The sequence below is a fragment of the Coloeus monedula genome (genome assembly GCF_965178545.1).
Source record: "Coloeus monedula genome assembly, chromosome: 3".
NCBI classification, from domain to species: domain Eukaryota; kingdom Metazoa; phylum Chordata; class Aves; order Passeriformes; family Corvidae; genus Coloeus; species Coloeus monedula.
Genome location: NC_138783.1, coordinates 20,430,854 through 20,502,942, shown reverse-complemented (window position 1 = coordinate 20,502,942; position 72,089 = coordinate 20,430,854).

Below are 72,089 nucleotides of genomic sequence, written 5' to 3'. Positions count from 1 at the left end.
GACAAAGGGGAAAGACAACTTTCACAGCCTGCCTCATTAATTCTTTCTTGCTTGTTTTCAGAGCTGTGCTCCTCTAGTTCAAAGTGAGTATTTGAGCATCCAGGCAGAGCAAGAGCAGCACATTTGGAGGTACAGGGGGCATTGAAACAACTAAGATGATATTCCTGGTTTGGATTAATAGAAACTTTCCCCCTTCAGCTGTTCTGTCCTCAGTGCTGGATTTTTGTCTCTTCTTGCCAGCTGCTGGCACTATCACAGCCAGCTTGTCTGGATGGCCTTTTCTAAGGGTTGCCATGGGATGCTGGTTTGCTCAGGAATGGTTATTCTCTGTTGGCCAGGTACAATACACATCAGCTTTATCCTATCTTAATTTACTCTAAGAAAATCTGATTTCTTGGCAAAAGAGTCCTTTTTAATATGTCCTGTGGCAGGATATCACTTGTAGGAAGGGAGTGGATTAGTGTGCTGAAACTGTGCAGAGTTAGAAAGACTTTTTTTTAAATAATTGGTTATGACAGTATTGTGACAGGAATTTTGTGGAAGGTTGGAAGGTAAAGCATGTGAAGTAAGCCTGATATTCTGCTGTGTTCCTCAGCCCTGGAGTCCAAGCAGAAGTCATGGGACACTTCTGCTTTCTTCCCTGTTCTTTCCAACTTGTTAGCCTACACTGTAAAGTTTTTTTAATGAATCCACATATGAGCTGTAAGAAATGCATGCTTGCTCTTGGCTACCATTTCCAGAGCTGGAATTATTCTTGGAAAGAGTTGCTCAGGTTATTCAGAGGTGGAAGCCTGGTCATCTTGGGAGGCAGGCTAAATGGACACAAATCTGCTGCCTCCATCTCTGACAGTTGATTTCCAGGGTAGGGGTTAAAGCACCACAACATTTCTAACTTATTCTCTATGAGGGTTTTTTTTTTTTTCTTGTTTGTTTGTCTGGGTTTCAGGTGGTTTTTTCCACTTCTTTTCCCTGCTGCATTATCCAGAATTGAGCTGTACTGCATTTCCACCAGTCATTCTTGTGTGCAGACTGAATGCAACAGGAGCAATCAACAGGGAACAGGCTGTAGAAGGACTGAAATATGGAGCTGGGTCAGGCTTAGTGATGGGTTGCCAAGTGCTCTGTCACATGAAGCTTGGTGGTTTGTTTGAGGCACTCTCCTCCCTGCTGGTGGGCTGAGCCTGTTTGCACTGCTGTATATCTGTGATAGTCCCATCTGATCTATCTCTGCCCTAGGTGGCAGAGACAGCCTGACAGGTAGATGCATGAGTGAACAGAGGAAACATTTTGATTATTAACAGCAAGTGAGAACACAGTTCCTTCATTGCAGCGTTCAGAGTATCTGTTTATAATACTTCACCTCTAGCAGGCTGTGTGTCACAGCAAGTCTTTGCCTAGAAGCTTAAACTCACAATTCAGAAATTCCAGCAGAAGTGGAACATTACCCTCACCAGAAGAGCTACTGGAAGAGCAAAAGAAAAATTCCCTATCGGGATCGATGGCTATTGCTTTCACTGAAGGTGAATGTTAGCTGATACTTGGAGGGCAAAATTAAAGTAATTGATAAACTCCATTTTACTACTGTGGGACCAAATTGACCCTCAGGGTTTTATACGTGGTTCTTAACTATTCCTCAAGGAAGAGGCTGATTTTTATCAGTTTTAAAAAGGCTTGTCTTCTCCAAGCCATTGAACTTGTTAAAGACTGCTTAAATAAGCTGTTTGTAATCATTGCTGATTGTTTCCCTTTGTTTATTTTACAGACTAAATCTATTTATAAATTCTCTTTCTGTTCCCCTGTGACTGTCATTAATGTATTTTCTTATTTTGCATCAATTATCACTGTCATGTAACTGAATAGACTAATATGGTCTGCTGCCTTGTTTCTCAGTGCACATTCATTTTTACTCCCATATCTTTGATCAGGCACTTCCAAAACCACACTAACCAAACCTTGTGCCTTGTATTTTCATTTTTTGCTAGTTTGCAAATCTTTGTAGAGATTTTTCAACATGCAAAAGCTTTCTCCCTGCTCAAAATCTTTGTACTATATACTATTTTCTAGATCTTTTTCCATAGTGTTTGTGTGTACCTTTATAGAAAAATGTGGAACGACAAAGAAGACTTTTGCCTATAATATTCCATATATCTCATCAAGAGGATGGAATCTACTGCTCAGCTTCACAGGCTGCAAGTAATGCTATCACTTTTAGGTGCTGGCTATCTTTATGCAAGGATTGTTTATACCAGGGAGAAGAGATGCAGAACTTCAGGGATCTTTTGATTATTTGTGTGATGATACAGCAAACAAATCTGGACAAATAGAAAAACAAGAAGTGGTGGATGTTTATGTACATTTTGCTAACTATACCAGACCAGCTCTGGTAATGCCTGTTTGGGTAATGTGTGTTTCTCTATAAGTCTTAACAATTAAAAAAAGAAAAAAGGAAAATCCAGCAGTGACATGGTTTTCAAATCTCTGGGATCTAATGAATTTTCACAGCAATGAAGGCAGCATGTGGAGGGATGCCCATGCACCTACAGGGCAGACTCAACAGGAATCAGCTGCAAGCTGCTGGTCTCTAGTTCTGAAGAGAGAGAAGGTTTTGCTTTTGAATCAGGGAATGTGGGGAAATAGTGGTTTTTTGCTTCTCTTTTGGACCCATTGTCCTCAGGAACAGCCTTGCCCGGGAAGGTTCCAGTTATCCAATGAAATGCTAATTGCTTGCTGTAAAAATTGGACCAAATCCAAACAAATCTCAAAAATCTTCCTCCCTAGCAGCTACATTTCAGGTTACCAGCTTTGTTCCTGAACTGTAGATTTTTCAGTGGGTGCAAGTATAGTCCTTAAAAAAAATTAAAACTGTTATTTTCTCCCTTAGACATGGGCTCTATATTTTTTCAAGTTAAGGTTTCTACATGCCTGCTGAGATGATCTGAAAATCCCTCCTGTTGAAGAGGGATCCCTCCTGACACCCAGATTTCAGAAGAGCTACAAGTAATATTAGACATAAACCTGTTCTGGGATCATGAAAAAAAAACATAGCATTACTGCAGTAAGACTAAAAGTCTTGGAAAGGATGTCTTCCAAAAATACTGGAAAAGCTTTTGCTGTTGAAGACTCTCTTTATCCATATTTGTGGCAACCTACACAGATTATAGTCATGTTTGAAGCAGAAGATCTTCCATGAAGTCAAGAATCACAAGGGTATATTGGTTTATTAGCCAATAACTATAGCTCTGGTCTTGCCTAGGACTTACGAAGTTCCTCAGCATCATGCTGTTTCTGTTTCTCCTGGTGCTGTAAAGTTGTACTGCAAAAGAAGTGCTTCCTGAGCATTCTCTTAGAAGTTTAATACAAGAATGAGGCATCCTCAGTTACAAAACAAGAGCTGAGTGGTGCAGGGCTCGCCCTTCAGCATGTATGGATTTGTTGATTAAGAAAATACCTTGAAACTGTCTACTGCTCAGCCTTTTTGATCTTTTCTGCCCTCTCACTTCCTCTTGACTGTTTCTTTATTTCCCTGGTGTTTTTAAGAACTCTTTGAGATTTCATATTCAAACAGCTGAGGGATGTACCATCTGTCTAGCAGGCACATAAGTGCCCTGAAGATGGTCTAGTTCAGCAAGTGCATAATATAATACAAGCCTTTCTTTTGTGATGAGAGCCAGGATTCTGGATAGAATTGGGAAATTGACCTCTTTCTTTTACAGTGAAAAGAAAAAGCCAAATTATGAGCAGTGTCTGTAGAAATTCATGCTGGGCTAGGCCTCTGCGCCACCTCACACACCGTTTCAGGTCCATTTTTAGGAGTATTTGTCTGTGTAGTGCTCAAGACCTTCAACATAATCAATTTTTGTTTTCTTTTGGTGGTTCTGTCTCCTCTTAACAAAACTGGTCCCACTGATTGATGTGTTTTTAATGATTACTCTCACCATATACTTCATACTATGGTGATTTACAGTCTTTAAGACCTTTTTTATTTGACAGCTCCTTCCTACTCATTTTTTTTGTCTCTTTGTGGCAGATACTGCAGTGATTTTGTGGTGCTGACAAAATGGGAATTATAAGGAAGCACTTACCAACTCTGGCCAATCTAATGAAGCTGTGGGGGGAGAGGAGAAGAAAGGCAATGTGAATTTTTAAAACCACTTTATGTTTAGCTCATCCACCTGAGCAATCAGTGTTTGTATTGAATAACCTTGTTCATAATTCAGGAAAAAAAATCAACCAACAAACCAAAACCATAAAACCAATTTTCTTGAAAGATATTGGTTCGGTCATTTAATGAGAGAATGGCACTTGTTGCAGGGCAACTCACAAGGAATATCATCAGGCAGAGACCCTTTTTATTTCTATAAATATATATTTTTTTCCTAGTGGGATGATATTCTCTATTGCTAAAATGGTGGCTAATCTATCCAGAGAGCAGAAATGGAGCTCTGGGGATTTTTGTAATTTTGTATTAATTTGGGAAAGCAGAAATATCAAACAGAAAGAAAATTTTCCTGGAATCAAAATATTATTACCCATTACCAAAACATAAATTGTATTAGTTTTTACTCTTACCTATGAAGTAATAATTTCTTATTTTTGTCATTTCACTTCTGTTTTACTTTGTAGAGGGCAACTTTCTGAGAATTCCCTTCCAAGGAGCAGGGATGCTTTCCAGTTGAACAACCCCTGTAAAAATACCCAAGTCATTTAAGTGAGCAGGATTTGTATCTCCCTTCACCTTAGCTGTTTCCTATTTCCCACAAGACACCCTGTCACTGAGCTACTTAAGCCATATGAACAGCACAGCCACAACACAAGCAAATCAAGCCTTGGTTTATAGCATTTTACTGTGTCTTTATAGTCTCACAGTATTGTTGGTGCTATTGTTTCTGAACTGGAGCTGGAGAAAATCTATTTGAAGCAAGCTACTCAATGAATATGGTCCTTTTATTCTGATAATGAAGTATCTGTGTAGAAACTCACATGAACAGAAGCCTTTGTTACTAAAAAATTATCATGAGAATAGTTTAGACAGAACGTGTTTTGGCTGGCTGGGTGCATGCAACTATCTAATAACTATTGTGTTAGTTATTTCCTACACCCAGCTTGCTATTTGCTGTCTGGGATTGATGTCCTGTGTTAGGTGGTAGTTTTATCCTCTCCCAAACCCAGAGGAGTTATCAAATACTTGGGAAACGCATGTTCCTTCCATACATTTGACTGTTCAGACAAACAAGCATGTACCTGTATTATAGTATATGTGTAAAATGGGTCAACAAAACGGGGAGGCAATCAAGAAAAATTTACATTTGGATGATGGTTTACAAGAAACTATTTTGCATTATTTGCCCAGCCTCAAGGGTGAACAGAACTGATTTAAGTACTTTCCTTGTTCACAGATGGCACATAAATAGTAACTACAAAAGTACTGTGCTCTCTACATAGCTGCATGTTTCTTTTAAAGTCTCTCTGCATTTTTTATAGCAGTTTATCTATCTTAGCTACCTCTATGTCCCCTATTACTATAGCTTTTGAACATCTCATAATACTTAATGTATTTATCCTCATAACATCTCTCAAAAAATTGGAGGTACTATTATCTTCTTTTTATGGGTCTCTTATTTATGCTTTTATTCCTTCAAGAGTGAAGATAAGCTGGCTTGAAGAAGTAAAAACTTGCAGTACGCACTGCCTTGATCTCCCCTACCAAGCCACCATTAATAGTTACTGTTGCCACCGCACAGCCAGGCTGGCTGTGAGGAATTCCCTCGTGCGTTCTGGGCAAAACAAATGGAGAAACCAAACACTTCCTATTTAATTCTCTAAAATAATCTGACTCCTCTTGACTTTTGCTGTTGTGTGAGCAGCTGAGATGAAAGATGTGAAGTGACAGAGGCTGGAGAAGAGGAGCTTGGAGAGGATGAAAGTTTCAAGAGGAGGAGATGGATGCCAGCCCTGGAAGGTGCACTGTGGTAGTGCCACTCTGACCATGAAAAGGAGGATTCAGTTCATGTGCCTTAGCTGTGTGTTGTCACCCTCTCCCTTGTGCCAGCACTGCCTGATGACACGCTTGCCTAAGGCCCCTAAACCAGAGGACAATTAACTCTGCAACAAAGCTTTGAGCAGTTTTCAGCAGGGATTTCTCCTTGCCCAGCTTACAGTGGTCAGGTAAGCGTCTGTGCTGGAGCAATAAAGTGAGCAAAAATGTGCCAGGGGTGGTTGTTGCTGAAGAAGGTCAGAATGTTCCCTCTTTCAGCAGAGAATGTGTCAGGAAACTTCACCCTTGAAAGATTGTCTCAGCCACACTGCAAGGCTGTATGTGCAATGACTGGCTGGAGTTATGCAAAGTCTGTAGGAGAACAGAGACTTCTGCCCATGTTTTCCAGGTCCTTGGCTGCGAGCTGTCTTTGTCCATCTGTGAGCTATTTCACTTCTTTTGGTCTTGTGTACTTATATCTGGTTTTCTGTTGTCTGATCCCAGATGTGATGGTTACAGATTTTAAAAACAGGATTTCACATGAGGCCTGGTTAATTAAGGGATTTATAGTGTCAAATAATCTCGTGCTTGTTATTCAGCTTGTTATGGTAAAATCTTTTTATTAACTAGGATTTCCATATTTGGTGGTTTGGTTTGTTTTTTGTTTCTTTTTTTTTTTTTTTTTTTCAATCAGATATTTTGCTACTTTTAATGCTGGCCCTCAGATTTTGTTGAAGCTACGTGTCTTTCTAGTAGGCATAGATGGTCTGTGTCCCTGCTTTCACATTTTCTAAGTTACTTCTTTTTAACAATTACCTATTATAGCAATTCCAATTTCAGAAATTGTTTTTGTAAAAAATGTAAATAGTTTTTATATATTGGTTTATTTTTCTCTGTTCTGGAGGAAGTGTAAGTAACTGAAATGGAGATATGTGAGTTGTTTACATTGAGTGTGTGAAAATGAATACAAAGCAACTCATTGAAGTGAAATATTTTAGTGTATCAAGACCTATCTTTGCAGTTGTTATCCAACACCCACCTGCTGTATTCCTTCATATTCATAAGGAATTTTGAAATTTTACCTAAGTGTTTATAATGAAAAAGTATCAGATGTTGTAAAGTTTGTTAAATGATGGAAAATCTAGCTCTGATCAGTTCTCCATGTTGATGCTCTGAAAACTGTGAAAGAAAAATCTATCTGTTTCTTTACAGATTTGACATTAGTTCAGATATAATTTTTGGAAGAAATTCAAACCAATTCTCTGTCCCTTAAAAAATGGAAAACACTTCTAACAAGGGGTTTAAAATGAGTTGTCCATAAAATAAAAAGGACAAAGCGATAAACGGGAGAGAGAAAATGTAATATTAGCTGTAAGTAACAGGATGAGAAAGAGCTTTAAAAATAGAATCAGAAAGAGTAGAAGAGCATACTGAAAGCCAGATTTGACTACTGTTGTGTTAATACGCCCTTCTGTTTTAAGTAGTAACAGGCAGATTTTACTGCAGACTATATAAACAGACTTATCTGAAGTTCCTAGGCTGCATTCTTCTCTGGCTTAGAAAACTAATTGCAGAGAGAGTTAGACAGGTCAGTGTCCCTAGCAAGCCATCTAGAGTTTCCTCCACCACTTTAGTTTCCTAAACTCCTTGGTAGTTTTTGAGACTGGGCTGTTTTGTTTTTTTTTTTTTTTTTTGACATGTCAGTTATTCCTACATTCAAATATATGCTATAGAAACTCTTCCTTGCATCATTTCTTGTAGACTTTTGCTGATGATTTTAGTTCCAAACAGAATTCAGCATCTCCAAAACCTGTTTTGCACCTTGGGACTCTAAGAAAATGTTTCCCTATGCTGTCAGCAATGTAGCAAATCTCAGAGATGTTTTAGAAGAGGAAGATAATTTTAGTTTAAAACGAAACTGATTTCAGTTGTTTGTACTTATGCATTTAGCTACTTGTAGGTATATGTGTAGGAGAGCGTGAGACTGAGTTGCCTGCTTGGCTGCCTGGTCCCAGGAGCAGGATGCATGTGTCCCAGTTGTCTGTGCAGGATTTTGTGCATTGATAATACAAAGGAAGCCAGTTACTGGACCCTCAGCACCTCCTCCAGGCTGCTGGTCTTGTGGTGGTTTTTTTTTTTTTTAATCATTTAGGAGCTTGTGGTTGATAAGTCTGTGGGAGACAGGAAGTGTCTCCTTCCCATGCCACATTTGCTGTTCGTTTGGGTTTTGTTTCCTGTCCTCTGTCTTGCAATCTGGGTGTCTGGAGAAGCTGCACAGAGATGTGTGCTAGGGTCATGGTGACTAGCTAATCTGAGAGCTACCAGCACTTGTCCTTCATAGAGCCCTGCTCCTGCACCTCCTCATTTTCAGTCATTCTCCATGCCTATAAGTCCTAAAACTTCTCTGGAGAAATTTCTGGGGAAATGGTGGCAGTAGCTGTGGGTAAGTAAGTATAGCTGTGTGTTACTCTCTGGGCTCTCAAGTCTCCCTTCCTTTCTTGGTCTCCCTATTTGTAGTGAGAGGCATGAAATGAAAAAATATCGACTGAACGTTCTTGAACACTGGACAAATAAAGCAAAATCACATTTTGAGCAAACTGGTGGATTGCATCTTGCTCCATCCAAATTTGTTTATAGTTTAGCTGATAAAAATCTGCTGCTGTTTTTAGGAGAATTCTTTTGGGTATTATGTATTACATTGCTGAAAGAGCTGTTCAAATCAAGTTTTATGCTAAAGGAATTTTGTTTGGTGATTGTTTGGTACAATAGTGAAAGAAAAAATGATTATTTTAGTAGTACCCTCTGTGAAGCCACATCTCCTTCCATTGTTATTGGTTCTAAAGATTTCAAACCAGAAGGGATTCTTATTGTCATCAAGGCTGACACCTGCATATAAAAGAAAGTGCAGTCTATCCAATAACTCTTGTATCAGTCCTTTAATTTTTGCAGAGCTAAAGCATAAAAAGGCATTGCAGAGAAGTCAGTCTCCAGCCAGCAACTCTCCTGTATACTTTGTTGTTTAGTTTGCAGCTTAAATTAGAAGTTACTTGAAAGTCCTTCTCTTCAGGGTACTGCTTTGCCGGACGTGAAGTGCATTAATGGTCCAGATCTGGTTTTAAATACATCATTAACAGGGTAAAGACCATCAGAAGCAGCCTCTGATTCATCTGCCTACTGATAGGGTGCTCACCAGTGCATGCAGAGCTGAAGGAAGTGCTTGTGTGAAATTTCTCTGTGGCCTGGCTCATGAGAAATACTGTTATACCTCATGTCAGGTAAGGGGTGTTCAGCCCCTTATTTTCTGTTAATGTATGTCATCGGTATCCAGAAAAGAAATAGAAATTTTCAATTAAACATGACATAAACTTAGGTATAAACATGATATAAATGTAGGTATAGTTCATTGATATGTATTATATGAGGTCTCCTATATACAGCTAGTATTTTTTTATTTTCCAGTGTTTAAACTGTTTTAGCATCTGGAATTTTGTTGGCATTATATGAAGAAGACTGTTGCAAAAATTAGCAAGAATAAAATTTATGTCAAAATCAATGTCAAATTCACCACAGGGTAAAATATATATACATATGTGCATGTATATATACACACAAAAATCTCCAATAGCCATTAGTTTTCTTAGCAATCTACATCTAGTTCCCTCTCTAAATTGCTTCAATATATGTACAAAATTATTGGCCAGTATTCAATTTTATGCCACTAAAACTCATGTGAAATACTGAAAATATAAATCAAAATATCAGTAGTATTTAGGGGGTTGTGTATATATAGTCTTCCTGCTTTTATTCACATGAGTTTTTAGAAGCTACCCATCAAATATTCCAAAGTTTAAATAGTGGTAGGAAAATTGCAATATCTTAACATACTAGAGTTTTTTAACAGGTGGGAAAATGTGTAAATTGTGATTTCTTTCTATCTATTCTTTGCCTTTGGTGTTCTGATGTCTACAGCTTGGCAGTCTTTATTTAAAAAGCAAAAGCCAGATTCTCCAAGTCCTTGTGCAGTCGAACTGGGTCATACACTTTGTACCATTTAAATTGTTCCTGTGTGTGCTGGTTTTGACTGGGGTAGAATTAATTTTCCTCACAGTAACTAATATCGGGCTGTGTTTGGGATTTGTGCTGGAAACAGTGTTGATAACACAGGGCTGTGTTAGCCACTGCTGACCAGTGCTTACACAGAGCTGAGGGCTTTTCTGCTTCTCACACCACCCCACAAACAAGTGGGCTGGGGTGCACAAGGAGCTGGCAGGGGACAGAGCCAGGACAGCTGACCCCAAGTGACCACAGGGATATCCCAAACTATGTGGAGTCATGCTCTGCACATGAAGCTGGGGAAAAAGGGGATGTCCAGAGTGATAGCACTTGTTACCAAGTCATGATTACAGCTGATGGAGCCCTGCTTTCCTGGGAATGGCTGAACTCCTGCCTACCCACAGGAAACAGTGAATGAATTCCTTGTTTTGCTTTGCTTTGCTTTTGTGTCCAGCTTTTGCTTTACCCTATTAAATTGTTTTTATCTCTACCCACAAGTTTTCTTACCTTTACTCTTCCAATTCTCTGCCCATCCCAACTGGAGGAGAGTGAATGAGGGGGTACATGATGCTTGGTTGCTGGCTGAAGCTAAGCCATGGCAATGTGTGAGAAGTTTTGCTGGATTGGCACCTATAATTTTTTTTCCCATTGCCAAAATGGTATTCATGGCAGATAAAAAAGATGCGTTTTTTCTTGTGTACTAAATCTTGCAGAAGATTTCAACAAACATGATTATGCAGGTTATTAACTTTCCCTCCTAATTAATTTTTATGGTGAAGTAAAAAAAACCAAAAACCTGATGAGCTGTCTATTAAAATATTGGTTTGATTTTGTGTAAAATTTATCTTGGAGAGTGCTATGGATCTGCAACCTAACCCAGACAGGTACCATACTGCTTGGTGCTGCCCCAGGGGCATGGTGTGCAATAAATCAGTTCCTATAAAGCAGATCAGATGTCTCTGTCCCAAGCTCTGCCAAGTGAAGCAAAGGAGATGGGTTTGTAACTTTACCAGGAGGTTACTGCTTTGCTTGTTTCAACATTTGCCACTATGATGTTAATCTACCATAGTCATACATGTGCTTTACATTTTATTTCAAGTGAGTGGGGTGGGGGAAGGAGAAGAGGGAGAATTTGGGTATGGAGAGGAGGGGCATACAGATGGCTTTTATATGCAGTGGTTCATGAGGTGTATTGACCAGCAGCACTGAGAGATATTCTGGGCTCTCCTCCTGAAGGATGAAGAGGTTATGGCTGTGTCTTTTTTCTCAATCTTTTTTCCCTTCTCTTGGATAAATTCTTGCCATTTTTATGGACATCTGCTCATGTGGTAAGGTCTTCAGGGAGGACACTCTTCTCTTGGCATTATATGTACTGCCTCAGGGGCTTCTGACTGAAGTTGGACTGTCTCGCTAACATTAACTGACTTTCTGCCTCAAGATGGTTTTACCTTTAATCCTCAGAGTGTAGCTGTCCCTTGATCTTTTAGGACAGAAATATAGTGGCACAGATAAAATGTTTTTTTAATTTGACAAAAAATAGAAATTAATGTGTGTGCACAGTATGACCAAGTTCCGATCCCTAAAGTCAGAGTAACTCTATTTTTAACCATGCAAAGCAGAACTATGTTAACAGATGCAGGGAGTGGGTTTTTTGTCTTTAATATCGCAAGCATTAGGCACAGATCTTCACAGAGTTCACTTTGATTCAGACTTTTCCCATCTGTCAAGGAGCTGCAAAATTAGGACACATCCCATCCATTGCTTAGTCGGGAGCAGAAGGGAAGTAGGGGGCTGTGCTCTGCATGAAGGTTTGCTGCAGGTGGTTTGCAACAATATCTCCAAAGGGAAGAGATCTATACAACAAAACAGCACTGAGGACAAGTTGTCCAGCGTGTACATATTTTCTGGGATGTTTGCCTTAGGCTGCCTTCAGCTTTGGCCTGTGCACAGAATGTACATTCACGGATGCAGAGTGTTAGGAGTGATGCTGGTGCACCTCTGCCACCCAAATTTCATTTGGAAGGGATTTTGCCGTGGGGCTGCTTGATGATGCAAACCAAAGTGGAGATCAGAGGTGCTTTGAAAGCACACTCCCTTCTGAACTTAAAAAAAAGGGGTAAGGCAGGAGGAGAAAAGAAGTCCCTACTTTCTTGGTGAGGAGGTCCTATGTGCTTAGCAACTTCTGGGAAAATGAGACTGCTCTTTGTTTCAGTGCCTGAATGTGGATTTACAGCCTAAATTCTTCTGTGCAGCTTGATTTCAAGGGGAAGACATGGTACCAGATGAGAGAAGCATTAGACCTGTTTATTTTGTGATATTCAAGTATTGTCAGTTTTCCTTTTTTTTTTTTTTTTTCCTCTTCTGAAAAAGGGCATGCTCTCCCCAAAAACTGTGATGGGCGGCTTCGGACTGAGCAGGGAGATGGAGCCAGTTGTCCCCAGGAGTTTGGTTTCTTTTCAGTGCCTCTAGTTCTTGTTTTTCTGTGGATCTTCTGACAAGCTTTTGTTATATGTTTGCTGCTTTTCACCATGGACAAGGCCTTAATTCATGTACATTCTGGATAGTTGTGCATTTTTCGGTTTGCCAAAATGTTTGGGATCCATCTGATTCTTATACAAATTTCCACCTGCACTGGTGGAAAGATAATGCAGATGGTTTCTGAGTTAGAAATTTGCCATACACCCATTTTGCCCTTCAATCTAAAGCCACACTGTTAGAGAAACACAGAAGTACTGTGGTGCATCCTCTGTCTTAATTGTTCTAAAACAACATAAGGTGAGCTGGTGTGGAGTGAATTTGAGGAAGCAGACATTCTTCCTATGTGGAGTCTGAAAATCAAGTATTTAATTGATGGAAGCAAGTTTTCCACCCTTGAAGTATTGACATTCTCAATTACAGTGGAAACATCAAAGCTTTCTGCATGAAGCTTCAGCCAGCCCTTGAAACAGATGATGGAATATTTTTGCGCTGCTGCTGCTTTGCTGTGGTGTATTGGATTTGCACTGGCATCATTTTCTTCCATTAGTTAGGCTTACCCTACTTCACCTTTCCAATTTATTGGAACTTAGCTGTTCGTTGTCAACTGACTCAGGAATTCAGAGCCACACTCTGTAGCCAACATAAGGCCTGAAGTTAATAAATTTAAATGCATGAAGTAGAATAAATTAGAACTAGTATGTTGATGTTGATAACTTTTACCACAGAACACTTATTACTTCTGTCTTGGAGATTTTAATTTTAGTTTTAGATGTATTTCATGCACATCATGTTGTATATATGCATCATATCACAACTCTTCTTTTTCCTTACAGAGGCCTGATGGGAAAACATGAGGATTTGTAAAAATAAAAGCTTTGCATTCACTGAAATGGAAATTATACAATTTCATCTTTTAGTAAAGACTTTTGCTGAAATTCTCATAAACAGTAAGAGGAGAAAAAATAGAAAACCTGTTGAGCTGTGGCTGAGAGAACAGCTCTTTATTTCCTTAGAATAGAGAATTTTTTTTCTCTCCCTACCAGCTCATACTGGCAAAATACCCAGCTAGTAGTAGGATGTGCAGGCAAACCTTCCATAAGCCAACATCTGTTGAGCCTTGTGGGAAAAAGAGGTCTCAGGCCTGTGTGTGCTTTTACTACATCTGTTCATTTTGTTTGGGGGGCTGGGGGGGAGTGGGGATGTGAGAAACCCAGTTACCTACGGAGACCTTGTCTGCACTTATTGATCTCTCCTTTGGTTGGATTGTTATTGATGCGAGTTTCCAGTGCTGCTGTTGACCTTAAGGGAAACAGGACAAGCCCCTTAGTGGATTCTCTCTTCTACTCTCCTCACCCCTCAAGATCTGTGGTGATCAGGTATCGAAATTCCAATTTGTTTTGAAAGGACTGGAGAAGGAGACTGCTGTGGCACCCCTTCTATGGAAGGAGTGATAAGATTTTTGGGAAAGGTAGTCTAAGACCAGCTGAAAGACTACACTGGCATTTTCTTTTGCCATTGTAAGACTCTAAAATGACAGGCTGAGAGTTGGCACCCTTGAGGTCTTGGTAGGTGCTCTCCCCAGCTGCTCTGTGGGTCTCTGCCAGACTTCTTATTCAGCCCAGAGAGCAGATTTTGGGGCAGGTTATCAATAAAGATATTGAACAGGACTGGGCCTAATACTGAGCCTGGGGGATCACCACTTGTGTGCAAGCACAGCGGCCCTGGGAGATAAATGTGTCCAGGGCTCTTGGGCCACATCATGGCTTTCTGAAGCTACTCAATCCCTTGTGATGCTGGTGGGTCTCTTGTGAGCCTTCCTTTAATCCTCTACCTTGGCACAGCTATGCTGGCACGATTTGTTTTATTTTGCAAATAGCTGTTGAGCACTTTTGGAAGAAGGGGGGAAAAGCTTGGCTCTTGATGGAGATATCCTGGCATCTTTGTTCAGCCCCATTCCACCCCTATTTCTTTCCAACACCACACCAAGCTCCTCTGCCTACTCTCCCAAGTTCTGGAAACTGAGGAGGGAAAATGATAACTGGAGTAACATTGAGTGGTCTTGCAAAAAAAGTCCACGTGTTTTGCCAGCACCTCACTTGTATTGCATCTCAGATTAAATGTCTGGATGTCATGAGGTCATTGCATATGGCACTGCTCCATGATTTCTGAGGGCTGTTCAGTAGTTTGAATTCCCACGTACAGAGAACTGGCCAAACCACCATTTTTGTTGAAAAAAAAAAAAGTCTCATTATACTTCACGTTGGAAAATGAAAGAACTGACGTTGATCAAGTATGGATACGTGCAGATGGCAGAAAAAAACCCTTTATGAAGGGCACAGGATGAGTAGCCAGAAGTGGTACACCAACCATTCTGCTGTTAACTATTCAGGTTAGCCAGGGGAACAATTAGGACTGTAAGGGCATACTGTCCTGTGTCTGTTAGAGAGAAACTAAGTAATGGAGAGGTTAAAAATTTTCTCTGAAGTTACTCAGCCTTGTGCAGGTTCTTACATCTCTGTTTCTCTCTCTGCATTATGCCTTAGTATCAAAGCTTTATTTTTCTTCCTGTTACAATTTTTCTGTTATATTATATATAAAAAACCAGGAAAATATTATAATATATATCTCATTATATGAACCACACTGTTACTTATACTTGTGGTTTGGTGTTTCATGATGTACGGATTTTTTTCTTTTTTTTTTTTTTTTTTTTTTTTAGGTCAGACAATTGTGTTGATAAATCTAAATCAAAACCAAATGGGTAAATAAACCCCCACTTTTTTTGCACTGACTCCTCTCTTTTGTCTCCACTCACTAGTTCTTTTGCACAAGAGCAAACAGTGTTTTACTGACACTTTGTAGAAAAGCAAAGGAAATTAATAGATATCATCCTGAGAGAGGAGAGAGAAGAATTTCTTGCATCTCTTCATACACTTTTTATCAGTAAATTAAGTAATTAAGATGCTGATGGGGTAATAGGAGATTTGAATGAATTTTCCTTTGGCATGAGAGAAAATATGAACAAACTTACGGAAAAATGTATGTGTCTTATGTACAAAATTTGGTGTGGATATCATAATCTTCTATGTATACAGAATTTACCATAGCATTTTTCTGGATATTTTTTATTTATTTCCTCCCAGATGGCTGGCTCACATAGGAATCTTATATGAAGGTATTTAAAAGCTTTGTGGCTGAGCCAGGGACTGAACTCAGCTCTCTTTGTTCTTAGATAATCAAACTCAAGACTGTCCATCTTTATGCCACTGTTTGGCCACCCCTCCCCAGCTGGGGGCAAGTCCCTGTTACCTGGCTGGCCAGCTTCTTTTTGTTCCCCATTCCTTTAATAGGTTTGGTGACTACTCACAAATAGGAAAGAAACCAGATGCTTGCAAATGTTATCATGTTGTTAAAAGATAAGATTGCTGGAGAATTATTTGTTCAGATGGCTCTGGCTTGAAGTCTAGGTTCTGCAAGACTGATTCCTTGGACAGTGTTATTGGCTGCTCAGGGGCTTGAAAGTATTTTCATGTTTAGATATTTTCTGCTGCAATGAAAGTCTTTACAATGCACTTGGCTTGCACAGTAAAGAGGCACTTACATAAACAAGCAGGTAATAACTAGATTCTTCTTAGTATGATCTTGAAGTAGTCTAAAATGCATTTGTTGTAAAAAATAGATAATTTGCCTCCTGTGCATATGGGAAAGGCTTTGAGCATTTTTCTTGCCTGTGATTTCTGGCTCTATCATTGTCACCCTTCTATGATGTCTGTTATGTCAACAAAAATGAATCTAATTTATGAAATGCAAAATTATTCCTCTGCTGATACTACTTTAAATGTAAAAAACCGTGTGCTGAAAAGAACACGAGTAGAAGCAGAGAGAATGTCTTGCTTGTGTTCAGATATGCAGCCCTGATTCGTACAGAAACCTCTTGAGTTTTAATGTCATGCTTTGTCTTATTGCTTAGTGTGTTTCTTTTCCTATGTTTAAACCGGGCTTTTGCTCTACAAGTTCTTCAGCTGCTCTTTACTGAGAGATGCAAACATATGGCCCTTAAATGCTCTAGGAGAACACGTAGATGCCTGAAAGCATCAATGCAAGCCTGGATAAGAGCAGTGTACAGGAATTTTTGGCAGAGGAGTGGCAGGAAAACAAGAAACTAGAAAGCTGATGACATCAATCTATTTTTGGTTTTGATAAATCAAAGGAAATAAATTTTGATTTGAAACAGCCCATAGAACCGTGAGCACTTTAGGCAAATTCTTCTTCCATGCCTTAAATCAGCTTGGAGGTTTTTACAAACTTGACTGCAATAAATGTATGCATGTAAATTAAAGATAGTAAGCAGACCTATGTTTCACAGAGTGCTTGTAACTTTGAAGTGCCACAAATCTGATGATTAAATCTCTTTTGCATTTGATGCTGTTGAGCCAGTCTCTTGAGAGTCCTTGGGCTTTGTTTAATGAAAGTGTGTAAATGTGAGGCAAAAAGAGGTACAGAAGAAAAATGCTTTTCCTCATGAGAGAAGTCCATTTCTATTTTATGCTGCAGACTCTGCAATGTATCATACCTGGTATACCTTAGAGATCACCTCTGTGAAGACAGTGGTGGTATGCTGTCAGCTCTCTGCAATGCTTTGGGTTGAGGGTCTCAGCATTGCATGGGAAGGATTTGTTTTACCAGTGATATAAAATGATAGATTTCCCTAGAGTTTTTCCTTATTACTTTTTTCACTCTCTGGTGTCATAAATCAAGACATTTGTGGTCGTTTACTTTTACTTCTTTTTTACTGGTTGCATGCAGTTTAAAAATATTTTTCAACCACTTTTTGTAAGATTGGGGTGTGGCATATCTTGTTAGAAAGCAATTAAGTAAACCTCAGAGAAATATTAGATGTTTGAAGAAGCAGTGCTCCTTTTCTTCAACCTTTCCTTTCTTCCTTTCCTTTGTGTTTTTAGTTTTGAAGTACGATTAAGAAATATTTGTGTACTACAAGTTGATATTTGCTCAGTTTCGTGTTGCTTGCATTAATACCTAAAGGGGGTTTGCAAGAAAGCTGGAGAGGGAATTTTTCCAAAGGCATGAAGTGGTGAGACAAGGAGAAAGGGCTTTAAATTGAAGGAGAGTAGTTTAGACTAGATATTAAGAAGAAATTTTTGACTGTGAGGGTGGTGAGGCACTGGAACAGGTTTCCCAGAGAACCTGTGGATGCCCCATGCCTGAAAGCATTCAAGACCAGGTTGGATGGGACTCTGAGTGACCTGATCTAGTGAATGGTGTCCCGGCCCATGGCAGGGGGTGAGAACAAGATGGTCTTTGTGGTCCCTTCTAACCCAAACCATTTGTGATTCTTCTGAAACTACTGCGGCCCCTGGATACTGTTTTGCTGGGTATTTCAAGCAACAGTATTGGATTCTCCATGGGAGGCAGGCTTTTAGTTGGTATTGGTATTTTAATATAAATTTCATCTAGTGCTTCACTTCCCATTATTAATTACGTGGGGTATCCCTGCGTGCTGAGAGACAAAACCTGCTCTGCTTTCTCTGCAGGCAGAGTCCAGTACCACTGGAGTGGAGATCAGGCCATTGTAATGGTGACCAGACTTCTGCCAGGTCCCTTGCCTGCCAGGAGTGACCTGGCTGGGTGATGCCTGTGCTTATTGCTCCAGCTCTGCAGTTCTCATGGTGGCAGGGCCTAAAATTATGCCAAATTAGTGAAATATGCTTAGAGATAATTATAAACTGAGCTTAAAATAGGTTGCTGAGGGTTTTGGTTAGGAGGAACACACCTCTATATTTTTCCTGGCAGCTGTGGGCATCAGGAAGGCAAATCCCTTCTCCCAAACTGTTTACCAGAAATTCCCTCAGCAGTAATTTTTCTAGAGAGAAAGAGAAACCCCAAAGCCTTAGCACCACACACTGACAGGGAGCTGCCCTAAGACATGCCTCAGCCCAACACTGCCCCTTCCCAGGACGCTCCCCATGATGTGACCATCTGATGTCCCTTACCTTACTTAAAATTGACTCCCCCTGCCCTGTGTTCTTTTCCCCTCTGTGCCCATTTTTTCCTTTGTAAAAAAGTAAAAGTCTAGTTCTGAGTTAGATCAACCTAAAAGATCACTGGTATTACCAAGCACCTTGTCTAGCTGGTAGGATGAAGTACAGGAGGCAGTTGTAAGTTTATTTTAATGACAGAGACAGTTTTTGTTCTTCTAAAAGCATTTTTCCATTGATTTCTCTTCCCCAATATCTCCCTCCTTTGTGCAAGTCCCAGGTACTCAGGGACAGACCCAAACTGCAGTTTCTCTCTCAATATGTTTCCATTGTTCTGTTTCTACTGGCAGCAAAATACCTCAGAATAGCTCTATTATTTGCCATGGAATTAATTAATGCCACTATATGCAGTGTAACTTAAACAATGGAGAAAATACTGAATACTCAAAATGGGGGCAAGAGCTTCTTTATGACAGGAGAGCAAACACTTTATTCTGGTCTGAGATCAAGAACTACAATTTTTTTTACCTTTGGAAAAGAGTCTAATAAAACATCAGTGAGAAAATACTGTGTGACACTTGAAATACTTGCATACCAGAAGACTTGAAAGTATTCTTATTACTAGAGATTCCAAGTACCTTTCTCTTCACAAGTTCAGCTTTTTGCCTTTGAAGATATCTAAAAGAATGGAAAAACATTAGTACAGTCCCTTTTCATCTCCTCTCCTCCCCTTTTCCAGTCATAATAATCTGCTACTTTTAAAGTTTGGCTTTGTATTCATTAGAGAAACACAAATGCTTCTCTTTAGAGGTATAAAGAACATGTTAGTAAATGGATACATAGAAGCTCGCTGCCCAACCCCCTTTTTTTTTTGCCCTCTTTGTAAAATTAGTTTTGTTCAAAATCTTTTCATCTAGACTTTTCCAGGAGCTTTCTTTGCCTACAGTCAGCTGGCAAAACTATAACTAATCTTCAAATAGTTGATAGAGGAAAAGATGGCAAAGGGGACACAAAGGAACAGCTGTATGGGTGCCCCCATTCCATACACCTTGATTGAGCCTGGCAGGAGTTTTGCTCCACTGGTTTGGGTGTCCAAAGCAGGCAGAAACTGTATTTTGCTTTATGTATATTTTAGTGAGGCTACAATGTAGCCTAATAATGAACTGCATCCTCCCTTACTTACAGATGGAAGAGCTGTTTTTCTAAACCTAAATCTGCTGAAATTTGACTGTAGGCCTCTGATTAATGTGCTGAGGAAAAGCACAAAGTTTGTTATGCCTTAGAGAAGGTGGACCCACCTCTCTTGTGAATGACAAGTCCAAAAGGAATCCATGAGGTGCTCTACAAGGTTACATCTTCCTGGAAAATATGGCACAGAAGAAGAAGTTTTACATTTAAAAACCAAACAAATAAAATTAATGAAGCTATTTTGGCTTGATCTAATTTTAATTTTAATAGACAAACATTTACAACAATGATAGATAAACTGGAAGGAAACAATGATTGGGACGAGCCAAAGGGAAGGGCATTGCTGGATATTTACAGTTTAAACTGAATGATCCATTCTTTCTATAAAGGACTTCATAATCACATCATGGTATATGGAAAAGTTACAGCTGTGAGTCACAACCAGGAAAATAGCAAAATAGTGCCCGTATGGATAGTAGTCCATGGTTTTCTCTCTAGCAGGATCACAAGGTTTTTGTTGCAAATAGAGATAATCTGGCGACCGTGCTTTGTCCATCAAATCAGAAATAATTTGAGATGTGGTGAGCAAAAGAAAAGAGGCACATCAACTCTAAAGTAGGACATGACAATAGTGAGAGAGGGTGAGTGAAGTTGTAGGAGGTGGTTCTTGCCTTTGTTCTAAACATAAGTAGAGGGACTGCTAAAGTAGAGGGACTTCAGCAGGTACTCCCTTTATAAACATCTTGATGATAAAATATTTATAAATCTTTTTAAAATGGTGAGAAAATTTCTGCCTGAAATCTATCTCTGCATTAAAGCCTCAGTACCTGAGCAGTTGGAAAAACAGAAATCAAAACTGATTTTTAAACTTTTATGGAGTTTCAGCTTGGTTTTTTTGGCTCTGTGTTCTTTCTTTAGCTGTTCAACAAGTGTTTTCAGCTTTTTGTGAGTACACAAATGTGTCACAATAAGGAGTGGATAGAGTTGGGCTTTTTGTACCCACTTGGCAAAAAGGGAACAGAAAAAGGAGAGGAAAAAAAAAATCTTCATTTTGAAAAGAACGCAGTACATATAATCATCAGTCAGTTTGTGACTTAAAAACATCTGTTGAATAAAGAATTGATTTCAGCAGTGTACTTGTTCTCTCTGCCTTGCAGGGTTCACTTGAGAGAGGGGCTAGATTACCTGTATCATTAATATCTGCTAGGCTCTTAATTGCTGTTCTTCTAGCAGATGTCTAGCTTGTTCCTTTTCCAATTCTCTGGTGCAAACCTGCAGAAAAAAAGTATTTTTTAAGGCTTTGTTGCATTGTTGAGGAGCAATTGAATTTTAAAATTCTCTGAAGGGGAAGGTGGGCTAGGGTATTGAGGTGTGTGTGACTCAATGCTGCCCTTAGCTTTCATCAACCTGTGTGCAAGGAAAATGAAAAGAGAAAGCCATAGAAATGTATTTGCTGTATTTGTGGACGTGTGCTTTTTCTTCTCTCAGAGACGTGCTTCTTGCTCTTGAAGCAACCTGGACTACTTTTATTGCTGAAAACAGGTGTATGTAGGCTTTGTATTATGTTCTAATGTATTGTGTACATTACTAAGGAGTCCAGTGCTAACTCTGTTCTGGAGAGTGCCTGCTTTACATAGAGATGAAGCTGGGAAAGCTATGTGGTAAAGAAAGAAATATGCTTGTCTTGTAACCTGAGCTTTGGTTTGATTCAGTTCCTCATGCATAGGAACCCCATGAAATGTCTCCAGTATGAACCTGCCTCCAAAGAGAGGGGAGAAGAACAAAGGTTTTAGCCTTGGCCTACAGTGTTGTGAGAGAGAAAGGTTTTTTTCTGATTGAAAACTGTCTTCTGGCATCTCTAGAGTGGATTCTATAATCCTGTACTGTCTTTGGAAAAGGTAGCTGTGCTTTTTTCTTACCCTTGTTGTTCCTTGGGTTTCGAGAAAGGGCTTCTGTAGCCCCACAAGGTGTCAACAGCCCTAGCCCAGGTGGGGGGCAGGTGTCCTGTCCCTCCTTGCTCCTGCCAGCTCTCGTGTGCTGAGGTTTGCAAGGACCAAAGACCCTGGGTCTGCTGCTGCTTCTTCTGTTTGGGGAGCTGCTTTTTCTGTTTTTCCCCATGAAGCTACTTTGTTGGTACAAGTAATTTCTTTGAAGGCCCAAGAACAGGCCTAGCATTGGCAAAGTTTGTTGCTATTAAGAGACATCATTACAGCATATTTCTTTCTGTTTTCCAGAGCAAGGTCTTGTGGTCAAAAGCTGTCTGTGCTGGCATGTGAGGTGGTGTGTGGGGCTCTTTCTGGTCTCCTGCAGCTTGTATTGATCCAGCAGTAACACCTGCAGAGCAACAGGCTGGTGGCTTCTTCTACCACTCCAATTAGCCCTTTCATGTTTGTGCATTTGTAAGCTAATACTGAGGAACTTGAATTGCTGATGGTCTGCCTGCTCAAGGGAAGAAAAAAACCCCACGTCTTTCATAACTATAGCAGCTGGTTTGGCTGTTTCAGCCTTTATTTGGAGAAACTTCTAAATTTTATCTCCAAATTTCATGCAAGAGACCTGTGGTTGTGATTTTCTTCCAGTATGAAAGAAAAGAAAGGGAGTAGGAGACACTTCTCAGTGTCACAAAAGAAAAATAGAAGGAAGTAGCCCCATGAGTGAACCCAGATTATCTTTTTCCTACTGTGATATGGTTTTTCCTCCTACTTCTCTGATACTGTCTTTTACATGATGAGGTTAAAATACTTGCACTGTCGACTAAAAGCACTTTATACCTGCCAGAATCACTACTATTAAAGTAATTTACATTGAGTTGCTGAACCAAAGCAGTTATGTCATCAAAAGTTTGGTAAGATTGCTGTAACTGCATCTAAACAAGTGTTGTTGACAATGTAGGAATATTGCAAAAAAAATTCTGTTTCTAATCAACTCTGTTACATAGACAGGAATTTCCTACTTTGACCTGAATTGGAACACCATCCTGTATGCACGTGACTGTGTATCTACCTCCATTCATACATAAACATATAAATTTTTTTTTTGTCAGAAATCAGATTACCAAGCTGCTGCTTTCTGCTTTCAATAACATAATATACTTTAAAAAGCCAAAAAAGGTCAAAAAGACACTTTGCCATCAGTTTACCTGACTTGGCTTAATCTTATCCAGAAGTTAAACACTGGGCTCTACTGATCAAGATAAAGCAAGAATCATTTGCAGCAGTAAGTCAAGTATCATTTGTCTTAGGAAGGCTAGATATGCATTTGAAAGTGCCTCTTAGCTTATAGAAGGAGCCCAAGTAACCTTTTAATGGCGAATATCGGGTGTGACATACCTCCTTCCACGTTTCTCATGAACTCCATGAATATAAAGAGTGAGACTGAGCTAATGCCAAACTCATTGAACTGGAGGGAGTCCCACCAGCTTCTTGTGCTCTGTGTGGTGATGTGGGCTTCTCCAAAGTGGGTAACAAGTCTGTCCCCTGTTCTTCAGGATTTAGTGCCTGTTTGAACACCCAGTGCTTATGTTTGCTGGTCTTTCCCCCTTCCACAGGAAGGAGCCCACTTCTGCAAGCCTCCAGTTCCTCCTCCGAAGGAACTGAGCACTCCATAGCTTCACTGTCACTGGGACCAGCTTTCTTCTGAAGTTACTGGAAATCTTCTTATTTCTGATTTGCTCTAGCACTGGTAGTAGATCCAGCAGCTGGTTGAAAGCTGTCTGTGAGCTTTGGGTCACAGCAGGTCTCTATTGACTAGCAAAAAACATTTTGAGTGTTTGGTCTCTGTTTCATTTACTGGTTTGAAGTCTGTGCTGCTTTGTATTGTCTCACAAGGTGTGACAGTCACTCATGAATGACTTTTTTATCTTCCTGTGCCAGAAGCCATGCAGCACCTTGTTTTGTGAGCTTAAAAACCTTTGCAGCAAGAGTCTTTACAATTCTTTGTGCTGTGGCTGTGAACATTGTGAATTTAGGAACATTTTGTTCAAAGGCCAGGGCATATGCCAACTCTGCAGAGGCTGGATTTAAAAGCTCAATATTTGTTACCCCAGGCACTGAAAGGAATTGTGTGGTACCGTATTCCCATGGGGTTTTGTGTTAGCTCATTTTTATCAAAATTTTTATTATTTTTTATATAAAGGGAGGTAGATTTTGCAAATACCTGCTAACATTTCCTGCTATGTTAGCCTTAGATTTTGAAAATTATTTTGCTTTGGTTTGCTTGTTCCTTGGTAGAAATCATGTAGCTCAGATAATAAAAGGAAAGGCATAACAGCATGACTGCTGAACAGAAAATTTATGAACAGAAAATCAGTCCAAGTTGTTTTACTCAATTTGCTGATGAAATTATCTATGAATGTATATTTTCACTATATGACCAGTTTTATATGTGGCTCAATAATATTCATCATAGAAAGTCTGTTCTGTTCCCCCATGCCAGCTGCTAAATAAATTACTAGGGAATAATTTTTTTGTTATTCAGACAGATCTATTCTGCACAAGGGTGTCTGTGTATTACTGTCACCAAATAATCAATTTTGTTGCTTTGCATCCAGCATAGGTATGTGCTTCTGAAGTTTGAAAGAGTTTGATCCCATGTCTTTGTGAAATTTACACTGTAATGTTACAAAGACGAGAAACATGTCTCTTTAGAAAATTCTGCTTCAAGATAATCTTCACAACAGACACTTTCCAATGTATTTTAAGTACATTGAAAACAACGTTTGATTTCTAAATGTCCAGTATAGAAATACATTGAGAGTTGATTAAAATACTTTCAAAAACATGTTGCTTGACAAACACGTTACACTGGTGACAGTCTTTTTGGAAACTACATTTCAATGTTTTGATAAAATGGGCTTTGAAGTAGGACACATTATCCTCCTGTCAGTGGTCAGAAATCTGAATAAACTGCGATGGATTGCATAGTTCAAGGGAATGAATACTTTAAACAAGTTCTTAGCTTGCAGCTTTGGCTATTTGATATTCAATCATAACTGTTCTGTAACTAATAATGCAAAAGCAGGACTGAAAAACTCTGGATCTGCACTTAAATGTAGGTATGTATATGTAACGAGATATTTTGGATCACCTCAAAAAAACCCAAAACAAATGTACGTAGTCTGATACTTTGCATCTTCTGTGAAATGTTACATAGATACTTTGTTATCTTTCTGATATCAGTATTAATGCATATTAAGTATCTATGGACAGGGTTATAAAAATCCAATTTGTCATAGAGTTTGTTAGTAATACTGACAGAAAATTACTTAGGATGTTTTAGAGAGAAGATTTTTCAGGAGAAATATGTTTGGCTGGCTAAATGTGATACAAAGGATACTGTGAATTCAGTCACAAGGTGACAGGTTACCATTCTATATTCAAGGGCAAAAGAACAGCAATATTTTTGGTCGCTAATTATTGTCATTAGCAAGTTTAACCAAAGGGTTATGCATTGGCCGTAAAACCCCACTAAAGTATGACTCAAGTGGTTTGTTCATGTCACCAGAATTCCAAGATAAATGTGGCAAAAAGGATCAGCCATCATGTATTATATATCTACAGACAGGGCACATTTTTCTCCCACTCTACTTCGGGAGTGAGACTTCTCTAGATGACAGTTATGGAAAGTCTGAAGTGTCTGGAATGTGTAAAAATAGAAAGTTCTGAATGCACTTAATAAAAGTTTAATTTGTGAGTTATATGAGCATAGAAATAACTACTGGTGTGTGAAACCCAAAGGTGCATAAGTTCAGTCAAAGTTTTATATATGAACTTTTTACAGATTTCATTCTTTCTTGTGGCATAGGCTTTATATCTCTTTTATTCCTCTTTCCTTATGCTGTTCTTCCATTTTTTTTTAATACATAAATTATTCCGTTTGTTTACAGCAGACCTTAAACCACTCTCTTATTGGTGTTTCAAACGAGTTTATCTTTTATACCAGTATGCTCTGGTGATGCAGAGGTGTAATGTGTTTTGTTAGCCCTTTTCTTTTTTCCAATTGTTTTCTTTTTTCTTTTTCCTGTTATGGACTTTGGGAAGGGTGTCCTGTACTGATCTTATGTCTTTCTCCAACTTGATTGCTTTGTTTCTGAGTTAATTCTTTCCCAGACTTTCATTTTGCTGTGCAGGATTTTATCACAGAGTCTTTGCAGGCCTGCCAGGACTCAGCATGAACTTCCTGTGAGTTTTGGCTTGTCTTGCTCTCACAGTAGGGAACTCTTATCAATCACTGTTCAACCCAAGTCTTGATGATTAGTGTGGGGATCTTACAGATTCGCAGAGCTTAAAGAAAAGATGTTCATGTAAGTAAGCTACATGGTTTGTGTGTCTCAAAGGCTCCCATGCCAGTGAGCATTGTATTTCTAGACAAGCAGAACCAAATCTTGTTGAGTAGCAGTAAGCGAGTATCAGCGAGTAAAGTGAGGGATTGTTACTATAGCAGTGTTCTGAAGATAACTTCTGAAGCAGATGGACCTGGGTAAAATCCAGAATTTTGTCACGTATTGGTTGTACTGGCATCATTTAAATTGGCATTTTTGCATTTTTTCTTTCTTTTGTCTGGATCCTGAACTCCTTTTGCACAGTTTGCCCATTATTTGCCTTCTTCAAGGGAGGGATTGGGAATAGCTTGCTGATAAGTATCAGCTAAAGGTAACTCTTATTTCTAAGCTCCACAGGAAACATATCCTTGTTATATCTTCAAGTTGTGATTGAAGAGTCATAGACAGAGCAGCTGTTTGCTAAAAGTGCATTGTACTAGCTCTGGTAAGAGCAGCAAATCACCGTTTAAGAGAGGCAATTTCTTCTCCCATTGGACCTGATTTTGATGTTTGCCCTGGTGTAAGTTGTGAGTAACCTACAGATACTCTTCTGTTTGCATTGAATATGAAAGTAGAAAAAGTGAAGAAAGAACTGTGTTTGCTGGATATGAGAAAGTAATTCCCTGACCTCTGGTACTACTTATTTTTTGTCATATTTTATTATAATTCCTCAAGATAGTGTTGGGACAGAGCAGTTCTACTGTTCAAAGCCATGCCTGTTTCAGATCATGAGTGACTCAATCTTTATACATGTGTAAGCACCAGTGTCCCCTGACCCTTCAGTCCTCTCTGCTAACTGCACCTTAAGACAAATTATATCAGCCCTTTAATGCTTTTAAAAACTGTAGGACTTGCTCTAAGTCCAGAGCCTATTTCCTCTCCAGTGCAAGTGTGGCCTGGCCTATCTCCCAAGATGTAAAAGGCAGTAGGATCATGTGGCAGGCTGTACTACTTTGATAAAGTTAAAAGAGAAGACAGAAAGTAAGAAGTCAGATTTTGTGTAGGGATTGAAAAGATATGCAAATTTCTGGTAGATGTGTGGAAAGATCCAGATCCAAGAGAGAGTGATGCTGGACAAGGTGGTGAAATGTGAGAGATCTATCAGCCCTTCACAACGGGAGCCCAAGGGAGCAGTGGAAAGGGCTTCTGCTGGGAGGGTGGCTCAGCTGTGGACACCTATGCTGCCTTGGGGGACACAGTGACTCAGATCAAGATGATGTGAGGAGGAGGTGAATAAGAAAGAATGTGTGTTTTTAGCCCGGGGTGGTGGATATTTCTATTTCTTTCCATAGAACAGGTGCCAGCAGCAGGTGCCCTAAAATGTGGTGTTGGCTAACTCAGCATTCACAGATTGCTTTCCTCATGCAATGAGAAAATGAGAATGCCTCTCATGGTATATGGTATGTTACACAGATGGACTTACAAATCTTTTCATATATACTACTGCAAGTGTCCTTTATGGCTGTAGTTTTTCATGTGTAGTATAGGAAACAACATCTAAAGGTACAGTTTGCATGAGGCTCCATCTCTCCTTGGTTTCCTCTGCTTATTGTGCTCTCTCAAGTCTCACTTGCCTCGCTCGAGCTGCACTATCTAAGCAGGCATTTGAAATGGAAAAAAAGAGCAAATGCAGTATTAATATTTAGGAGGAGAAAGAATTCAGAAAGTGCATTAATGATCATGAGAAAACACAAGGCAAGGAAATTTATGGAATAAAAAAAAGCTAGGATATAGTCTTCATATATTGTGTTAAGGGAAAAATAATTAAACTAATTTTCACACTGTTTCAAGAGGTGTAGTCAGGGATGAATGGCGCAAAATAACTAAAGCTATTTATGTAAAAAATTCATCTTTATTTAAATCAAATGGCACTGGGAAATTGACAAGGTAGAGGAACAGCTTTGAGGCATACTTGAATTTTCTAACGTTTTTGGAGTATTACTTGATTATTTTTCCCTGTCTTTGATTGATAGGAAAAAGCTGTGAATCATAAGAATTATTTGGTAGAACGGCTTCTAAAGGTCTGATAAAAACAGCAACCCTGTAACAACTCTCTGATTGTTCAGACTGTCTACTTTTCATGTGATGAAAATTTGTTTGTTGACAATTACCTTCTTCTGCTCAACTTTACTTTGTTTCCCTGCTATACTAGTTTATGGACTTGCTGACAGTGATGGTTGAAGATCTTCACCATTCTGTGTGCAGTTTGTACCTTGTTACTGCCATGAAGAAAGATTTTCGAGGGGTAATACTGAGTCAAAGCAAGTTGTTCTAACACTACTCCTTTTCCCTTTTTTCCCTTTTGCCTTTTCCCTTTTCTTTTCTTTTCTTTTTTTTTTCCTCCTTCCTTAACCTAGGATTTTTGATGGGCTGCACTCTAGGTTCTATTTATTCCATCTACGTTTCTGATTTTGGTTTTGATGTCTGAAGGGAACCATCATAATTAAATACAGTCCCATACAGTCTCAAATAATTATTCTGACTGAACTACAAGATTTATTTTCTTTCAATGCATTGTGAATCTAGGATTACACTCTGTCTGAGCACTTTCATCTAAAATCCTCTCTGTTCCAAGGACAGTTATGTTGAATATAAGCTGCTGAATATAGGCTTCCCCTCTTAAAATGGGAGATTTGTCTGTATGCTGACAGACTGGACTTATGATTGTTTGAAAGCTTGCTGTTTTTCGTGTTCTTTAAGGTCCAACTAGACATGTTAAATTTTCCGATCTTTGCTGCTTTGATCATTCACAAGGGAAGCCCTTGGGCAAGAAAGAAAATGCTAAAACTGGATGTTTATGGCTTATGGAAGCCTGGACTTGTGAGCAGCGTTTCTCTACAGATGGTGTCCTTAGAAAACCTTTGAGAAATTTTCACGTGTACAGGTTCATGTACCTGTGAATGCATTTGAGAACCACCAGGTCACAAAAAAAGTAACAGAGTACATTGTGAAATATCACAAACTATTTTAAAATGCTATGAGGCTTTTTTTCAAGTCTTGCTGGCAGTACAGGAAGCTACTCTACAGGAAAAATGAACTTTGCTGTTTGAGAGGATGTGAATAGATGTCGATACAAAGTTTCACAGATTTATGTATATCTTAAGAATTATATAAATATTATCTACATCTCTCAATTAAATAAGAACCATACTTCATAAACTACATACTACAATATTAAGATAAATACTTCCTTCTGTCATATTTACAGCGAAGTGGAAGAAGCTGTTTGTTATGATAGCTGCCCCTAGAAATTGAAAATGTTTCATAACAGACATTAAAATTAAGACACTTGACAAATTTTTGATATGAATGCTAAAAATAGGTATTTTACAAGGGAAAACTTGAGAACTTGAGGAACTAAACTTTTCTCAAAAGCAGTCATAAATTTTGAAATATTACTGAATTTTATATCAAAGAGGTTTTTTAAAAGTGCAGTGGAAATAGGGGTTGGCTGTCTGAAGCATCCATTAGGACTGGATATCCTGAAGTGTTCCTCAAGCCAACTGTGCTCCACACAGAGAAGGTAACAAGTTGTGATAATTTCACTCACAGGTAAAGAGCAATATATGCTTGGATATTCTAGTGGCAAGGATGTATTGTTTTGCTGTTTTGTTTTTGTTTTTTTAATTGATAGTTTTCATTTCAAGTACATATTTTGTTGTCCTCATTCACTGCAGGGTACTTTTTTGTCAACCAGACATGAATGTTCAAAATGAAGAAGTACTTTAATTGACACATCCTATTGAGTCTCATGCATTCAGCACAAGCATGTTCCTTGTTTTTGGGGTGTCTGAAGATGTTTATAACCACAGAATGATTGGGGTTGGGGGAACCACGAGATCACCTGTCCTAGAACTCCTGATAAAGCAGATTCACTTAGAGCAGGTTGTACAGGATATATCCAGGTGGGTTTTAGATATCTCGAGATATAGACAGGATGAGAGTCAGAGATGAATCTAAATGCTTGTCCTCAAACTGATGGTTCTAAAACACAATCCAAGCCTTGACAGCAATATGCTCCCTATGAATAATGGAGAAGTCTGCTTTAAGAAAAATATCTAGATTCAAAAAAAACAATTTAAAAAAAATGATAGAATAACCCTTATTCACTGTAGTCTGTTAGCTAAGACGGAAAAAGACAGGAGCATAATATGAAGTTCTGTTTGCTGACAACCAAACCAAAAGTATCATCCCACTGTGCACACAAATACACAGTTTGGAGGAAAATATACAGGTGAGGACTGTACATTGCATCCTGTTCCTTCCCACAAGGGGAGCTGAGTGTATTTAAGGGCCTCATCTCTGTGAGTTAGTAATGTGGGCAGGAATGGTGAAATGATGCAAAGCACTGTTTATGATCTCTGTCTCCATTTCTAATGGTGGTTAGCTTCTGTGGCCATGTTGGCTTATTTAGACAGCATTTCTGTGTCTGCTCTCTGCACAGATGGGTGTAGTGATCCCTGGTGAGCAAGTGGTCATTGTTTTCCATTAGTAAAATGCTGCTGTTTGTGATAACTGAGGAGGAGTGGAAACATCCCAAACTCCCTCAAGACCTTGTCAGATACTTGCAACAAACTGTGTGGGTTTCAGTCTTGTGTTGAAGGCTCTCAGAGGAGGCCTTGTTGTAAGCAATCTTTGGAGAATTAAGTATGAGAATAAGTGATCTTTAGAGAACTAGCATGAAAACCTCCAAATCTGAGATGATGGGTGCCTGGGCCAGACAGCCTGAGTTTGTGGATCAATGCAGAAGTGTGGTGCTGACAATAGATTGCACATGTGATGACCATAACTCCCCTGGGGATGCAGGTGTTGTGTGTGTGTGTGTGTGTGTGTATATATATATATATATATATATATATGTATATACACACATATATATACACACACACACATACACAGGGCATTTATACCAAGCTGATTATGATTCCATTTACATTTCTTTCAGATAACTCTCTGTAACTGGAACTCTTGCTTTCTCTGAACATTCAAACAATCTACACATGTAAGCTGGGAAGTCAAAAGTATTGTATCAGTTATTTGCTAAAAAAAAAAAAAAAAGAAAGGTTGCATGTGGAGAGGCTGTGTATTGGTAACACTTGGAGATAATATTGAAGCTGAAAACTAATATTATAATTCAGCCCTAGAAGTTGTTTACATTTCCAGAGGGCAATGAAGGAAAATAAACCTGGCGTTCATATCAATGCTCTTTATACTGTAGTTAGAACAACACTATGGTCAAAGACAATAAGAAGTGCATATAATTTATTCTTTTTAGTCTTTCTCTCATCCCCTTGAGTTTATCATTTTCCCCTGAACTACATATTGGAACAGTGGAGTAGTGAGATGACAGCTTTTTCTCCTGTGTAAAGTGTCTTTTTAAATTTTTGGACTACGTTTTTATTATTACTGTTATTTTATGGTGACCAAGTTTTTCATGGCATTGTGAAGATTCCTCTTGTCTTTAGTTGGTGCTGAAGATGTGAAACACTTCAGAAACCAGTTTTAATTCAAAATGAAACTATTGTCTCTGAAAGCATTAGCTCAGGAGAGAACTTAGTCAAAATAATGTGGCACTTTCTATTTCTCCACTCGTGCTAAAACTTAAATTGACAGTCTACTTTCTCAGTGACCTCTCACTTTTCAAAAGCTTACAGCCTCCATTCCCTGCCTAGGTATCCCACATTGCACGTTATGGCTGAAATTGTTACTTTCTAGTAAAACATTCTTGAAAACTAAGTGTCTTGCTCACTGTTATGTCCAGGGAAGCGTGAAAATGCTAATAAGAAAAAGATTTGCTTTGTATTCTTTACATTTACACTTCCAAATTCCAATTACAAAAAAGAAGACATTGCTAAAATGTAAACAAATATCAAGTTATCTGCAGTGTCTTGTTCAAGTTTAGTGACAAGTGACTTTTTTAAAAAATATGTTTTCTCAACCCTCAGAAGATTTACTCAGTGGGAAAGAGTAAATACTGAATAAGTTCTTGTGATGCAGATGGTTAGAATTGCTTCTGAAAAAGCCTGCCTCCACTTCTCTCCTTGTTCAACCACACATGTTTTAACAGAACTAGAGCAGCAATCTTGGGAAAGAAGAACGAGATTTGAGAATCTTGAAGAGTAGCAGTTTGGCAGTACAAGTTAGAAAAATCCTGACGTTTCTTCTTTCTGTCTCTTCCTTGGTCACTGTTACATGTAATTTACTGGAGAATGTTGAGTTTTTTTCAGAATTGCTAAACATGTGTTGCTGTGGATCCCTGAGTTTGATACAAACACTTTCCTTCTGTCCTTACCTATCCTGCTGTGACTAAGACTTCATTTCTGCAACCAGCTGTCCTTCTTAGAGAGCTTTTTGACACACACAACAGAAGCCTTCTGTGGTTTACTGGTGTACGCAGCATATTTTGTGCCTGCAGGATTCTCACTGTTTGCTTTTTTAATACATGTAGAACCATTATGTGGGCATATTGGTTATCTCTTGATGTTCACAGATTGTCCTCAAGATGATAGCATCTTTTCACCTGTTGGAAGAAGAGTGTTTGCTTTTCCCAAGAAGCTTTCTTGTAGTTTCTTATCTGGAGGACCTATCAAGATCTAATTATTCTGAGGAAGAACAGGGGAAACATGGCATTATTGTGAAACAACATCCTTTTCTTGCACTACTGCTAGCAATGCAGAATGAATTTATGCATAGACTAGTTCTCAAATGTGTTCACTAGTCTAGACTAGTGAACACATTTGAGAACTAGTGCCAAAAACTGGCAAGAGATAAGAGATGAGAAAGACTGGTAACAAAGGCAAGGAACCATGGTCACAATATGTAACTCAGCAGGAACATATCCAAATGCTCTTACAGCAGAAATTACAATGCAGCCCAGTGTTACAGGGAAATAAAACTTCTACAGTGGTGCAAGTAATGGATTTCTTTAGTCTAGTGACCAAAATTAAGCATCATGCTTGTGTGTGGGAGAAAGGCTCACATTGACTCAATGTGCAAGGCTCTGAGATATTTTTGGTAATGCAATGTTCAGTCACAGGTGCTGTGATTCCAGAAAACACTTGGTACAAAACTCAAGTATTTATCTTTTGAAGGTATTTTAACCTTTAAAAATGAGGTGAGTTTCAAAATGGATGTGCTATTCTACTTTTAAAACATCAAAATGCTTCCATTTTCCATCCTTCCTGCCTGAAAGTATCAAGCCTGGTCAAATTTGCAGAGTCTTGTCTTGGGGTGCAGTAGAGGTTGGAAATACGGAAAAGGACTTCTGGTTTTGTGTAAATTCACTAGAAGAATAGTTTATCATGTTTACACACAATCACTTGTGTATTCACTTTTTTTCTCCCACAGAAATGTCAATGATTCATGGCAAAAAACTCATCAAACATTTCTATCAGTACAGGTTTATTAAAAAAAAATAATTTCACAACAAACTTGTAATGGTTATACTGAACATGTAATAATTTGGGTTTTCCATTTGAAACATCACAAAGATTCCTCTCTCAGAAGATTGTGTTTTTCAATCAATATGAAGCAGGTTTATGATGACTGCTTTCTCTTTTGTTAAGGATGTGCCTTCATGGCCAAAATTACTGCATGTAGAATTACATGCACGCATAAAACCAGAAAGTGTTCTGCAATAGGACAGTGCTAAAATATGATGAACAACATATGCATTCTTGCTTGTGCAGTTTTGTTTTTTGTGTAGGGTAGGTATTTGTGACCATGTAAGTAATAAAGTTCCCATTAAGATTCCAAAACTAGTTCCTTACTTCAAGGGCAGGGAGGTTTTTGCATTCCTGACTTTTTAGACATGCTCTGGGATTTCCAGTATTTTCTAAGGAGAGAATATGTGTTGCCACTCTGGCAGCAGTGTGAACTTGAGCTAACGATGTCCGTGTATTAATATTTTTGATACACTGAGAAAGGCAACCAAGGGAAGCAAAATGCTTAACAGTGTCAGAAGTCTTGAGAAATTCTTTTTACTTGCACTGCTGAAGAGAGCTCTGAGACTGCCTTGGGGCCGCGAAGGAAGGGCAGCACGGCTCTGGAACAGGAAAGGGTTGTATATACCAAAGACAGTTTTCTTTGCCATACAGCCATGTAGCTATCAGGCTCCTTGTCTCTGTGTGTTTGCCTCAGACTAGGAAACTGCAGGTGAGGAGAAGGTGTGATGCAGCAGCACTGCTGTGATGTTTTCATCTCCGTTTGCTGTCACCCAGCTACAGACAGTGGTAACATCAGAACACTGCTGTGAAGGCAGGAGCTTTCACCTGGGACATTGACGCTCCACACTCTGTACCTCTGCACTGGCAAAACAACCTCTTGAAACTATTGTCCCCTATGGATCTCTTACTTGCTATTTAAAACTATTTGTGCTGTTTGAGAACATTTTTACCTTTCGCCCTGGAAAAAAAAAAAAAAACCTAGTGGTTTTGGGGTTTGGTTGCCCTTTTCTAAGGGGGTTTTCAACCCCTTAGAAATGTGTGGGGAGAGGGAAAACATCACGTCTATGTTGTGTAGTTAGGCTCAAGTCTTATATTCTAAGCAGCTTAGAAGAGGAGCATAATACACTGATTTTGTGTGTGCATGGACTTTGGGATGTGACAATGTATTCTTTCAACATGAAATGTGGTTCATTAAAATATTTCTCAATGCTTTTATTTTTCCTTTAACAATGGTGTGGTGGAGCTTACCTCCCAGGTACCATAAAGAGGGATCAAAACAGTAAGTGCTATAAAATAAATGCAAATAAATTAGAGCACAATATACCTTTTAGTAGCCTGGAAATTTATGTCAAATGGGTTTGACAGGGTGTTGAACAAACTAAATTGCTGCTATGAGATGGAATGAGGTTTTGAGTCCCATTTTTGTTGTTCTTTAGGTCTGGCTCTAGTGAAATTTGCTTTCTTATGCTCCAAAAGAAGTTTGATTCCTTTTTCTTGTTATAAAAATATTAACATGCCACAGCAGAAAATAAGAAGAATGAAAGCATTTTTGAGCAATCTTACATCAGTGTAGAGGTTATGGTCAAGTATGTACTGTTTTGGTGCTTTGTAGGTTTAATTGTATAGCTGTCCTGTGTAGGTGTGCTCACAGTACCCTCAGATAAGTACTGCTTTTTTGGAGGGGGCAAGAGGGGAGGGCTTCTTGATTTTATTTTGTGTCATTTCAAAATGTTGTATATGTTATTTAATGTGGTTGAACTTTAGGTTAATTTGAATTAGTACTACACAGGATTAAATTTCTTTATGGAAATAAAAGTCCAGCTTTAAAATTCACCTTGGTAGACTTAGGGAAAAAAAAAAAAAAAAATCCCAGCTTTAAAATTTAGCCTGGTTTCCATTTAAACCATGTTTTCTTTGTAAAAGAGATCATTTAATCTGGAGAGACATTAATTATCTCTAAAACTTGCACCTCCCTATTGTGAACCAATATGCATCCCACATTTCTAAGATGACTCTCCACAGAATAATGGTGCAAATATGCCAACATTTAAAAGTTAAATACAAATGGATCCAGATGAAAGCCAATCATAGAGGTCCCCATCTGTCAAATATCTGTGTACTTAACTTTTTGCACATGAATATTAACAAGGAAGTTAACTGGATTATTTATGTAAAATTAAACACATATGCCGAGGCCCATTTGTGTCATTGCCTTCTCTCTAAGGACATGAAAATGAATATTAATAAACTCTGCAGAGGAGTTTTGCAAAGATGTCTATATGTAGGCAGGTGCTTAATTTTTAAGGTCTGTGGAGTCAAAGTATTTGTGTCTATAAAATGTAAACATGTGCAGAAGACTTGGCAGAATCAGTCCAGGTGTCTAAGCAGGTGTATTTTTAGTATCAAACCACACTGGTTTACTCAGAATAAAGCCATTATTTGAGTGACTTTTCAAGCTGAAAAGGCTCTGGGAATTTGGAATGGCAATGAAGTTCCAAGTATTATTAAAAGAAAAATAGTCTTGTACCAACTTCTTATTAATTTTAATTGTATTAAACCTCATTCTTAATTCAGATGAGCTCAACTCATCACTGTCTGTAAATCCATAGGGTGTTTATTTTCACTCATATTTTCTCCCATGAAATGTATTATTAGCACATCATATTTGAGCCTTTGCTTATTGCAGATAAGTCTGTTTTCCATTCAGCGATAATTTAATATTCAAATAGTGTATACTTGAGCAATGTGATTTAATTCTGCAGCTTGTTTATGTTTGAAAGGCTAATGTTTTCCAAACCACAATTTAAAGGTGCATGTACCAAGGCAAATTACAGTTTCCCAAGTGAGTCAAGTTGTGTAAATTGTCAGCATACATTGACATGGAAAGGAAAGTTCTAAGCTGTCATAAGTTAGGTGGCCAGATAAGAGTAGGGAAACAAGCAAATCAAGAGAAATAGAAATCTTCCTAGCAGGAATTCCCTACAGAGCAGCTAAATTTGCAAGAATTGTGTAAATCACTGCAGAGAGAATGGAAAAAACCAGTTTGTAGTTATTTATCCTCATAACTTTTCCCTCATTCAAAAAAGAAATTCCATAAACCTTCTATTTTAAGGGAAGATGTTGGCACTTAGGTCCCTGCCACCAATCGGGTGATCTATCACTATATCTCATCCAGAGCAATTCAGCTCCTCTCTGCCAATGCAGACAACACTGTGCATATATAATCTTGTTTTTCTCCAGCAGAAGTGGTACTCATATTTTACCAGGGATTCCTGTGGAAGTGGTATGTGAGTATTTAGTCAAAAATGCTTTTCTTTGATGGGCACAAAAGAAAAGATCACTAGGACTCTTCACTCCAAATATTTATTGGATCCTGGAAAGTATTGGGGCCAATCCTACTTCCTTAAGGCGTTGCTATGATTGCAAGGGACTTATGTCATCAGCTGAAACTAGCATAAACAAGACAAAGGAAATTGCAGCTTGTTGGCAGTGTAGAAATTGGGTCAATTTCAGAACCTTTAAGTACGGTGCAGAAACTATTCTGGGCTTGAGTGATGCATTGTTAATGCTCAGTGGTAAAGAATTATGGTCCAATTTATAGGTTAACTAGTAGTTTCAGGGATTTCTAACCATGAACTGTCTCAATTAGGACCTTCTACTTAAGTTTATCAGTTACTTTGTCAAGAGATTCTTAAAAAGAAGCTTGTGGGGTGCATATGGGGACAGCAATGCACTTATCTGAAGCTGGTGTAGATTTTCTGGTACCCTGTGATATCACTTTGATTCTGCAAGTTCTTATCTGCTTAGACAAGGCTGGCAGAGTGTAAGATCATCAACTATTATTGTATTACTTCTCAATCAAAGCAATTTTTACTACATGCTGTCAGTCGCTTTCAGAAGTGGAAATGCTGATGGCCAGCAGCACTTGGAAGCTGATAATTTCTTGACATTAGAACTAGCAGAGGAGGGCAGGACATTCTCTAGGAATATTTATTTGAATTGCCACGTGATTTTTTTCAGCTCCATTCATTCTTCCTGTGAACACTTCAGCAGTGGAACCTGACCAGCATGGAAACTTAACTGGATGCCTGGCGTATATTTTAAGGTTATTGTTGTCAAAGGGAAGTTCTGTTGGCTTTTTAAAAAAATCGTTGAGGACTAGAAATTACAATGGTGAGATGTTCACCTTACTTGACTACTTTAGGGAAAAAAAACCAAAAAACAAAAAAACCCAAATCAGCGAAACAAAAAAAACCAAACACCAAAACAACACAACAACAACAAAAAACCCCACCAAAAAAACAAACAAAAAAAACCCAACAAAAAACCACCCAAACCACCAAAGAAACCACCCCCCAAAAACCAAAAAAACCCCTAAAACCAAACCAAACAAACACCCAACCCAACCCAAACCAACCAACGTCCCCTCACAAACACAGGAAAATTAAATGTTGGGCGCCTCTCGATATCCCTGAGTGTCAAAATACCTGACTGTGGCTAGAAAGGGTTGCATTGCATTGGTAGGAACAATTCTAGGACGTGAAAGGCTTGTTCATATTTGTTTCAATTGGAGAATACAGACATGATGATGTGACTTCACTCATCTGTTACCGTGAACACTCAACCTCAGATATCATAGACTTGATTTCAAAGAAATTTTCTGTAACCCATTGTTTATTTAATACATATATGAAATTCTGATTGCAAGTGAATAATACAATTTTAATCTACACTTACTGGAGAAGTTGATTTTGCCTTTCTCTATTGCATAGTATGGTTTGGCCCTCAGGGGAATATTTATTTCTTACAGACTTACTGTAGGTTGAAATCATGGAGGTTTTGTGTTACTTGTTTTCTTATTGTCTTTCACTCCTTCGTGGCTCACCTGTAAAGTTTTAACTCCTAGGGTGAGGAGATATGACAAGGGTTTAACCTGCAGAAATCCATACAGCAATTTTGTTTTCTCTAGTTTAAATACAAGACTGAATAGATTAGTTCTGTTCCTTGATAATAGATTTCTGTGGTGGTGGGGCCAAGGAGAAGTGAAGTTTCTTCACTTACTCCTTGTTGTGTGCAAAATTACCTGGTCTGTGCTGGTCAGGTGATTTCTGGCTGTTGCCTGTGTCATGTCCTCCCAACCCCCCAGCTTTTTGTATCACACTATCCCAGCTTTAATGTCAATACTCTCCATTATCTTTCCAGGTCACATTTAGTTGCAACTTTAAAAAGGAGAGACATTGATAAGTCGCTGAAAAAGTTTGGGTTTGTGCTGATCGTATCCTCTCTTGTGATGAGGCTACAGTTTAATCTTTACAGAACGATGCTGCCTGGTCTTTTCCATTCAGGGTCCTTCATTATTACAGACTTCCTACAGCTACTAGAGAGCCACAGCTTTTTGTAAGTTCAGTAAATGTGGCTTCAACTACAGTGTAGTCTTGCTATCACATTCCAATTTAATGTGGCCTTCACTGTAAGTTTATCAAAGTAAGGTCTATCACTTTGGAAATGCTTCTTGATATGAGTCATTCATGACATGCACACCTGCACAAAAATTGCCTGTCTCTGTATGCTTCATTATTTTGTAACATATTGCAATGTCCAAATTTAACATGTGGAAAAAAACCCCAGAATGCAAATAAAATATCCCTCTGAATTACAGACTTCAAAGGAAATCCTACCTGCATTGGCATTAGTTGAAGTTCTGCTTTTCCACATGTACTTATTCTGAAATGTGCAAGTCCTCCAAGTCAACAATTTATTTTTCTCATTCCCTTTTATTTTCAACAAGTGGAGTCCTGTATCTATTTTGACAGAGTTATGAGTTTATTTTCAGAGTATTTTTAAAACACTTCTTTGGCTCTTTCTCCTGAGCCCTTTCTTGCTTTGTTGTCTCATCAAAGTCTCTGAAATCAAATGCATTAACCCTTTGTTGTCTACAGTCCAGCTCTTTATAAGAGTAAACTTAAATCTTCTTCCTCAGGAGAGAAAGAGAATAGAGGGTTGTTTCAGTCAGCTTTGCATTATTTATATTGCATAAATTCACAGATTTCTAACATTAAGAAGAATTGGAGAACAGAACTGTATGTCTGAGTCCCCCAGCCGAGGAAAGGAACACGTTATTCTTATGTGAGAAACCTAAGGAGAGTCTAGTCTGTGCATATTCCTAAATATCACAAGCACTTTTCTGAAACATATGTGTGCATATATTTCCTTAGGGAAGTTGCTGTCTTACCTGAGTACATTGACTACTAGACGTAAGTCAAAGAAAGGATATGTGCTGACGTAAAATGGATCCAAATTTTTCTGAGTAATTTCTACTGTGATTTGATACAAGCAAGTAACAGTGATACTGGCTGTAGAGTGAAATGAAGGTTTAGAAACATTTGGGATGCTATTTAAAACCTTGTCACTGAATAATTATTATTTAGATGCACTAGGCTATGGGCAGTCCAGGAGGATGGGAATTGTCAGGTTTTGAGGAATGCTGGAATTACAGGGCAGTGTGGCAGAGTGGCTTAAGCTACACTCTAGGAAACAACCCTTTGGTCCTTTTACAGGCACTCCCAAGTTTGCAGGGAGGATGTTGTACAGGAAGCTGGGGTGGGTATATCCATAGTGCTGTCTAGACCTCACTAAATCCCTGTGTGGGTACATCCAGTGCATGTGAAATGTGGCCACACAGTTGCTGTGAGTATCCTGTAGCAATGTCCAGCCCAATCAACTGCACAAAATTTTTGCTGGCGGCTGCTCCCTGAATGTGTGACAACACAGCCCAAGCAGCTCCAGAGGCTGCTTCCCCACCACTGTCTGTGATTCGTGCACAGTCTGGTTTGATTTGCTAGGGTATGTGATTCCTTCGAACTCACCCTCTCAAATATTTAACTTTGAGAACAATTTCTGATTTTGCTGTTGGTCCCGAAGTTTCTGATTCATAATGTGCTTGTAGCCACTTTATTGGGGTAAGTCTTAACTAAAGGAATGTATGGCTGTCACTCATTTGCTTTTGTATTAAAGTATTTGGGATATACATCCTTAATTACTAACTTTTCTTCATCTGGAATCTCTTTGTAATGATATTTTTGAGGTGGGAGATGATAATCCCTTTGTTGAGATCAGCCATATGCTCTTTTCCTCTGATTATAATTACTTTCTTTTTATGAATTGCCACAGTGTTATTGAATGTGCATTGGTGATGGAATTTGCACTTTGGCTGGCAGGGAAAATGTTACAGGTGTGAACTGTGATGTATAATAATCTTTATAAGAGCTGTCTGATTTCTTTTTGACAGTTTTTCATCAAATCTGTGCTCTTATTGAAGTTGAAATGTTAGAGGAAATGAATTATTCTGACAAACTTTGAAAGGAAAAACGTTGAAACATTAACTTTGACAACTGATTAATTTTCTCTTGACTTGAACTTTTAGCTATTGGTATACTTAATATTGTATGCACACAAAATTTGCATTTAAGCTTTCGTTTGTCTTGTCCTAATCCCTTTCTCTGCTCTAAGACAAGTTTAAGTAAAACTTTGCCATTCCTGGAAGATGTCCCCCAAACCATCCTTAAAGTGTTCAAGTCTTTTACTTTTGCTTGTGATCTATTCTTTTATTTTCAGATTTTTTCCAACTCGGAGCGAAAATAAATGTGCAATGCTCAATTTTAAAGTAGGAAAGCTTTCAGCTGTAGGGCAGCTCAACAACATCGTGGCCTTCCCTTTTAGGCAGTGATTCCTCCATGTTGTGCAAGCTGAGTATAGCCAGATTTACTATGATTTCCCACAGTCTGTGAAGGTCAGGTTTTTCTGGGAGACTAAAAACAACACAAACAAACACAGAAAAAAGAAAAGATGTGTTTGTTTTGTGGAGTTTTCTTTGTTAAAATTAGTCTTTTATAAGCGTGAAATTATCACTGAAGTGTTACCAGAGATTTAAAAGTTTAATTCAGGATTTAGGTTCTGGTTTTCTCCAGTAGGGTATAAGGTTAACTGTGTGATTCAACACTTCCTGTCATTTCCTTTATCTCTTTAATCGTTCTAATTACACTTGGTTCTCTTCTGCTTGAATCTGGTTAATACACTTAATTTCCTTATCCTTACTCTTTGTGCTGCTTTGCACAGCTACCCTGAGATGATTCCCTTCAGAAATCAGTGAAATTGGTTTGTTTTGGTTTTTTTTTCCTTCATGAAAAGTTCTAATTAGATAAACAGTCACCATCAAAACTTAGTCTTGCACAATTTCAGCTCTAGGAATTCTGGTTCTGAATCATCCTTGCAGGTTCAGAGGTCTCCTGCAGTTCTGGGATTGTGCTGGAGTCTCCACCAAGGGAGTGGAACCAGTGAACATAAACCTTTGACTTCATGAAATTTGTCACTGTATCTTAAATTCAGAGCCTCCAATGAGCTGATGTGAAAAAGTAGGAGGAAAATAATGCAACAGAAACATTATTAATCCTTTGTGTCTGTTTTCTACGTGGTGGGGTAGGACTGCAGGAGTCTTCTTTCACACAGATCTTTGCCTGTGTGTGTAATAACAGATTCACTGTGAAACAAGCATATGGACATGGATAATGGATTACAAAGTGCATTGTTACATTCTAAGTTGGTGAGGTAGCTGATTCCTTCATAATTTGTTATATATCAATCAGTCATAACAACTGGCCCAAAGTGGCTTCTCAGGCTGCATCTCTCTGAGCTGATAATTAAAGTGTTTCTTTACTTTATGCTACCTAAGGTGAATCAGCACAACTCTGACATCATCTTGCAGGCTTTAAAAACTATGGAGGTATCAGCAACCTAATGTCTGATCTTCTGTAGTCTTCTAGGTAATTTCTCTAAGGTCTAATATTTAGCATTTTACAAGTGTTGTGTAACAACCTCTACCATTACATCTACTTATATCTCTGGCAGACTGCAGGGTGATTAAATCTAGATTGGGTAGACTGCTGTATATAGGATGTAAATACCTGCGCACTATTATTTTAAATAAAGGTAATGGTGATTACATGGAAGGATTCAGGGGAAAAACAAAGCAAAAACGTGATGTCAGAATGAAGTTCACCAAAACCAAAAGACTATGATTGTTTTAAATCATAAGCTTTAGAAAAGAATTTAATGCATGAAAATTTGTTTTTAAGAACTGTGCTTCTTTTTTCCAAGGCAAAAATTAAATCACGCAGCTTTTTTGAGTACTTACATGTAGTGGCCAACATGATTTTGTGTTTTCTTATAGAAAATAGCTAGCATTTTTAAGGCTGCTGGAGAGCTCTAGGCTATATTTAAAATCAGAATTAATGCATATTCTAATCCCCAGCTTGCCTTTGAAAATATCAAACAGCATTTATTAAGTGGAAAAATATAAACATGAGGTCACTTTTCTCATTCTGTAGGCATTAACAGATCAAATTGGGAGAATAATTTCTGACCATGAAATAGACAAAACAGTTGTATTTCTCTTTTCACAGTAACTAAAATTAGGCTAACTTTTCCTGATGAAATACTTCTGGTTTGCAAGAAAAAAATGATTGAACTAATCCAGATTTTTAGGGCATACATCACTCTATCCCAGGTGCTGCTGAGGAATGATGAAGGTAATTGCTTTGACTTGATCATTTGCCTTTTTAGTACAAATAATATTATGTTTAGTAGTAAATCAAGATGACCCGGAATTTATGTATTCAGATCAAGCAGATGAAAGGGAGAAAAAAACACTGCAAAGAGGTCAAGGCAAAAACTCATTTTGATTAACTTGCAATGAAACTATTTTCTGGAGGGGGAAAAAAAATAGCAACAAAATTGAAATTTTTTTTTTTTTTGGGAACAAAATAAAACTAAATTTATTTCAACTTTCCTATTATAGGAGCTCTAACAGGATATGTTCTGCTTTTTATGGCTGAGTATTAACCCTGAATATTTCAGTTTTATTTGGTACTATTAGGAGACAGCTATGCTGGTGATCAGTAATGATAAAATGCTGTCTGTTCATAAATTCATTATTTTGTCTGTTAAATTTTTACACAGAAATATTCACTGAAGCTTAATGTAATGAAGCAAAATATAAAAATGAAAATAATAGATTATAGTGGATATTTAGAAGTATTTTTGTTTTTGGTAATCTCTAAACTTGTGCATCTGTTCTGATTTCAAACAAATCCAATTTTGAAATGTTGTAATACCTGCAAGTGTAGCTCCCAAGCACTCCAGTTCATTTTCTTGTCACTGCAGGAGACATTTGTTATTGGCAATCTCAGAGGAAAACTATAGTCTTGAGAGGGAAATGAAAAAGGTAATTTTCATTAAAATACAAAAACTAACTTGCATGAAAATTTGAGACTACAGCCAATTCAGCCATATAAATAAAGCAGATGTTTTCTTGTGATAAACCAGGAAAAACATGGCAGAGAATTAAAAGACCTGACTTTTTATGCTTGCTTGAATGATTATGCAGATTGCAGGCCAGTGAAATAACAGATCCAGATCACATTCTTGCTAATTCCTCAACATCTCCCTCTATATTGGGGTTTCTAAATGGGCTTAACAACCCATGACAGGCAGCTCATCTCTCATATTACAAATGATGATCCATGTACAGTCAATGACAGAGAATGGCGTCCATCAGAAATGTGAACAGTGGCACAAGGTATTCAAAACTCACTCCCAGGAAACATTTGGATATGATGTTTAAAAATCTAAATACTTCTGATTTCAGAAGTTTGGCCTTTGATGAAAAAAAATCAGTGCGGCCAGATGTTTTTCAAAACTTATAAAATTGCTCTGAAAAAGACATTTTGGAAATTTTATCAAAAACCATTGAAATTTTCCGTGGAAACCTGGTAGGGAATACTTGCAAGCAGCATTGCACAATATATGATTGGTTATTACCTAAGGACTGTGTGTGAAGGATCATAGAATTGTTTGGGTTGAAAAAGGTCTCTAAGATCATTGTGCCAAACCATAGGGCTGCCAAGTCAACCTCTAAACCATGTCCGTAAGCACCAAGTATCTTAAATACTTGCAGGGATGATGATTCAACCACTTCCCTGGGAAGCCTGTTCCAAGGCTTGGCAACCCTTTCTGTGAAAAATTGTTTCCTGATGTCCAATCTAAACCTCCCCCATGACAACCTGAGGCCATCCCTTTTTGTCCTAACACTGATTACTTGGGAAAAGCTCAAAAAGCACTGAAGTATGATGTGTGCCCAGAAGGGAAGAGACTCAGCTAACACCTTGGCTTCCCTGGCAGACAGACACCTCCCCTTTGGCCCCACTCCCCAGGGATGGGGTTCCACTTTGTCTCAGCAGGGCACACAGCTCTGCCCCATGGGGTGACTTTTCCATGACTGGCATCCCTGGGTATCACCTCAGGGCTCTTGAGGAGCCCTGTGGCTGCCCCTGTCCTGGCTCAGGACCTGGGGCCTGCAGACAGCTGAGGGGAGCCTTGTTCCCTGCTGCTCCCAGGCTCCTGTGCACTGGAGGATTGCTCCTTCACCAAAAACCTGTGGAGAGGTGGCTGGGGGTCTGTCAGACGCTCCTGGGACAGCCCCACTGTGAAAGGACTCCTTGTCTTTTGGCTGAGTGCTGGGATGCACATGCCAGCAGAAAGGCAGGAGATTGTTCTTTTTAGAAAAAAGGACAGCAAGATAACACATATATTACTCTTTAAATGAAAGCCAGTGCTTTATCTCTGTGGATTCACCAATTTTGATTAAAAGCCCTGATAGCAGTGGGAGAGAGAGGGTGTGTTGCCCCACACAAAGCAAAAGGTGAACATGGAGGCTGAAATAAATAATGCAATTGTACATGTTTTTTGAAGGCCAAACTCTAGTTACTTTATCACAGTCTTTAACTTGATTCATTGCTTTTTCTTCTGTTAATTTTTAGGACCAGCTATGCTGCCATCTAAACAAAAAAAGGCTCAACACAAAAAGCTTCAATAAGACTGCATTCATGTAAGTGTTTTATTTAATTGTGCACTTGCTGGGGCCAAGGTAAAAATGCAGAATTGGTATACTGTGGATCAGAAATACCAGATATGTATGGTATAAATTTAATGGTAAAAAGATGTTTTAACTGATTTTAATAGAACCTTACAAATCTGAAAAACCATACCACTTAAAGCATGTTTTGCACATGCCATTTAAGGACCTAGGTGTACACAGATAACATTTTAAAAAACCTCTGAAAAGATGAATATAGAAAGACTCATTTTTCAGGGTTGTCAGTCAAATTTGTTTTTATCATATAATGACAATGGCTATACCTTCCCCCCCTGATATATTTTTTGAAAATAAAAGCAGTGGCTTGGAGCTGGAATAATTAGAAGTCAGACTAAAGTTAAGTTTAAAATATTTTCTGTTCCACCAACAACAGCAATAACAGGTGCTCAGTAATACATTTACTTTTGGCATAAATATATTTAGAAAACTGGTTACAGATCTGATTGGTGAAAAGAAAAGAAGAGCAGGATAAGTTTGTTTTCACTTTTAGAAAAAATTAGAAATTGAAGGATTATTTAACCCTTAACACTGTCACCAATAGAACAGAGTTTATCAGATTATTCTCTTGGGTAAAGTATGATAAAGATTAGCCTGTAAGTAGAATATCTTAATATGGGTTTAAAGGGTCCTTCAGATATATAGTCATAACTAAAATCAAGGGTGTATGGATTTCTCTGAAACCTTACAAAACACTTCTCATCATCGATATCAATACACTTTGAAGTATTCCAGGTCTGTTTTATGTGGATGATTTCACATGTGGGGATAGTATTTTTAACTCTGACCACCAAGCATGACCTTTCAAACTATATTTCCCTTGGAGAGCAGTGGGGGGAGGTTGAAAACACAAAAATCTCTGTAAAAGGAAAAACTTTGAGGGGATTTTGGAGCATGGCATTATTTTGCTGAGACTTAGTTTGACAGCTATGTTTTCCATTACATATGTTCTTTGTACTATATTATAAAGGCCATACATCATATTTTATGTAATAGATAACTAACACTTAGTTGTTAGCCAGCCGATACTATTAAATTTGAAATTTTTACCCTGTTAAATGCCATATCTAATGTTTATATATGTTGTCCCTCTCTTATTTACCACTTTTTTTTTTTTTTTAAGATTAAAAAACTGGTTGAAAAGCCTCTAATTGTTAGGGATATGAATGGAAAAACAAATAATTACTTTGGAATAGCTCCTTAGAATTTCTATTTTATTCTGATTTATAAGAAGGTGACACCAACATTATGAAATAAAAATTGCCAGTTCTTTTATCCAGATCAGTTCTTTCCGCTTTCAAATGTATTCTTAAAAAGTGTAAGACAGTCCCAAATACTCAGTCTTGAGAGTTCTTTTTGAACCACAGTTATCCCTGAATCAGCCAGTTTCTAGACAAACTGGGAGATCTTGGGGTTCACTCTTCTAGGGAATGTTGCAATAAAAGTTTTGGAAAAAAACAGGCATCTAATAACATTTAATCATGGCAGATAAATAAAGCAGAGATTAGTGGTATTTAAAGACATATTTGAAGTATATACAATTTTCTTTGAAAGAGCCTTTTCATTGAGGCACATCAAGGGCAAAATATTGCCTTTGAATGTCATCATGTAAGAAGAATTGCTGCAAATTGAAGTAAACATGGTTGCTATTAATGCCTGAATTTAATTTTTTCCTCGATGTTTTTTAGTTCTGTATGCATTTTTTTTCACCAGCAATGGAACTAAGTAGTTGGTGAAACGTGGTTTTGGTTTTTTTTTGTTTATTTTGTTTGGTTTTGTTTTTTGTTTTTTTTTTAATGTGTGGTTTCTGAGTGCAGCCTGAAAATGGCACAGAGGAGTAAAAAAAAATCTCTACTTGATAGTGGGGCTTGAACAGAGTTTCAGAGTTGAGTGGTTTTTTCACGTATGGAGTATTTTACCCCTGCCTTGCCATATACCACCACTGAAATGTGATTATTGAAAAATCTGCATGCTAAAATGCATAATAATCAACAAAAAACCCCACCACCACCAAAAAATCAGTGTCTTTTATTGCTATTTATTATTACTTTATTGTTTATTTATATGGGACTAAACCATATAGACTGTATTTTCATATAGTATATGTTATATATAAAAGAATAAGTTATTTTCCTTTCGGATACAGCAATCCCTCTTAATATTGTGCGTATCTATTTATCTCTTTCTCACCAGCTACTGGAGTTCCAGCTACTGTTCTGACACTCCTGTCTCTTAAAATACCTGTCACTCTTTTCAAATAAAGCATAATTGCTTATAGCAGTCTTGCTTTTCTCTGTCAGGATTAAGAGGTGCAAGTGGCAATAGCTGCATATTAATGCCTTTATTGTGTATAAGACATTTGGACACTCTTTCTTTACCATGGCAACTTATTGCCCTTTAATGGGACAATTGGCTTCTGTCAGTAAGAGAGAGCCATACGCATAAATTATCAAGGCAAGCAACGCTGCTGACTGCTCTTGTAACCTGGAGGGCTGAGGAGAACTGGAAGGAAATGACAACGGTGATGTCAAGCAAGGCTGACTGATGCAGAAGCGAGCAAGTAGAGTTTGGAGCTACTGGCATAGCCTTGACTATTTTGAGCATCATCTTTTCTTCCGTTCAGGTTGGTGGTATAAACGTGGTATATTTGCTCTCCCTGTTACAGAGCAACGATTATTGTAGCTGAAAAGACTACTGTGGTTTCTTTGCCAGCATAGGAGATAAGGAGATTCCTGGGTCTGTTCTCTTGCAGTTACCACAATGATGCAGATGCTCGGCTTCTGGATTTCATAAAGTTTCTGTCTGGTTGTGAGCCTTACCACTACAATGTAAGTGTTTTAATTATGTGAAAGGAGAAGCCATCCAAAAGTTCCTTTCACCTGGGGATTCAGGTTATGTTGGCAATCCTCATTTAGATCTCAGAGTGACCTTTAAATCTGTACAAGGAAACACAGGCTAGGCAATGTGTATTGAACTGTGGCCTTTGCAATGAATATTTTACACATATGGACTAGAAATGGGCTCATTTTTTGCAATGTGGTAAGTACAAAAGAGAAATCAAAGAACAAACGCTTTTTAGGCCATTGGCCAGAAAGCTCACATCTATGGAGTTATTTCTAGACTTCTAAATTCATATCTAGGGACAGAGATCTAAATGGTCTAATTTTTAGAAGTACTGAACAACCCCAGGCACCAGGGAACTGATGGCTTACAAAGAGGAAAGGGATTGAAAGCATGAAATTGGATCCCAGCAAAGCAAAGGCTGCTCTTTCATATTTACAATTCCACAGAACTCACGTTCTGGCAATTGTACAGACTTTTGAAAGAATCTTGTAATTTATTAGGGTTTGATATGAGTTTCAAATCCTCTACGTGAAAATACTGGCTCACTGAGAATATCATGTTCAGGAATATGCATATTCTCCTTATTTTCTGTTCCACAAAGGGTATCACCATGGGGTGAAGAGTTGTACAACATTAAGATTGTGTATCTTACGTTCCTGCACTTCTTGATTTTCATTAAGCTACTTTTCCTAGAGTTTGAAGCTAGTAAATATCCCTTCCTTCTTCCCTCTCCTCCAGGTGGGGGTTGACCTCTTCTCCCAAGAAACTAGTGACAGGATGAGCGGACATAGTATCAAGGGGGATTCAGGTTAGACATCAGGAAGAATTTATTCATGGAAACAGTAGCTAAACATTGCAATGGACTGCCCATGGAGGTGGTGAAGTCATGATCCTTGGGTCCTGGGAACGACTGGATGTGGCACTTAATGCCATGGTTTAGTTGACAAGATGGTGATTGGTGAGAGGCTGGACTCGATGATCTTGGATGTCTTTTCCTACCTAAATGATTCTGTGAATGCTTTTTAACAGTTGTCTCTGAAAAATCTGTAACTGGGCAAGTTATTGTAGAAATCTGAGATAATATTTATTGCTGGATATTATAAACACAAAGTACACAGGTTTTTTAAATATGCGAACTAAATTTCCTAAGTTTAGATTTCTACTGCTCAAACTCTATATAGAGATGAAGAATTTTAAAAATACAGAATTGCATGAAGATCCAGGTGTGTGCCTACTGCGATTGCCGAGACCTTTTCAGTTATATGTCACTAGAGCTATGAAATAGAAACCAAATTTGTAGTAATTAACGCTGGTGTTTCATGCTGCTGAAGCGACTATTCTGCTTTTGTGTCCAGAACAAGTCTTGGCTGCTGCAAGCTTGTTTGGGTATACAGCATATTCCAGATGCAGATATTTCCTAAACCCCAGTAAATTAGGTAACTTGTCTGCCTTAAATGCTGTTGAAAAACTCTTATGTGACTATTTTTCATTCTTGGTTACCTAGATATCTTTGAAAATCTTTTTATATGTTGGAGTTCTGACACAGTCACCAAGTCACCTTATGGATTAAATAGCTAAGGGATTAAAAAGTGGCTCTATTTGCAAGAGCTGGGAAACTAAAATAGCAAATTCTGTTCAGCTTTGGCAGTACACAGGAGTGAGCTGACATAATGAATGTAAACAAACAAAACCCCGTGTTTTATGGGTTTTTTTGCTACTGGTTACTCATGTTATAAAAATGGGCAGTTGATAAACGTTTTGAACAGTAAATGGCAGTCTGTCTTTCTGGGGGGCTTTCACCTGATTTGCTGACTGGGTTTGTGCAAGTGCATTCAACCACAGCATGCTAAGGTGTGTAAGGTAGGATACATCTGAACTATGACATGCTTTTTATCCATCATCCAGTCTTTGTTAAGGTTCCTTAAAATGTCAGTGGATGAAGGTTTTGCCCTTGTCCACCAGCATGGTTGGAAGTCTATTGAAGAGGCAATTGTTGTAGTTTTTGTTCCAAGAAGACCTTTGTTAGACTCTCAGCAGATGCCATTTTAATACTTTCCCATGGCTTAACTCTGGGCTATTCTGTGATTTAGAAAACTCAACAGCCTTAATCTTCTGATCTGTGTGGCTCTGCAGACATACCCGACCTGTATTTTAAAGCAGCTTTACAAACAAAAAAGGGTGAAATTCTGCTTTTGCTAAACTTACTAGGTTTTTTGGTTGTCTTCAGACCCAGACTTCACTGAGCTGATCAGAGGGCTTAAGAGACACTTTGCATATCTAAATTTATATATTCTATGAAATTTGGTTACTCCCTCTTATCCACTGAAATATTTCCCATATACTTCTATCAAGGGAACACCTTTTTTGTTTTATTTGCATAGTTCCTAGCAAAGTGTGATATGATACTAGTTGGGGCTTTTGAGTGGTATCATGGTTCAAAAAATGAATAAATATCATATTTGATTTAACAGTTCTAAAATTTGCTCATAAATGGTCTGCTGTATGTTTTGTTTTGGATTTTTTTTTTTTTAAGCCCCACTAACTGCATGAATTATTAATGAATTATTAATTAAATTCCAAAATGCAAAGCTTCCAAAACTTGAAGTACTGCAAATGGAATGTGGCGGTAGAAACTTTTTCTATTCCACAGAATTTATCCTGCACTTGCTTGTTAACTAATATGACAGATTGAATAACTCGTGTTACTCGATTGACTGAATTTGCTTCACTGATGTGTCAAGACAAAATGCAGTTTCTGTGGATAGGCACACTGGCTTTGTCAGAGATTTGTCACATTGGTAAACTATTAATACATAGATATTAGCACAGTGATGAAAACATCCAGGATACGTATCAACTAATTTATGCTGGGATTATTCCCATGTTTTCTGATTTCTAGGCTTTATGTGGTTTAGACCAGGTAAGCTCTTGCTGACAGTCATAGCTCAGATAAGTAAAGGGAGCACAGAAATCCTATGGGATCTATTCCTTAACCCATGTGTCCTGCTGTGACTCCTGAATACCATCTTGCCAAAATCAATTGCACTTTATTCACGGTATAACAAATTTGTTTTATCCTTCTGCAAGGAAAATTGGATAAAAGGAGATTTTTCAGTGATCTGCTTGCAAAGTATGAATGAAAAGTTCATGATGGAGTATGTGTAGCTATAAGATGCACTGTATAACACTCTGTGTGCGTCTGTGCTAAGCAAGCTACGTGCAAAATTTATGTCATAGTTTTCTTTACCACTATTAACGTTTCTAGAGTACTGCTCACAGTGAGGCTACCTGTGCTACACTTTAGAATGTAGCTTGCTTAAATAAGGTTTGACTAAACATAGGGGTGACAGCCCTTAGATGCAATGCCAGCATTGTTTGTGTTGATGTTAATCTCACTGGTGTGAGAATACCACAGGTCTTTCTGCCTTCTGTGCAGGAGCCAAACTGAGACTGTGAATTATACCCCTCCCGCAGTGCCAAATGCCCATACTCACCCTGTCGTGTACACTGGCTGCAGATCAGCTGATCCTCACCTGGACTTCTGCCTTTTCATGCTGACCACCAGCTGCACACTCATACCAGCGCCTGTGTGACAATTTTTGGAAATGTCCCACAGTTTCCTTGCACGGCCAAATTGAACGCTGCAGAACTACTGGAATGGGACGCCTATTCCATGCCTCTGGAAAGACATAGAAGCAAATATATTACTATGCCCTCAAAGTCCTCAGGTGGCCTTGAGCAGTGTATTAAATGTATTAAAGCATGACCCTTTCACTCAGCCTATGAGGACTTCTTGCTGCCCCTTTGGAGACATAGCCTTATCTGATCTGTCCATATTAGTGAAGAAGAGCAATTTCTTCTCTAGGAAACATACAGGAAGGGTCATATTCTTATTTTCATGCTTTACATCTCTTAGGGGAAAAAACCCCAGTCTTTCAGCTGCTGCTTTCAGTGTTCTCATGCAACACAGAGTTTATTTGGCAAGTAATTGGAAATGAAGGATGAGAATGTAAAAGAAAGTTTAGGACAAATATAAATGTAGTGTGTCTAGATACAGAAACAGATACGTTGCAAACTGGTACATCAAAGATAAAGGTGGTTCAAATTTAAGATAAAGAATCTTGCATCACAGACTTCTTTTCTGTGGTGTAGTCCTTGGGCTGTCAGTTTTCTTTAAGTTCAGAATCAACATAGGGTGTTGCTTTGATGTAAGTGCATTTGAGCCTGACAGTGCTGGTATCCTTGAGCTCCTGTGCCCCTTCCCTCTGACTGTTCCTCTGTTCTTCTTGCCCTCTTGTGCCTTTATACTCAAGTATGAAATCTTCTGCTGTCCGCTGCAAACTTCTACTACTGCTTCTTGTAGTCATACATGAGTACCTTACAAAGCAGTTTTGGGAGGATGCCATGGGCCATTAGCCAAGTTTTTTGTGTGTGACTACAGTGGATTGGATGCCCTGTGTTTCAGACACTGCATGGAAATACCTGGAAGGAGACTGACATTACTAAGAAATTACTCAGTACTGACCTGCAACATTCTACGGTTCACAGCTGAGCATCCTAGACTAGACATTGCATGCCATCTGTCAGCTGTAAAAGCCTATCTGGTCACAGATCCCAAGCAGATCTCCAAGCAAGGTGAAAATGTGCTCTATTTCCTCCCTCTCCCAAGTTTGTACAGGCAGGCTCCTCTGAATTGACAGAATGTCTTGTGAGTACAAATAAGATTTCAGCATGCTTTTTCAGTTGTTCTGTAGGAAATGCCAGAAGTTTTGTGATTATCAAGAGATACCTAGTGAGGTTAAAATTCTGCCCAGAGTTTTGGGTGTTCTTTTGGTAACACAAATATTTTGCAGTCCTCCACATGAAAAGCAATTTGATCTTACGTTTATTTCACTGAGCTTTAAAACATAATTTCTGGGAAAGCTGAAATAAAATGCTGTACTCTTTGCTCTATTAAATCTGAATAGAAATTACTTCATTCTTTTAACAACCAACCCACCTCCAACAATAAAAAAATCCAAAAACCAACCAAACCAACAAAATTAATTTTTCTACCTGGACATTCCACCACTTGGAGTGGTGGTTGTGGTCCTTATTATTCTCCCTTCTAGATGAGGAACAGAAAGGAGCATGCACCTCTTTCCTCCTGCTCCCTCTCCAGGCAGTGCTAGATCTGTGTGTGCTTTCTGGGGTGTGTGGAATGGACCAAGGATCAGGCCCCACAGGAGTAGAGAGGCATGTGGTTCCTAGCCTCATATGGAAAACTCAGTTTGCTTTGACATGGATTTCAGCCCCTTGGATTTGAGGAAAGAAATTTTCTTGCCTCTGTTTTGGGGCAAAATCAGAAGTTGAAATATTAGAATCTTCTGTTGCATAGAGGTTTTACATCACTTGTATTTATACAAGTGCATTTGCATGCTAATAAATATTGAAGGAGTTTGCAAAGGAATTGGAAAAAACCTGTGAGGATCAGACACACAAACCTGATTGACATGATTAATGGGCTATTTTTTGTAAGACAATGGAAGGTGAAAAACCATAAAACAATGATTAAAAATGCTCTGTGTATTGTATTGGATACCTTAAAAGTATTGCAAGCCAGAATTAAGATCAGAATTGTCCTGGCAAAAGTATTAAAGTGAATCTGACAGTTTGATTAATGCATTTGAAGTGTTTGAATAACAGCAGAATGCTGGAAGAGAGATTTTGAGAAAAAATAAAAGCAGGTTGGGTACACCAAGACAAAACCCTATTTGAATTGCATACTACATGGAATGTATTACCTATAAATTTTGAAATAAAGAATTTTATAGAGGAAAATATAAAGGTATATTCAATGCAGTGAACATTTTCTGGTGTAGATTGCAGTCTTTTATAGAAACCCTGATTCTCTAAAGCCTTTTAAATATGTGCTTAACTTTAAACACGTTTAAGTCTTTCTGAGATTTATGGAGCCTCATAATGTCTAGATTGAAGGACACATGCAACCACTTTCTAAAAGGGAGGGAAGGACTTTAAAAAGAATTACTTTTGAAAAAGTAGAGTAGGAAACAATATTTTAAAGATTACCAGATAAGAATACATGAAACAAAATGTATTAGCTATATTGAGCTATGTGTTATTCCTTCCGTGTTTTGATAAATTACATAGTGTGTTGCTTTATTGAGAAAGAAACAGAAGTAATTTCCTAATATGATAGGAAATATTTTGTCCTTTTTCACATTTCACTGTGGATTTGCTTATCTATCTGGCCTCCAGCCAGGGAAATACTGGTATAAGTAGGCAACTACTGTATTTACCTAATGTTCTTTTCTAAATCATTTTCTATTTTGTAGGAGAATGTTGTTAGATAATGCTAGAAAACCAATTGCTGGCTTGTGTGATTACATGGGCCATTAAGATTACTTGGACGTTGACATTTACTTGCCTGTGGTAAACAAAGACCTACACTTTTTAAAGTTTGGAGATCCATTGTATATTTTTATGTCTGTGCTCCTATAAAAGAGAAGAGATACAGGAATAGGTGTGTACTCTTCAGTGGTGGCTGAGATTCTGGAATATCTTGTTCCACACTGGATCCAGTAATCAGAACTGGCTAGGCTAATCTAATAGTAACTTTTAAAAAGTCCTTTGAGCAAAGGCATATTGCCTTTCAGCTTCACACATACCTTAAGAATGCATTAGTCTTTTAGCCCTGTGAAAGATTAGAAGTGGGACCAATTCCAAAGGATGACTTTTTTGAAGCCTTTCCTCAGAAGTTATTCAAAGTCCATGATTTATTTGAATATTTTTGGTCTATGCAGGTGTGGGGTTTTTTGGGTTTTTGTTTTTGGACTCAAAGAGAAAGTGAACCTTCAGTGCTACCAAAGATGTATTGTAAAGAAGATAAATTATTTTGTGGGGTTCTGCTTTAAATTAAATTGAAAACTATCCCTCCCTGAACAGACACAAGTACAAGGAGATGTGCAATGAAACTTTAAAGCTCATAAATTTAAAACTAAGAAAAACCCCCAAACAAATAAAAAAATCATTATTTACCCAGCTGGTCTCTGGAATTTATTGTTAATCTATTTGGCTGGGGGGGAGGTAGGGCAGATTTTCAATAAAAAAAAGAAAAGTAAACATAGAAATGGTGTGTGGATCAGTGGATTACTTACACAAAAAAAAAAAAAAAAGGAAGAAAAATCAGGGATACACATTACTACAATGTTAAGAATGGCACGTGAGAGGAAATGCTGAAAATTTGGGTGAGGCCTAAACTCTCATGCTTTTAAAAAAATTCCCACCTTCTTCTTGGGGACAGGAACAGTTCTCCCATCCAGAGAAAAGAAATGTTTTCCTTGCCATACTGTGTTACTTGCAGCACTTTAAATGCTACCTAGTAAAAGAAGATAAAGAAAAATTAGAAAATTTAGTTCTCTGAAAAAAAGAACCAAACCAGCTAAAATTAAAAAAAAACCCCAAAACCCAAGAATGATTACAGATCAATTAATTCCATGCTTATAAATCACATATAATCTATTTTATTGTGAGTCTGTCACTTTGCATTTATTCAAGAATGTAGCCTAAACTTGAGTCTAGGTTAGTCCTTGGAGAAAACTGCGTTCAAAAAATCGCCTTTATTTCTCAACTATAATTGGATTTGCATTTTTGATCAGTTGATCTACAAGATCTGATTGGCCAGGTTGCAACATAATGAGTTACCTTATCATTGGTATAGAAAAAAGGATTTTTTTCATACTACAATTTGGAAAATGGGATAAACTTGTTGTCACAAAAGAAGACATTATTTCTGTTAATTATTTTTCTCTGGTTGGATCAAATGAGGAACTTTTCTTTGTTTTTCTTCTTCAATTTTCTTCTAAATTCTGTTCTTCTGATATGAATGGTTGCGAGTATTAAAGAACCCGTGTCTTAGTTATGTTACCATTTGTCTCACTTGTAAATGATGCCATTGACTGGTTATCTTCTAGCTCTACCTCCAGTTTGGTATAAGATAGTCTTTGCTAACTGTGTAAAAATGTCCTTTTGTGTTATATTTTTTGGAGCTGAACACTCAAAAAAAGTTTTTGAGTATTTTTTATTGCTAGAATGATCATGACTACAGTTGGAGTCATAAAGTGAATTCCCTTGTCCCAAAAGCACAAAGGACAGGCTGGTGCCGGGAGCAGCTGCTGGAGGATTTGTACTGCTTGAATTTTGTTCCCAGCTCAGTGACCTTGTGGAAAGTCACTGAACCACTCTCTGTCAACGTTTAGTGATTTTTGTGATGGCTATCAAGTTATGTACCCAGATTCCAGGGCTATGGAGCTGCTTAATTAATGAGTTGGTAACGTGCTTTGAGATCCACTGATCTGACCTTTCAGCCTGTGCTATCAAGTAGCCTGTGCTACTTGTCCCTGTCTTTATCTATGTCCAAGCTGATTAAGGCTGTCTTCTCTTGCTGTCTCTAACCACGTCATCTCAAGCCTGTTTGCTGTGCTTCTGCTTGACCTTTGGCCTTGTCTGTTTGGCCACCTTTTCTGTCCATTTTATTCCTCTGCTGCTTTTGCTTTCTCCACTGCATTAAGCACAGGCATCTTTATTGTCACCCGAATAGCTACTGAGTGTCACTGATCTTTAGGTTTACTTTTGTATGGCAAAATAAACCCCAGCTCTCAGTTCTGAGAATGTGTAGCCTTGAGCATATTTCTTAAAATTTTTTTTTGTCATGCTAACCCCTCTAACTTGGGAAGAATTTTTTTGTGCACTGCCCAGCTTCTCTTCCCTGTCTTAGCCCCTTTTCATCCTCTCCTGGAGTTCAATTCAGGAAAATATTTTGTCACCACCTCTAGAACTCACCACAGACTTATAGGCATAGCAGTTTTTGCACTGGTTTCTGAATTGTGCATATGCTAAAGGATGTAGATATTCAACCTGCTATGAATTTTAGCCCTTAAATCTTCACTGGAAAACCAAGCCTGGCTAGGATCTTGTAATTGCCTTGCTGATACCTGTCACATTGTTTAGATGGGTGTAGTCAGTAATATAATAGAGCAATTTCACCTCCTTGGATAGCTTCTCATCTGCTTATCTACTTACTAGTACAATGTGAACCTGTTCTTTTTGTTACTTGAAGAATCCTTCAACTCCATCAAATTGTACCATAAGGAAAAATCATCTTCAATTCCCTATGTGGAATTTGGAATTTTCTGTTAGCAAGCAAGCAGAGTAAAAGAAAGAAGCACTTTCCAAGGTTTGTTACATATTTCTTGTGTATGTATATATGTGTATATGAGCTCTTACAAAAATATACTTGGAGGAAGAAATCTTTTGAAGATTTACTTTCAAATATAACTGCAGTTATATAAATAATAATATGTTTTTGAAATATAGGAAGCAATATAGAAAATGCATTTTGTATGCAGAACAGCCTAAGTCAAATCATACTGCCTGTGATGCTACAGCTTTTATCAAGGCAAAGCCTTAATTGTTTGCACTGGAATGAACTCAGGGCAAAATTATTTGGTCTGCACATTACCTGTTTTGTTTACTAGTCCTTGCTTTTCTGACAAACTAGTTCTACCCACATGGTGCAGAAATGTAACTCTCCTAGAAATTCTTCATCCAAGACTGCAAGGAATTGCATCACAGGATGATAGACACCTTCAGAAGAACATCACATGTAATGAGAATATGGAAAGACAGAGAAACCAAACATCTAGATGAAGGTGAGGAGGTGAATTAGAAAATATCCAGTAGGATGGTGAAGCCCAGTTGGCAGACTATGAGAAGTAAAAGTATCTATAAAAGATCTTAAGCAGTTCCAGAGAACATTGTGAGGATCAGGTGGGATCCATACAGAAGTAGCAAGCTTTCTTCATGGAGGTCTTTAATACTTAAATTAAGGAAAAAATGTCTTAGAGCCTGATACAGTTTTCAGATAATTTGCAGAATCTCACTGGCACTTTGACCTCACTTTAGTGGGATGAATGTACACAGGACAGGGCAATGTGCTTCTCTTTGCTGACAGAGCCAAGCTGGTTCATACCTGAAGCTCTAAAGAGTTTCATGCTCATACCCACAAATCTGGATTGCTTCTGTTGCCATCCTGTTCAATAATATGAAAGGGTAGCAAGTGAAATAGCTCATATTTATTGACAGAAATAGACTGCAAAACAGATTAATTCAGTTTGTGGAGAAGTGGCCTGAACTACAGAATATAAAAAATAAGAGATAATGAGCACAAGACAGAATTGATTAGTCTTTAAGTTGGAGACTGAAATTAATCCAGCAGAAGTTATTATGCAGAATTTATTTAATTCAATGAAATGAAACCCAATATTAATACAAATAAATGCTTGAACTGTGGAAAAGAAAAGGCAGACCTGATTTACAGGATATGAACCTAAATGTACATCTAGACATTTTAGGAAAAAAAGCAGAAAGTTAAACAAGAAACTGGAAATGGATTTACCTATAATGTCAAGACCTGCATCCTCTGAGACCTGCTGCCATAACAAGTCCTAGCAAAGAAAAAGAAATCTTTTTACCTAGATGAGTTGTAGCTGGAAAAATATTACTTTTTAAAAATTTGAAAATATGCTAAAAGAGCTGAAAAATGTCAGTGGTATTGTGGGTAGGCAAGAATGGCCTAACTCTGAGAGAGGGGAAAGATGACATATTGATAAAAAAAGAAACAATTTAAGCAATCTGGACTTGTTTTCAAGTGGCCAGATTGTAGTTTCTAAATAATTGCTGTGGTGTTGGGCTCTGTTTGATTTAATTGGTAATGTGTGTTGAAGCCAGAGCTGAATGAACTATTTACAGCAAATAATTTATTTGATCAATGTCGTTCTCTTTTCTGCTCATGAATTATCCACAAACAGGTTTTTCCCCACTAATTCACTCATTATTCAAAATTGCTCAGCAAATGCTTTCTTGTGAGCGCCTTTTTGGATCTTTTTCGTCTCTCTTTCTTTGGAAGATTATGGTTATACAAGAAGGGTTTTTACAGTAGAACTCAAGAAACCTGAATGTTCTTTTTTAGTGTTCTTTTGACTGAGGGGAAAATAACCTATTTTCCATTGGTTATTTGCTATATTTTCGAAAATGTGAATAGTGCAGCAGGTTTTCCTTTTTATTGATAGGATTTTAGGTGGGAAGGGACTATTAGATCATTTACTCTAATCTTTTTTATGATGCAGATATAGTAGGAATTCATCTAATTTCTCCCATACTGAGTTCAATAATTTGTGCTTAACTAAAGCAGATTGGAACTTTATTTTAAAGCTTTTCAGACAAATGGCTAAGTAGTTCTTTATGAAAGCATTACTACTCTATTTTCTTTTACAAGCTTGTGTAACTATTTGATGATCTCTATTTTTGTTGTGTGGAATTGTTTTTATTTGCTGATTTGGTGTCTGAACATCCTGAGTTCTGAGGGAACTGATGGATGAAGTGGTTAAGGTGCTATCCATCATATTTGAAAACTTGTGGCAGTCCACTGAAGTTCTCACTGACTGGAAATGGAGAAACAGAATCCCCATTTTAAAAAGACAAGAAAGGAAAACCTGGGGAACTCACAGGCTTGTCAGTCTCACCTTGGTTCTTAGCAAGATCACAGAGCTAATCCTTCTAGAAACTATGCTAAGGCATATGGAAATTAAAGAGTTGATCAGTGAGAGCTGATTGGGACTTTACTAAGGGTAAATTGTACCTAAGAAATTTGGTGGCCTTCTATGACAGGGTTTCACCATCGGTCAGGAAGGAAAGAACAGCTGACACCATGTACCTGGACTTCTGCAAAGCATTTGACAGTCTCACATGACATCCTTGTCTCAAAACTGGAGAGATGTAGATGTGAGAGTTGGCCCATTCAATGGGTAAGGAATTGGCTGGATGGCCACCGTTAAGGAGTTGTGGTCCATGGCCTGATGTCCATGTAGAGACCATTGATGAGTGGTGTTCCTCAGGGATCAGTATCAGATTGGTGCAGTTTAGCATGTTAGTTGGCAACATGGACAGTGGGATTGATTGCAACTTATCAAGTTTGCCAACAACACCAAGCTCTGTGATATGGTTGACAGGTTGGAGGGAAGGGGTGCCATCCAGAGGGACTTTGGCAGGCTTCAGAGCTGGGCCTGTGCAAACCTTATGAACTCCAACAAGGCCAAGCACAAGGTGCTGCACCTGAGTCAGGGCAATCCCAAGCACATATTGAGGCTGGGTGGGAAATGGATTGAGAGCAGCCCTGAGGAGAAGGCCTTTGTGGGTGTTGGTGGATGAGAAGTTCAGCATGATGTAGCAATTTGCTCTTGAAGCCCAGAAAGCCAAATGTATCCTGGGCTGCAGCAAAAGAAGAGTGACCCAGAAGTCAAGGGAGGGGATTCTCACGCTCTGCCCTGCTCTTGTGAGACCCAACCTGGAGTGCTGAGTCCAGTTCTGGGGCCCCAAACATAAGAAAGCACATTAGAGTGAGTCCAGAAGACAGCCATGAGGGTGATCAGAGGGCTGGAGTATCTCTCCTGTGAAAAGACATAGCTGGGGCTGCTCAGCCTGGGGAAGAGAAGGCTCTGGGGAAATCCTATAGCAGCCTTTTGGTACCTGACAGGGACCTACAAGAAAGATGGAGAGGGACTTTTTCCAAGGACAAGTAGTGAAAGGACAAGGGTTTTAAATTGAAAGAGAGGAGGTTTAGTTTAGGTATTAGGAAGAATCTTTTTACTTTGAGGGTGGTGAGGCACAGAAACAGGTTGTCTAGAGAAGTCACGGATGCCCCATCCCTGGAAGTGTTCAAGGTGAGGTTGGATGGGGCTCTGAGCAGTCTGGTCTAATGGAAGGTGTCCCTGCCCATGGCAGGGGGGTTGAAACTAGATATCTTTAAGGTCCCTTTCAACCAAACCATTCTATGATTCTATAACTCTTTTTTCATCAGGGAGGATAATAAGAGGCTTTATGGCTATGTGAAGAGTTATTTTATAAACCTTCCTATCTGCCCAGGTATAGCTTTCCCACAAGTGACTTCGCAAAAAAAAAAAACAAAAACCCCAAAAAAGAAAACCAAAAAACCCCCCCAAAAAACTAAACCAAAATAAAACAAAAAACAAACCAAAAAACCCCAGACTGAATATCTGAGCAAGTCAAACAATGACCCCTGCAAATGCTGTCAAAGCAAATGTATGCTTTTAGTTAAATTAATGTTTGTGAATTCTCCTTTCAGTATTTTCCCAGTATTAGCCAAGAAAAACATTGGAAAATGTAAATTGTAGTGACAGTAATTTGTAAAAGTTGAAATAGTCCTTGTTACTCAGAAGGCAGGATAAGTGCATTTGTCACACTGTATTATGATGAAAAATGCAGTGAGCTGCTGCATTTCACTGAGTTTCGATTGGGGTTCACATGCTGTATAATATAGCAGAAAAACATCACACTTTTGGCGAAATATGATGGGAATCTTGTCCACACAAGCTTGGTGGAAGTGCTTTTGGGAAGTGGAAATAGCCAAGCTTAAAAAAAACCTATTTAATTGAAAAGTTGTTCCACACAATAGATCAAAATAAGGGATGACTAGTTTTTCTCAGTGGTGTGCATGGTGTGCAAAAACCCACAGCTGTCAAGTTGAAATTGTGAGCTTTCCCCATGTTGCAGCAGCATGATTTTATACAAGAAAGCTGTCCTTTGAAACTTATATGAAACCAGCTGCATGGCCTGATGATTCCGGGCAGCGAAGCACCACTCACCACTGCTGAGCTGTACTAACAGGCTGTTTGGAAATTCCCTGCACCCCACTTCTGAAGCTTCCACATTTCATTTCCCTGCTGGAGTGGGCTGTGGGCAAGCCCGAGGGTAGTTTACCACTTCCTGCCACCATATGCAACCAAAGTGCTTTCAGATGTGAAAATCACTGCAGAGTCCTGCAATCTTATCCTTGCCACGTGCCCTTGCAGTTGGCCTCATCTAGCAAGTGGACAGTTGATGCATAAAGTGAGCATGTGTGAGCTTTAAAAACAAATTTAGGTCCCTAGTTCCTTTTGTTTCTCTAAGATCAAAAAATAAAGGTTTAGTAAGTAAGATTTCTGTGGGAGCATGGGGTATAAATAACTTGACAAATGTCCTTCAGACATTTGAATTCATCTTGCCTATCTCTAGCAATTTAAAAGATGCTGAGGCTAAGCAGATGATGTGTCTCTGCTTTGCTAGTGGAGGACAATCCATCCAACTGCTTTAGGATGCACCGAGGACTTGTCTGCTGGAGGAATCTGGCTTCCTTCACTGACTTTCAAGTGGAGCTAAATGAATAGATTAGATTACACTCCTGACTTTTAGATTGCTAAAACGAACTGAGATGAATGTCACCCCAAATTATTTGCCTCAGAATGGCTGTGATAAAGCAGATGCACCTGATGTATTAACAAGTAGCCATGTTTTTTCTCTCTTGGCTGAAGAAATCTTACCACTTACCACTTTTTCCTAAGCAATCAGCAAGGTCTGTGATGTACTGAAATGTCAGTAAAAAGGTGCTTTTAATTCTCAAGGACTGGCCTTTTGTTGGTGTTTTTGAATATGATGCTGAATCTTTGAGTTAGGGGCATGACATTGTCCAGTGACTGAATAAGGGACACACACCTCACCTTATCTGCATCATGCTGAAATATCAATTCAATTTATTGTGAGGAGGCCGACATCTAGTCTGCTTGTATGTGAATGGGACAAGGGATTACTTGAAGCATCAGGTTATTTTTTCCCTTCATGATAAATCAAGTGTCTTGGCAATAAAGGCACTACCTGTGCCAAAGGAAGCTAGTGGAATGATGACCCTGCATTTGGGAATTCTCTCTGTATTGCTCTGAGTAGATACACAAACAGTTCTTTATATTCTCTGTGACCCTCTATTTCTTGAGGCCTTTGTTGTTAGAAGAAATAGCATCTCTGGCAGAGTGGTAGGAACTGCTACACCCCTTCAGGTGAAGTACCTTCAGGTGACAAGCAGTGTATGATAATTTATGGAACATAGTCCTTGTAATATTTTATACTGCTCAAATGTTCCAGATGATTACAGTCTCTAGATCTGCAGTAAAATTATTATCCTGATCAGAAATTTAATTGCTCTCACTTGTCTTGTTCTGTATTTGCTTTTGGCAGAGTGACAACACTTTCTGTCACTGTTTCTCCGTCCACTGAGTGATACAAAATATGTTTTTAAAATCAGAGGAAAAAATATTAATGGGGGTTATGTTGCCTGATAAAATACTTTGTTGCTCTTTTCTGAACCGATGGTAGAACAAAGTGCATTTTAAATATTTAACATTGTTAGAGCAAATTGTGAATTTTGAAGCTGCTATTTTAAACCTGAGGTAAAAGTAAGTTTGATCAGTGTTCATATCACTGATGTCTTTTGATATTTTCCTTCCTTTTGCATTTCTGCACAGATTTATATTTTGTAACAATCTCATTGAAGGCAAGATAGACAACATGTTTTCCAACATAGAAGGATGAATGTTGCTTCACTAGGAATTTTATTTTCGATAGAATAAATTGTCCCAGCCAAACAGGAGTCAAAATCAACACTAGACAGTTATGATCTAGCCAAAAACTTCTCCACCAAAAGAACAATACCCAAATAAAACAGAGAAAACAAAATGTTTGAACTTTTATTATCACCAGGTTTTGAAACTGCTGAGAAATTAAGATTTGCTCTTTCAGTAAGTTAGAAACTGACTTAAGTGGTAAGATTACATGTATGAAAACCTCTGCTCATTGTGCTAGGATGATGCTGATGATAATTTATGGTTTGAAAAGCCTGTGTAGTTTTGTTTCTGAGGCAGATGAACCATATGTTTTGCAATAAATACTTAAAATTTAAGTAGTGAGAATGATTGTAACTGTTTGGTTTTGTTGCTGTTATTTACACCAACATATGACAGAAAGCAAGTGAAAGGAAGACAGGACGTCTTGTAGAGGTTATTAAAAAAACAAGAGTGTGCAATGCTGAGAGGAATTTTTAGACATGAGTGCCTTAAAACAGCAGGGTGAACTGATTATTTTAAGTATAGATGAAGTAAAACTACGAAGAGAGATATATTTAAAAATATCTAAAATAGGTATTATTATATCTAATATATAGAAGTACTTTTAGCTATATATATAGCTCCATAGGTTTAAAGGAGCTAGTTATCATTCTCCTGCAATAAGAGTTTGAAAAATAAGCCTTCAAATTTGGATTTCCAAATTACATTTTTTCTGCATAGCAAGGGAAGGAACTAATCTATAAGTCCAAATGTAGAAATATTCTTGCTGCCTCCTTTGAAAACTTTGTAGAATATTTTTCCTTTGGCAAACGAATACTTTGATTGCTTTTAAACCATGCAGAGACACCCCAGCTTACCCAGCTTTGAATGAGCTGGGTCGAGTAATAGATATGTTGCTGTGTCAGCTCAATGTCCTGACTGGGAACAAATCCTCTGCCTTTTTTGCAGAGCTGGTTAACCCCATACTGCCTGAGCTGTACCACACCTGGCACCCAGCCTGGGTGTCTCAAAGCAAACTGGGCACATCTGCTGTGTTGCATCACACTGAATCTTGAAACAAAAGTTCTGGTACAAATCACAAGTTAGGTGTTGGGAATATTTGTACAAAAGTAGTCTTTTTAGTTTTTTTTCAAAAAAAGTTAGTATCCACAAGTGGGAGTTACATCTGTTATTTTTTTCCTCATAATCATCTCCATGGCCACTAGTTGTACTACCAGAGACATACACGCTGTAAATTCATTTAAAATTATCATAACTATAAGCCACAGAAGACAAAGATGTCATACAACTCGGAAGACGCTAAAGTTCCCAGATATCTTAATTTTCCAGAGCAGTGTTTGACCCTGGAATACTTTTTTCTGTAATGTGTCTTAACATGGATTCACTCTGATTCAATTAAAATATTTCTAGCCTGATGGCAGCTTTTTACCACTGCTTACAATTTGCCCAGACATAGTAATTGCTGTTTTCACAACTTCAGTGATCCCTTCTTCCTTTAAAATTTTCCCCTTTTGTTCTAGGAAAGCAATAACTGGCATAGAAACAGACTCGGATTTTGTCCTCTGCAGTACAGAACATACTACAGTGAATGGGCCAGTCCAGACTGCTCTTGCCTTCACCTGCATTTTGGAATTGCTTTCTGCCACTTTCTGATACTTAAATTGGCTTTTCACAAGGTATTGCTTCTCCTTTGTGAGTGACAAAGAGATCTGTTGCTGTCAGCATGAATTTTCTCCAGCTGTTTCACCTGTTGGTACTTCTCTGCTCAGTCTTCTGGCTTCAGTTTTAAATTCTCTGTGCACATTCCTTTTCTTCTGCGGGGAATCTTTCATGTCTGTTCACACTCCACCTATCTTCCTTCTTTTGCCTATCATTGTCTCCTTCTTAGATTTAGTTTAAATTTCCCATTCTTGCTTCCTTTCTTCAAAGCTCTTTGCCCTTTTCCACAATGATAATGTGAACAGATAACATGATGTCACTTGGTGCACATCCTCTCTAATCCCTTCCCTGACTGCACAGTGCAGAGCTTCTGAATGGCTTTCTAAGTTTCATTTTCTTAAGCTAGATTTTCCTAATGTTAATATGAACACTGGAAAAGTCTTCCTATCAATGGGGACTTTGATGAGGGCTTGATTCATATACTTGACTCATATATTTTCTTTCTAAACTCATTAGGTGGGAGTTAAGTTTCTGCCTGATGAAGCCCTTCTATTGCATTTGGAATTTTCAGGGGTTTTGATTGAAAGCTTGAAACTTGGACAAGCAGAAGAAAGATTATAATGACTGTCTGGAGGTCCTTATTATTTGCTCATTCTTGGAACAGAAGCTTAAACTCTTGGTTGCATGAAGTAAAGTTCTGTTTCATAAAAGAAGTCTGTTCAAAAAACAAATATATATAGTCACAGGAGTCCTGCAGTTGGACAAATTCAGAATTTCAGTTTCAACTTTGGAAAAGCATAGTGAGATTGGCAACTGTGACAGAATTCTACAATCTTTCAACCATTAGGCTGGACTATTGTGTTAATAAAGGTAAGATGTGGTTATATCAGTGTATATTTATCTAGCCTGTAATTGAGTGCAGAATGTCATTGTGGATGGGATAATGGATATCTAACCAAGATGACAATGTCAACAGTAGTGGTGAAATGAGTCAGTGATGTTTTCACTGTGGAATATGTTAATACAGGTATGTGTCATGGTTAGTGGATTCCACCCCTTGTGCTTCCCCTTTCTTTAGCTAAATTAAAGCTAGAAGTGAAATAGCTGCAATCATAGCTGTGTAACTACGCAGTAGATTAGCCTAAAGTGATGAGTGTATTTTATCTTTAGCATTTAGACCTGCAGTTTTCAGAGTTGAAGCAAGAAAGGTACAAGAAACTTTGCTCTCTCCACTAGTTTGCTGTACTCTAATGATGAAAACACTTAATTGAGATGGTAACTTCTCTTACTGTCATTGCCCTGCTTTAGTTTCTCTAAGTTACACCATCACTCTGTGATTCTTTGTCTTCCCTGACCTGTCTGTTTGGACAGTAAGCTCCTTAGGAGTAACCAGTACCTCACTGATTGTGTGTGCAAACTTTAGAGCTGTGATAAGTCATTTAGACCTCAAAAGGGAAATCTTTCTCAGTTAACTTCAGAAACCTCAGAAATGCTGGATACTGCCTGGATTCAATGTGTAGGCATGGAAAGAATGAGGTATCTCCACCATACAAATTCTTTGATGTTTTTGCTGTTATAAGTCCTGATGACAGAAACCCATGAGGCTTGGAAAAGAAATATGTTTAATAATAAATAATAATTAATAAAAGTATAAAATACATATAAGCATATTATATATAATTGATATAATAGTCCTGTGGACCATAGAAAGAATATTGGCTGTCCAGTGAAGAACAGCTCACACAACATGAAAATATAGGGGAAGATATTGATAAGGAGGAGAGAAGAACAACAGAGAGAAGGAGAAGTGTGAACGTTCAAAGAAGAGCTTTGAGTTTAACCTCTTGTCCCTTCTCCCACTGGGGGAATGGGAATAGCTTCATTTTTTCTCAGTTGTCCTCCAGGGAAATTTCTAACCTTGGCTGTGTACTGCTGATGAGGACTCTTTAACTTCCCTTGACGGTCGGTTCATTTGCCTAACTCTTCTTACTCTGTGAAACTTCATGCAGTAACTGTATTTGACCTAAATTTCCCTTGATGCTGCTTAAATTCATTACTTCCTCTTCTGTCCTCATTAATTAAGGGGAATAATTGATTCCTGTTCTTTTTATAACATCACTTTATGTACTTGAAGATAGCTCTCTGTCACTCTCCCCAGTTTTCTCCCTGACACATAAATATGAAGACAAAAGGGAAATATTTCTCAAGCTGGATGATGTCAAGAAAATAGGGCAACTCTTCAAGGAGAAGGGAGATAAGCCATGAGAAACAGTATAGTAATCGAGACTGGGAGGGGCCTGCAAGACAGCCTCCTGTCCAGACTTTTCCAGATAAAATAAGATTGCTATGTACCCTCCTCATCGCCATGAGACACAGCTCACTTGTTCTCCAGCTAGTCATAGGTGCAGTTTCTTCTTTTTAGACAGATAAAAGTCTCCCTGCTTTGCTTTCTTAGATAATCTGGAAAGGAGAGATGGGAATTTTTGTGCATGGGTTTTTGATATAAATCAAATTTAATCGAGTTCTTCAGATGCGGGTGTGTGTTTTTTGGGTTTCTCACTTCCAGCCTTCTGTTGAAACTGAATATAGCTCTCAATCCTTTCAAGCCTAGCAATCTGTCTATCATTTTTATTTCCTTTACATTTTCAAGGTTATCTCTGACAGAAATTTGGATAGAAACTTTGTAAAAATATAAATGAAAGCTGTGATTATCTTTTATGCATATGCAATTCCCAGAAGATAGGGAGGCCCACAGCTGTTTACCCTCATGAATTCCAAAGTGGGGCACAAATCTGATTGTCACATGATTATGCAGTGATGTGGTCTAGTATCTGTCAAAATCATGTAAACTGTTGCATGTTGTTTTTCAGATAGGTAGGATCAAGAGCACAGATGTACCCTGCATACATTTTCAGCATATCTGCAAGTGGAATAACCCCCCTCCCCCTCCCCCCCATTTCTAAGTACAGGGAGTATTTAGTTTGGAGACATAAGGTTGTTTATATTGTCATTATCATAAATGGTGTGATTGTTCCAGTTACCTAGGTAGAGAAGAAATTATCATGTCGTTCCAGAGTGTGATCTGGCACTGATTTCGTGTTTTATCACCTTAAAGCTATCATTAGTGGGTAATCATTTTAGGAAATTATTCTATTGCTCATTTATATAGCCTAAAAACACTTTTGGTGATTTTCCTCAGCCTTTTTGTTAGTTATATCCTTTAGTGCTATAATATGGTAGATGCTGTGCAGAAAATATTTCAGTGCATTTTAGTGATGGAGAGAGGCTAGTGACTTTGGGTTTTTTCCTCCAAGCAGTTCAAATACTGTTTGTATATTTCTTTTACAGCTGTGTTTCTCATCTGTGTTGCTGTGGTATAGTGTATTTTAGTGCTTTGATGATAGGAGAGTCAGAATTTCATTGTCAGAGAAGTGATCTTGAGCAATAGCATAGGATACTTTCCAGATTTTGTGGGTCTCAAAGCATTTGAATAAAACAGGACAAAGCTCAGTTATTGGTCTATCACAGAAGCTGAGGATTTACCTGTACTGCTCTCACTTTGATGACTACAGCATATGGGGTGGGGTCAGAAACAGTGAGGTTAAGCACTGTAAGTGGTAGAGCTGAAAGGCTGGTCTGGATCTAGCTGCAGAACTTACTATGTTACCTAATTTCTTGCACTAGCCACTGGTGCTTCCCAGTGAATAGGTTAAAACTTGATTGGATATGCACATATGAAATTCCCTCACAGCAGCAGTCTAGACCAGTGCTTTGGGCTGAGACCTGTGACTGACTTTCTGAGATTTAATGAACTTCTGTGGACAAGCTGACAGCAACCAGCAGGACTGCATGGGGGTGTATTTTTGCACACACTCACCACAGGTGGAAGTACTCGTGCAGAGACACATGGGGCTCACAAGACATGCTCTGACTCTTGAAGTTGCTCTGTGCTTATTGGAAATCTACAATCACAGTTTCAGGATCAGAGGATGTAGCTTGCTTAGTCCTGTGTCCCTGAGCTGTGGTAAATCATCTGGTGTGCAGCAGGGTGTAAAGATCCCAAACATGTCCCCTTATTATAGCTGACAAGCATAAACTAATTCTGTTGTGCTTTAATGATATGGTTGTATCCTAGGATGCATGGATTGAACACAGGTTGTGTGTGGTCCTCTGTTCAAGGGTAACTTCTATTTCTAGACAGAAGTACTTGGAGGGGTTTATGTTTGGGGTTTTTTTTGGTTGTTTTTTTTAGTTTCCCCACCCTCCTCCACCTTGTCAGCACAAGGTACTTCAGAAAAAAACCCAAAATGTCTGGTTCTGTTATAGTCATATATATAGAGATATTTCTCTGTCCAGTAAAATCAACTTTCACATTCATTTTAAAGGAATAGTCTTAATAATAAACCTGTGTAATAAACCTGCATTGGTAAAATTGTTTGTAGTCTACTTCTAAAAATATCAAAGACCAATAAACTTATTATAAGGAATTCTGTTGATTACAGCAGCTGGCACTGTTTCTCCTTCAAGGCTGCCCATAGAGGGTACTGTAAATTAATCTAGGTGGCTAATTATCAGGTCTGTCAGCCAGTCTACAGTGAGAGCCCCTCATGCATCATCCAGTGTGAGCCCACAGTGTCACAGCTGGCCATGTGTTCATCAAGGAAAAATCACTGCTGTAACATCATGCTGTGCATCTTTTGTGGTGTACCCCAATCCTCAAGAGGCAGAGATTTCTGTTGCTTGGGAGACTTGCATGATGCTAGCAGCTCCCTTCCTGTGTGTTTGCCATGTACATTTTTGTTTTGTCCTACCACTATAGGCAGTGCTGATGACAAGTGCATTTGCATAGATGTTGGCCTGCTGATGGACATTTGTGGTGTCTCTTCTTTGTTGTAACACCTCTGGAGCAGTTTAACAGCTGAGGCTTGTTCAGGAATTGAAGTCTGAAGCAGATCAGCAGACAGTTGTGTTGTAGACTTGATGTCCCATTGTCTATGCAGAGAGGCTGAGAAAGCCTCTTTTTTATGAGGCTTTTCTTGTATATTCTGTGTCCTGACTGTAGCTATTCCAGTGATGATTAACACATCTTCTAATACACAGAAATAATTTAGCCCTGTTTCCTGTCTTAGGCTTGGATAGTTGGGTTTTTTTTTTTTGTCAATACTTATTGGGTATTGACCCTGAGAGGGAAATGTGACAATTCCATGTTTTTGATGGGATTTAACCATTTACAGCTTTCACCACTGTTTTCCTGCCTTTTTAATTTTAGACAATATGGTTTAATATGTTAGACTTGCTCTTTTCCTGGTTTGCCCTTTGACTGCCTAAGTAACTATAGAAAACTCACTGCACTCCTTTGCTCTGCAAGCTTGGGTTTACAGAAACTTTTCCTGTATGTAATTTTGTATGTTTGATGCCCTCTTTCATTTGGAGTGACTGGCTGCTGCTCTGCAGAAAAGAACTAAGCAGTGGCAAGTGTTAGCCAAAGACCTCTTCTGAAACCACCTATGAGAAATGTCATCTCCAAAATCAACTGCTCTTAGGAGTCCATCATATGAGGCACACAGGGCATAGCACTGTATGGGGCCCAGCTGGGTCCTTACGTAGAGAGGTCTGCCCTACTCGTCATAAGGCTGAAGTGAAGCCAAGCCACCACTGGACACACTAACCAGAGTTCTGTTGTGGTTCAGAGCATCAGCCAATCACTTCACAAGTGTGAACACAAAATTGACTGACTCTGAGTAGTATTTCACACTGACTAAACTCATGGAGGTAGAAACAAGTATTGACACCTGCCCATCAAATAGTAGAGAGGGGAAGCAAATGCATTAACCTCCCAATATGGCTTTCACTTCAGCCCACTTCAAGTGGTTAGAATAAGCCAAAATATGTGGGTCAGTTGAATTGTAGCCATACCAGCTTTAGGGATTATACTGATTACATACGCCTTACATTTTATTTTTTTCCTAATATCTTCCTTATTGTTGCAATTTTCCCTTTTAGATTTTAATTTAGGGTTTTCTACTATTCTTTTGCCTGGAGGCTTGTTGCCTCTGCTATTCTTATACTGTTACTGTATTGGATGACAAATTCATCTGCTAAAATGATATATTACCCCAGCTCACTGGGCAGTAGCAGTGCTCACTGAACAGACAGATTTGTCAATTTGTAGCACAGATATCTTTATCCTCCCCAGGTGCTCTGGAATGGGAAGTAGTGGAAGCATATTTGTGATTGCAAAAGAAAAACATCTCAAGGAACAAGGTGCAGGACAAATGAGTAGACAAAAGCAAAAGAGGGAAAGAAAAGAAAAAGGGGTTAATTTTCCTGTGTTATGAGATATAAACTAGTGGGATGAACTTAATTGCTAGCTCACAACTTGCCTTGTGTCTGATGAATTACTATTCTGGTCACTGACTTTCTACTTGCTGTTTATATTAGCTGTCTTTTGCTCATGCACTGAGGAGAAAATAAAAGAGACCAGCCACGAGCAATCCCTTTGAAGGGTCCTGAGGTTTGGAGCCTACCTCTTTGCCTTGGACTTCCCTGCTCTCCCATACTTCCCTTGTCTTTTCTGTGGGTACAATGGAAGTATCATTGGATTGGTTTGTTTATCACTAGACTTTGTTTTTGATGTG